Below are 72,089 nucleotides of genomic sequence, written 5' to 3' on the forward strand. Positions count from 1 at the left end.
TAAATGCAAAATGTTAAATATCTCGCAAACGGTGCATCGTAGAGCAAAACCTGATACCTAGGTTTGCAGTATCAGGAACATGATAGCATAAGAAAAACATAGTCTAATGGTGAGATCGACGGTTCGATCCCTACTTAGGCCCAAATGTTGTCACTCGTTTATTCTATCTATAGAACGCTATAATTATTATATTATCAAGGTGACTTAAATAGTATACTTGAGTAACCTAATGTGGTATGTATCTGTCAGAGAGTGGTAATCCAGTTATTGGTAAGAATAGTGAGTCGAATTGCCGTGAATGTCCAGGTGATAATAGGCATGTATTTGTGGAGATGTTTTATGGGATTCCTGGTATTTTCCGAAGGTTTTTGAAATGCAGCTTCGAAGATGATGTGATATATTGGATGCTGCGTGTGTAATTCTGGTGAATGATTATGAGTAGTTAATGTGTATCAGTGTCGAGATCTTCTTTAGGGTGATTATGTCGTGTACTAACATAGTGAAATGCGATTATGCTGTCAGTTATGATTTTGCACGCATGTTGTTAAGAGGTTCTTCGGATACATGTGCTTGTGTATTTAGAATGATAATGGATAGCCATCGTGCACATATGAGGTAAGGTATGGTGAATGATAGGGTCGTCGAGAATAGTATGGTGATATAAATGCGGTTATTGCAACTACATGGTTTGTTGAAATAGGTACTACGGGAATGTAGTGAATTTTCGCGATTGTCAATGAACCTAGGTTGAGAAGGATTAAAATAAGATGTTCATCATGCAATCTCAAAAGGATTCTCGGATGGGCAAGCGATATGATGCACTGACGGTATTTCAAAAGTATCCCGGAGATTAAGTGCTGAGTGTGTGAGGAAATCATCGAATATTAATCCATGGCACGGCAAGAAGGTAATTTCATTTAAAGGATGAATTATTGAGAGGATCTTCGATAAAATGGCATGAATAAAACAACGAGATGTGTTGTTAAAGAGGCTAATGTCACTTGTTGCAGTACATGTTAGCATTCAGTGAGTAGTTGCTTGTAGTAATTGATTTCTTAGACAGTAGCATTTATTTTACAGGAAATCTTCGGAGAAGTAGATGCAGCGAAGTCATTCCAGTATTATCATTTATATTAATTGTGTCAGTAGTTAGACGTTGTTTATTTTAGGTACGGAGGAACAGAAGGTTCCAGATGTGTGCTGTTATTACCATGACTGATTTTACTTTATTGGAATTGTTTGGTTACTTTGGCTGGATCGTTGGGATATTCAAGTTGTACGTTAGATTGATAGATAGCTAGGCGATAGAATATGACGGATAGAATATGGGAGGACAAACTTTGGGCCAATAAGTGACAAAAATGAATTAACAAAGTGAATATTTTTCATATAATTAACTTCGTGATTGGCGGATATTTTAAAGTACTATTTAGCATTTCATTGTTTCCATTATTAAGCCTTCAGAAAATGTTATGTTGAATTTTAATTGTGGAATTGAAGAAATTACTGTCAGATTACTATTTATGATTTGTTTGAGGAGAATCAACAATATTTTATTATTTTTAATCATGTTGTCTTGTTAAGATATATTCGTTATCATTTTATTTTCGTATGAATGATTGTTTAAAGTGGAATATCCTTACAAAAATTACATTGCGTTCTTCTCATTCCATTATGTTATGATATAACATAGCCTTGTGTAGTTACGTGGAATGTAATTCTCGTCTTTTTTATGAACTTGACATTGAACAAGAAAATATAACCAGTACTCGTCGAATGTCCATACCCAAGAGTGGAATCTCTTGTAATCCGCTGACACCATCCGAGGCCTTAAAAATCAACAAAAATATAATTTCGACCACACCCACTCTCGAACGGTTGTAATATATATATATATATATATATATATATATATATATATAGAGAGAGAGAGAGAGAGAGAGAGAGAGAAACAAAAGGAATATTTATAGGTTTAAAGGACATAAGAGTGCAGTAGCCTATATCGAGCGAGTGGCTACGCGGTTTGGGTCACGTAGCTGTGAGCTTGCATAGAAACGGTATCGGTCTTTAAGTAGGCCTATCTGGAAAGCTGGATAACATGCAACAATATGGACAGGAAATCAGAGTCAGGATAGCAATGGCTAGAGAAGCATTTAAGAGAAAGAAGAGAATGTTTTGTGGTAGCCTGAATAAAGAACTGAGGAAACGTCTGGTGAATTGCTTCGTGTGTATCGTTGCTTTGTGTGAGGTAGAAACCTGGGCGATGAGGCAAGAGGATGAGAGAAGAATTGAAGCACTTGAGATGTCGATGTGGTGAAAATGGAAAATATCTATTGGAGAGATATAGTGAGGAATCAAGAGGTTCTAAAGAAAATTGGAGAGGAAAGAAGCATGCTACAGATCGCGAAGAATAGTAAAAGGAATGGGATGGGACACAATTTAAGAAGGAGATGCTTGATAGAGGAGGTAGTGGAATGATTGGTACCGAGAAAGAGATTCAGAGGTAGAATAAGATACCAGATGTTAGAGATATATGCAGAAAGAATGAAGAGGAAGGCGGAAGATAGAGAAGAATAGATAGTGATCAAGTGGAAACATGCCGCTAGGCAGAACACTAAATGATGATGACGACGAAGCCAACATTCTGCTAACAGAATCATTTAGGCCGGCACACACATCAAACCTGCCAGCCAATGAACTACAGAAGTAATAAATACTGAAGGTACAATACAACATTTTCATACAAACTTCGTGTTCGTGGCCATATATCGCGATCAATTGCGATAGTCATTACTAATCGGCTGTGAGCTAATCGGCAGCCCTGAAGATGGTTTCCCGTGGTTTCCCATTTTCACATCAGACAAATGCTGGGGCTGTTCGCTTCCTTCCAACTCCTAGGTCTTTCCTATCCCATCGTCGCCGTAAGACCTATCTGTGTCGCTGCGACGTAAAGCAAATAGCAAAGAAAACACTAATCGACCACGTTAACTCCTCAACAGAGGGCCACATTGCTGGAGGAGACCTGTTCAGAAGAATTTCACATCAATAATAACACTGGCTTAAATTTTAAACATTCTGTAATCTCGCCTAATATAACAAAATTATAGAATGCTTGTAGATGAGGAACTCCTTTAGGTAAAGAAAATCATTCTAATATTTTCTCCTTCCTTTGTATTTGGTATGCATGTGATAAGTCCATGAACTTAACTGGTTTTGTCAGCTATTCTATTATGTGATCTCTTGTATTTCAAACAAGATCATTACATTATTTCAGTCTTTAAATATTATTATTCATATGCAGGTAAGCAACATACGTGCAGCATTACAAGTGAAAAAATGTGCAGCATTGTCTGTAGTTATTGCTATTCCTGTAAATATTTGAAAGTGGACTGAGCGGATTTTGGAATCATACTTTTGAATTGTACTATCGTCTGAGTTTGAAATATATTTCTTGACTACTTCGAGTCAACGCAATTGCAATAATTAGTGCTAGTCTATCACTGAGCACAAAATTCTTACTCTACATTCTAGATCTAGATGTAAACTCATATTATCCTATAATTACCTAGAAACGCTGGCGCATTCAGTACTGTACCGGTACCTCAAACACTTGACATTAGAACGAAACATAATTATTCGATAATCATTTTCTTTTTCATCTGAATTAATAATACTAGTATTTGTTTTAAGCCCAATAACTACTTCTAGGACTTTCCGAGACGCCTAGGTGCCGGAATTTTGGCCCGTAGGAGTTCTTTGATGTGCCGGGAAATCTACGGACACGAGGCTGACGTATTTGAACACCTTTAATTACAGCCGGACTGAGTCGGGATCGAACCCGCCATCTTGAGCTTCCCACTGTATCCTTGATGCAAAAGTATTTGTGGAAATCTGAACAACTCAGTGAAACTCAGGGTAGCACAGACTATAGGCCTATTACATATAAATTATATTCCAAGATTACAGGTAAACTAGAAAGGAATGTCTGATTGATCAAAGACGCATGCACACGTATATTTGTGTGCTCAGTATTGCAGTCGCTACGTGGATTCACGCAATAAAGTCTCCTTCTCACGATACGGGATTCTCGTACAGCATACATGTAATAGGACACCAAGCAAGAAATTGAAATGTGTGAGATATGGTGACCGTAGAGGCCATAGAACAGACTTCCTCTTCACCAATCAATTGATCTACACACATGAAAGTCAGGTGTTTCCACATATTTTTATCAATATGCGCTGAAGATCCGTCTTATTGCAGACACCTTACCTGACGAACCCGCACTGGCATTACGTTAAATAGTGTAGACATAACATCCCCTATAAATAGAGTCAAGTTAGTCTGGAAGTATGTACGGCCCAATTACGTGGACACCAATTAACCCTTCTCATTGTTAATAATAAACCTGTGTTGATTACTGTGAGTCGCTTGGGCATGCGAATTTTTTGTCCGCCCACTCCGCTTTTTTTTTTTTTTTTTTTTTACATATTCCTGATACCGTCTCGTGGGAAAGTGCATTCGTCGGTAAGTAACATAAAGGTCGGGAATTGTGGCTGGAGTACGCAGCTCTGTAAATACCACTGCGTATACTACTTATTGTGAATAGCTCTTCATGCCATGCCTGAAATCCACAGGTGGTATGGATGGAGCTGCTGTTCGTGGACAATACACCAAACGTTAGCTGGAAATTTGCCTAACGCTTGTACCACTTTGCGTGTGCTGGTGGGCGGATCCCCTTCAGATCTCCGAGCGTGATGATCCACATCATGTTTTGACACCTAGCATATGACAGAAGTACAGAAGTATCGTTACAGTATTCAGAAGGCCTACGGTATTTCTCATTACCATAGTACTGTGCATACAAATGTAACAAGTACAAATAAACACAGTATACACGCCACACTTATGGGATAAATCCAGGTGGAAAATACCTCTTTGCAATTTTTCGGATTCTCTTAGCCTTCTCTTAATGTTCACGACATTAATCTATGCGGAGTATTTCTGCTGGTAAACGCATACAACTGTGCAACAGCTCTGACATTGCCATCCATTTTGCCGTATGCATGCAGTATATCGGTCATTTCCACAGTTGCGAACTGATGCATGCCTTACTGGTGTCAACAACGATTCCGCAATGCAACGCACCACAGTTGTAAACCGTAAGACTGTGGAGCGATGTCACTCATGCACAGAAAAGGTGAAGGTAGTCCATCCATCTTACGCTGGTGGCTAATAGGTGGCATAACTATTAGGATAAATAAGCAATCTAAAATACGCTTTAACGCCCCACAGCACCCTAACCATGTATATCTGGACATGGGCCCCTCTTGAGAAATTATCAGTTTGCTGTCCCACAAAAAAAAACCATTGTCTGTGTTATTATGAAATCCAATTCTTTTCAATTTTGTAACTGACGATAAATGCATATAAGACAGTGGTGATGAAACTGTTCAGAGTAGCCGTAGAGAATGGGTCGCTCCAAGTAGGGGACTGGAACGTTGCCAAATTATAAAACTCAAAATACCTAGGAACCTGGTCCAACGGCCGTAATAACCTAAAGATGGAAATTAACCAACGTATTGCCAATGCATCTAAGATATACTATGGCCTCAAGGACATCATGTCATTAACGAGCATTGTCAATAAAAACTAAACTCAAAACATATAACGCCGTCTTAGCATCAGTTTTGCTCTACGGGACAGAATCACTCAGCAAAAAAAATTTTGAAGGAAAGTTGCTGATCTTTGAGCGAAACAAAATATGAGAAATATCTTCGGACTCGTGCAGAATGAAAATGAATGGAGGCATAGGAAGAAACAAGAGCTGTTCCAGCTCGTGTACCAGCCCAAAGTGGTACAAAAATGAAGGGTAGGAGACTGTGGTGGGCAAGGCACGTGGCGCGCATGCCCGAAGGAAGGCGGATGAAAGCAGACGGTGGGGAAATCGGAGGTAACACGACCGATAGGCAGACCCAAGAAACGTTGGGAGGATGGAGTGAGAATGGATCTACAACAGCTCGGAGTCTACGACAACTGAATACATACAACACAAAACCGAACATTCTGAAAGTAAATTGTGAGGTCGGCACATGATCTCCAAAGTCCTTACTCGCTGGAAAGAACGAATTTATGTGAACCATATACTAAGCCAGATCATGTAAGCTTTGTGAAAGTGAAAGACTTTCCAATAGGTTGCGTAATCACCCAATTCAGGCAGCATTTCTCTCTTTAAAATATTATACGTGTGTTCATACTATCAAGCTACTCAACTAATTAGATAAAAGAGCATGTGCTTCTGGATGTAGCATGTGGAAGATTTCGTGTGTGGATAGCGTAGCGTGAGGTGCATCATATTTTTATTACAAAGAATGTAATCAATTACCGCGACAGCATGCTACTTTATAATGATAATTATGAAGCCAAAGAACATTCGCATTCATATTAAAAATTATGAATGTCTTAATTCCGGTAAGTTTGGCCCGTATATATAAATATTTTTAGATGCTCATGAAAGTAGTGGCGAGATTTCAATCCTGAAACTACTACTTCTTTTTCTACCGCTTTTCCCACACCTGTGGGGTCGCGGGTGTGAACTTCGTCACACACACACATATATATGTATGTATGTATGTATGTATGTATGTATGTATGTATGTATGTATGTATGTGGTTTTAGTCCTGTTTTACGGCCGGATGCCCTTCCGGACGCCAACCCTATATCGAGGAATGTATTCACTATTGTGTTTTTTTGTGGTGGTTGGTAGTGTGGTGTGTTGTCTGAATATGAAGAGGAAAGTGTTGGGACAAACACAAACACCCAGTTCCCGAGCCAGAATAATTAATCAGAGATGATTAAAATCCCCGACGCGGCCGGGAATCAAACCCGGGACCGTCTGAACCGAAGGCCTCAACGCTGACCAACTAATGAGTCAGACTAGATTTCGACCTTGAGACATTGCGAGATATAAGTGTTTGATCAAGCACAGCTGTACGAAATGATGCTGAGCACTATCTTTTATTTCGAATTATGGAAGGCCACGGTTCGAGATGCCGGTAAGAATAATTCAGAAACTTATCTATTCTAGCGTAAATAGTTGAATAGAATTCACAGTGACTTGTGAGTGCATCGAAAAATCCTCAGCCTTTTTCTAGTCATTCGACAGGGTCAGGAATGGAATTACGAAGCTTCCATCTAGCAGCAAGGAAAGGAATTGTGCCGGCTACCGAGGCCTATCGTATTCCTCTGGGGCAATGATTAATGACTGACAGAAATGATATGATATTGGAGAGTGTTGCTGGAATGAAAGGTGGCAGGGAAAACCGGAGTACCAGGAGAAAAACCTGTCCCGCTCCGCTTTGTCCAGCACAAATTGCAGATGGAGTGACCGGGATTTGAAACACTGAACCAAGCAGTGAGAGGTCGGTACGGTGCCGCCTGAGCCACGAACGCTCAGCATGTTGGATGAAACTGTGCGAATTAATCATATTAGATGCTGGAGGTATGCCATGCGAAAAGATGGAAAAAGGTTACCTAGAAGTATGGTGGACGCGCTGAGGAAGGTACAAGGAGTACGGGAAGCGAGGTTTAGATTTTAAGGTACTGGGTTAGTTGGCCGTGCGGTTAGGGGCTTACAGCTGTGAGCTTGAATCCGGGAGATAGTGGGTTCGAGCCCAACTGTCGGCAGCCTTGAAGATGGTTTTCCGTGGTTTCCCATTTTCACATCAGGCAAATTCAGAGGCTGTACCTTAATTAAGGCCACGGCTGATTCCTCCCGACTCCTAGCCCTTTCCTATCCTATCGTCGCCATACAACCTGTCTGAGTCGGTGCGACGTAAAGCAAGTTGTAAAAAAAAAATATGGCGAGAATTTAAGAATCAGAATGAGCCACAATACTAACTATTAATATGGGATCCTGGAGATGCTCTGTTCGTTCACAATGGCCTGTAAACTAAACGTAGCACTCCATCGTATTTCACACCAGTTCTCAGGTATTTATCGCGCGTGCTCCTGGTTCAGCCTCTCTCTTCTTACATGTCTTTATTCTATTGCAGTCTTTCCGTTGTTATATTCTCTTTTACTAGATTTATCTATCCCCTCCTAGGTCTTTCTAGTGAGTTCATTTCTTAATCTGATCGAACTAGTACGGTCATTACGTTACCTCTGTTTCCTTTAGGACTCGAACCACTTCATCTTTTCGCCTTATTTTCACAACTCCTCCTCTACCTTTTATGCATTTATGAACTGTACTTCTTTAAAACCAACTCTGCCTAGCCGAGACGCGATTTCTTCAGTCGGTTTCGAGCGCTTGTCAAAAGATGAGAAATGTACAAACGAGTCTCCTATTTATGGGCAAACATATAGCCCTCGTGTTCACTCAGTCTCGGCCACGTAACTACACCACTTAGTACAAGACAATTGTGGAAACCCATGAAAGCTTCACATAAAATTGTCCTGAGTTCGGTTCACAGCTTTGGCATGGAGGATTCATATTCTGTAGAACTGGGTGCACTCAACGTCGTGAGGATAAATGTTTAGATAAGTGGGTTGAAACTCCACCCTCGGCAAAGTTTTCCATTTTATCTATCTCACTGGAGTGTTTTATGTCTGAAAGACCGTCCAAATTCACGCAGGATCATTAACATTCATTATACAGCACGAGTAACAAAAGAATGCGTTCTACATAACTGTTCAGCATACTTAAGAAAGGGGAGGAAACGTTTTCCCTTGATACACCTGTTTGTTCCTGTATCTCTTTTATTCTTGAGTGCCGGGCTGAGTGGCTCAGACGGTTGAGGCGCTGGCCTTCTGACCCCAACTTGGCAGGTTCGATCCTGGCTCAGTCCGGTGATATTTGAAGGTGCTCAAATATGTCAGCCTCGTGTCGGTAGATTTACTGGCACGTAAAAAATCTCCTGCGGGACAAAGTTCCGGCACCTCGGCGTCTCCGAAAACCCGTAAAAGTAGTTAGTGGGACGTAAAGCAAGTAGCATTATTTATTATTCTTGAGTGACTTTTAAATTAGGTCGTGGTGGTCAGTTTAATCTACTTTCAAAAGTGTATTTTCCGTCATTTCTTAAAATATTGCAATATTAATAGTATTCATTGTGTAAAACTAATCTAAACACCTTATAATTAAAACACTTATCAACTCTTAAAATCACATTCATGACTCGACTAGTCACTACTCTAAATAAAACGTGTATTTTTCCGCTGTCTTGGCGGTCATAGCATAGATAAAATAATACTTGGGAATACGATGCTTCTCCTACAGCATCCCAGTCGTATACAAAACTGAAATGAAATATTATACCCTTTATATTGTTTGCTGTATTTTATGATTCAGGATATAGATTTGGCATTCCCTAATACATTCTATTAATTGTCAACAAGTAATCCAGGTTTAAATAGGTATAATAATAAGGTATATTTAATCACAACGAAATTGTTGAAATGTCACAGTATTGTGGGCATCACACCCGAGGACTTGGCCTAAATTCTCTTTCACCTGCACAACCCTCTGAAGTTAACAACAACTCTTCACAGAATCCTCTTGCTCGGCCATTGTAGAAGCGACTTCGGAGTGAATGCCTGGAAGATTACTCATTTACAGGCCTACTACTTCCTTTCCGTCCTAAACCCAGTTCGTTGTAATAAGTAATATTGAAATAACGCAGTTATATTTCTCTCATTTACACACACACTAAGTACATGACACTCTCCCCTGCAATAGCCCAACCCCAAAACTCAATTAGAAAAGACAATAAAAGCAACCAAATATTCTTCTATCAGACCGTGATCAGTATATTATTGTGGCAGGAAACTAAGTATGAGTTCACATTTATTTACTTCTCCGTAAAATGGCCTGTGTATTTCTAGGAGCGGCTGTAGTAAGTATAAACCATACTGAGTGGCTCGAATGGCAGAGCTGTGGTCTCCTGAAGTCCTGTTGCCTAGTTTGACCACAATTCAGTCCATTTGTAGATTCACTGACACTTAAACGAATTCCTTAGAGACAACATTTTGACAGCTCGGTATCTCCGAAAACCGTAAATGCATTCAGTGGGACATACAACCAATACTATTTTTAAAACGAATTAATTATTGAGTATTTAATACTGTTACTTCAGTATAATGTTGGAATAGGTACTCCTCGGAACTCCGAACAGTATAGGTCCTCAGTTATGTTATGGAGTGTGATTAAATTTACTCGGGTGCGAAGTTGCATGGAATGAAATGAAAATTTTTGATCGGTTCATCATTTCCTATAAATGAATGTAGAAGATACATGATGAAATTTCAACGGGATATAATATAAAATTCCACTTCACTGGACTAAATTCTTTCTTTTGTGTTATGTTACTTATTGAGTATTTTTAACCTGACCCGTAGATTACTTGTGAGACTTGAAAGTTTTATTCTTGCTTAGTATTAAAAATAATAATAATAAATAATTATAATGTTATTGGCTTTACGTCCCACTAACTAATTTTATAGTTTTCGGAGACGCCGAAGTGCCGCAGTTTAGCCCAGCAAGAATTCTTTACGTGCCAGTAAATCTACCGACACGAGGCTGACGTATTTGAGCACTTTCAAATACCACCGGACTAAGACAGGATCGAACCTGCCACGTTGGGGTCAGAAGGCCAGCGCCTCAACCGTCTGAGCCACTCATCCCGATAATAATAATAATAATAATAATAATAATAATAATAATAATAATAATAGTGGCTTTATGTCTTACTAACTACTATGATGGTTTTCGGAGACGCCGGGGTGCCGGAATTTAGTCTCGCAGGAGTTCTTTACGTGCGAGTAAATGTACCGACACAAGGCTGATGTATTTGAGCACCTTCAAATACCACCGGACTGAGCCAGGATCGAACCTGCCAAGTTGGGGTCAGAAGGCCAGCGCCTCAACCATCTGAGCCACTCAGCCCGGCTCTTGCTTATTTATTGGAGGAAAAATCACACTCATATGGCCATCAAAAGTTGTATCTTAGAATCGATCCACTCAACTTCGCCTCCGTAATCCTCCCATGGTACAATTTCTAGTATTTTCTTCTTCCTAGTCTTTTCCCCAAATACTCGGGGTAAGCACTACACGTGGACTAAGTCCAGTTTTACGTCCCGGTGTCTTTCTTGACACCAAACCTGCTTGGAGGGATGTTTTCATTATTGCGTGTGTCTGTGTGGAGGCTGGCTTGAGAATGAAGAGGTGTGTATTAATATGAACACCAACATCCACCCCCCAGCCAGAGGATTTAAGTACAGGAGGATAAATTCACCGACCCGATAGGAATTGGAACCCGGGTCCCTCTCAATCGAAAACCACCATACTGACTATTCAGCCAAGGAGCCATGTGGTACCGGTATATGATAGGGATGTCTGCGAGTGCTCTAGTTCCGAGAGACGTTGGTCCAGCCTTGTACTTGCCCGTCTTCCTCAAGCAGCTGTGGTGCGACCTTCAGGTTTTCTTCGGCAGTTTGGTGTTGTCAGAGGGGAGGCTAATCGAGGTTACAATGGCGTCGCAGTCTCTCCACTGGTATATAAGGAGTAGTGCGGCGTGCTGAGAGAGTTTCAGTCAGTGTTGTGCCAGTGCTCGAACAGGGAAAGTTGAAGACAGCACCAGGTGAGTGGAACATTCACTCAGCAGCCAGGATATCACGGTTTAGCCAAGGGCGTACCTCCTCCTCATGGGAGAGCAAGTTGACTTGAGTGGCCATTCTTCTTCGCTTTAGCATCTGGAAATTAAGTTCACCCGCTCTGCATTGCCATAAGGAGTCCGCTATACTCCAAGATGGTGCGGATTTTATGAACATACTTGATCGTTATTTGTTCATAAAACACATCTTATGTTAGATGGCATTCTTCAAAACATCGGCAAGATATTTTTGATTTTTGCTGATGATTTAACGGAGGCTGCATAGCTGAGGCATCAATGCTCGGTTCAACCGGAAGCCCGTAGGCTCGATTCCCTCTTAGTATTGAGGCTACCTCTCCCAGTGTTCTCATGGCCTGCATGGAGTAGACTTTGCTTTGCGTTCCTAGTGTCGTACTAACGCAAACAGGTTTACAGCAACGATGGAATAGGAAAGGGCTAGGGCAAGGAAGGAAGCGATCGTGGTCTTATTAACATATAGCTCCATCATTTGTCTGGTGTGCAAATGGTAAACCACGTATTTAGGGCTGCCGGATGGTGAGGTTCGAATTCAACACCCCCGAATGCAAGCTCCCAGCTATGCAAGCAACTCACTCTGTGTCCTATTTAAACATTCGGACTGAGCGGCTCAGATGGTAGAGCCCAAGTTGGTGGGTTCGATACCGACTCAGTCCACTGGTATTTGAAGGTACTGAAATATGCCAGCCTCGTATCAGCAAATTTTTTGGTCCGTAAAATAACTCACGAGGGACATAATTCTGACACCTCGGCATCTCCGTGCTTAAAAAACGTTAGTGGTATGGAAAACCAATAGCATTGTTATGAGATGTCTATAGTGTTCAATATACCCATGATCGACAAGTTCTTCATTCTTATTAAGAACAATAATAAATAAATGATATCATAGTCTAGTTTTAAAGTATGATGGTACTCTAGAAGAACTTTTTTTTTTGTTATTTGCTTTATGTCGCACCGACAGAGATATGCCTTATGGCGACGATGGGATAGGAAAGGCCTAGGAATGGGAAGGAAGCGGCCTTGGCCTTAATTAAGGTACAGCCCCAGCATTTGCCTGGTGTGAAAATGGGAAACCACGGAAAACCATCTTCAGGGCTGCCGACAGCGGGATTCGAACCCACTATCTCCCGATTACTGGATACTGGCCGCACTTAAGCGACTGCAGCTATCGAGCTCGGTGGAAAAACATATAGTTTGATATTATTGAAGATATAAATATTAGGGAACAATGTGCTAAATATGTACTTCACTTAAATCTGTGCCCATACATCGACTAAGCACTAAATTGTATGAGGATAGATAAACTAACCATACACAATGGTAAATACGGTTAGACAGTCCCTTCTGTTCCCAAGCTGGTGGGTTCGATCCTGACTGATGCCAGTGTCATTTGGGGGTATTTAGATGCTAAAACCCCTTGTCGGCTTCAAGCTCATTAAGGAACACCAGTGAGGAAAAATTTCGACACGCTGACGTCCCTTAAAATGTATAGCAATCGAAGGGACCTTAAGGGAATAACAGTATTACTTATTAGGTTATATCATCGGTTAACTGTCTTTAGCCACCGTTGATTAAACGGCGGAAGGGAACCTAATGGATTATGACGAGACTCTGTATTTACTGATTTCAAGAAGATACTCATAGAAACAGAAGAGAGCGTAGTGATAGATATAAACAGTGTTCAGAGTAGTTGGCTGTTCGAAGAGCTGCTAAGGTGCTCGTTCCCTTGGACAAGGATGCAGATCAAAACTCACTACTGTTTTAGCTTTTAGATTTGAATTTAAGTATAAATACAGTCTGCTGGTATTTAAAAAATATTAAGTATGGTACGATAGATTCATTTCGGCACATTTAGTGACACGTTGAAAAAATCCCTCTCCAAGTCAAAACTTCTGGTGCCACCGAAGACAGTACAGTAGTTAAAGGTGCAGGATATTATTACTATAGCACCAGGAGATGATTTCTTTGTTCCCAGAGGCTTTCTGGATGAATACCGAAGTGATGCTAGATAGGCATAGTCCATAATGAAGATATGTGGGGAAACTAGGCTAAATCTGCAATACTGAGGCAAAATTTAGTATGACGTATTTTGACAATTATCAAAATATTTTGTATACACTGGAACAACTGTCACTTATGATATATGTATTTAGTATGTCAAAACAATATTATAATTTACTTTCTCAGTTAATTCACTTAACTGTTATACTTTGGCTAAGTAGGGATAATTCCGCAGTATGATAGGCTGATTCCGCACTAGTCCGTGAATTCATTGGCAATGACACTGCAAATAATACTACTTGGAAGTGGTAAAAGGTATTGTAGAAGTACTCGCGTTAATGAGGCTTGTCTTACATATACAGTGAAGAGGATAAGTACTGAAGTTTCTTGATATTATCACCAAAGAGATCCACTGAAAAATGTACAACCTTTACTACCAGAGCACAGAATGTTTAGAGGACGTAAGAAGCAGATCAGACCTTCTCCTCACGCTGGGCTAGAGCCGAAGTGGAGTTCCATTTCAGTTTCTGCGCATTTAACCATATTGTGGATGTAGCCAAGCCTCCCCTATGTATTTTTCTCTCTTGATAGATGTTGAGTTTACAGGTTGTGGGATGACTCAGTGACATTGTCGCTAGTTTTCTTTATTTGTACTGAGATAGCCCGGGATTGGCATATTAGACTCGGAATGAAAATCCCACATCTAATTAGGAACTTTTATATCACGTTGAATGTAGTGCGGATTTCAGTTTAATTAGAAGGAACATCTTTAATTTAAAACAGATACAGTCTATGTGCAATTTGGTAGGCTTAGTCGAAATTATTCTTTTTTGCAAGCTATAGGATCATATAGGTTTTTATATTTATTCTCACAGTCAGTGAGGATTTTCTTTTAACAGATTATGGAACTAAACCAACATAACTACCACCTTATAATGGTATTTTTACCCCCATTGTATCTACTTTTTTCTCAGTTGCTAGTAGCTGAAGGAGGATGCGTAAATTGGTTGAAATTGCTCCGACATGGCAATTTCTGTTTCTGAATCTGGTTCATGTTATTTATAAGTTCATTGTGTCTTTACTGGAATACTAAAAAAGAAACAGTACGGCCATATACGACGGAAATAAAACATTACCGGAACATTAGGAAATATTAGGTAACAAATTCTATAGCCAAAGTCACAAAGAAACATTTTCATCAAGATTTCTCATGTCAATCACTACTCCTTCTGTGTGTATGTCATATTTCTCTAGCCCATACTTCTCAGAGGAATCCATATGTTTATAACTGGGTACTAATGATATCTTGAATCAAGAAATGGCAGCCGAGCAATGACTATATTTAGCACTCAGAATTGATATAATTTCGAGAATTTCAAAAGCGCATCACCAAATGTACGTATTGTAGGATGTTACATATTTTTGCGAATTTCAATATTATATAACATTTATTTTAATGATTTCTTTTCATACCGACCCTAGGTCGCGCGTATTGTGAAACAGTAGTTATTTAAAAACATGAAAGATACAAGGAATCGTTGTCAAATTTATTAAGTAGTTCATTGATCGTACCCAACCTTTTAATTGCGATTAATATGTATTAATATGTATATCCTGCTTTAGGTAACAGGTGTCTTAACTACTTCACAGATTATAACCATCCCATAATAGGTCTTCCTCTGGTTCTCTTACCATCTATAGCTGAGTTCATTGCTTTTCCAGTTACTGTAGTCTATTTTCTATCATCTACATTTGTTTTTGCCTATTCATTGTGAATACGTTTCTGCCATTATTTTCACTTGTTCTTATCATTATTGACCTAGTGTCTTTGTTAACAACGGTTAAATGAATAAAATATCTCTTAATTACCCAGCTTTCAATATTATTTAGTAAAGCCATTCTGAGCACATCATTTGCTCACTGTGGATCAACGTCATTACTCTTCCCATATCCTGATTCAACGTCTCTCACTGTATTTACATCCTATGAGTTACATATCCAAAATATAAGGAATACTATTTCAATTTCGTATTTCCTGTCATTCGATTTTCTCAGGTCTCCTGCAGCCATAGCTCTTGTCTGGGAAACGCTGTTGATTACACACACTTCATTTTCAAAGAGTACCTGAATGAAAGAAGACCGGATTATTTGTTTCCATTACAGTGCTTTCAGTTGTCCTGAAACAGTTCATTGTTGGGCCACGTAAAGCGCCATTGTTTCGTTATTCCAGGACAATTTCTTCGTTCGCGAAAATAAGTTCTTCTCTGTAAGTTCCAAAACAGTTAAAAAAATTATATTGTATAGCATTTACAAAATTATTTTGTATTTCATTCATCTTGTAAGCTACACTCTTTATGCACAAAGTCAAACAGTGGGTTCGTACCCATCACAGTGTAACGCATTAACCAATGGTGTTATCCTAAAACATTTAGCAATTTTAATACTGTATAAAGCCATAAATACCTGAATTCGACCAAATGGGGCCAAGCCGTTTTTTCAGCGTGACCTTCAATTATAATAATGAGAGCCAGATGTTTGTCTGTCGTTCAGAATGAATCTCCCCGATTGGGATATATCCTGCGATCAAGAATAGAACTCTTCATACGTTATCCACAGATGCAGCTTCGGTCATAGCTGAAACATGAATACTCACGTAATTTGTGCAGTTTTGAATACAAAAATTGAGGGTTTTCCTAACCGTTGGTTCTCGTTTACATGGGACTGTAGAGTCAAAACTGAGAGACATCCACTATAAAATGATTTAAATTTATGTATTGGGCGATAAAACAGACGTAAACAAAAAGTACAAGCTTGCAGTTTTATATGACGATTGGTAATTTTGTGATCATTAATCCCGGGACGTACAATTATACGTGAAATATAAATCACAGAGTGGTGAGTTTTCAACTATCAGGCACCTTAAAATGTGAATTAATCTGCATGCTCACTTGTACAGGTGAACACTCCGAAGAATGATCTGTAATATTAAGATGAGAAACCCAGGTTCGATTCCAGGTTCGGTTAAATTCATTGGTCGCTCTAACCTCCCTAAGGCTTTGCGCGCTTCTTCTTATTCCTCGTCCTGGCCCTTGCCAGTTATTTGAGATATCTTCCCTGGCGCTAGCCTCATCTGGAGGAATGAACTCACTATTGTGTGATGTGTTAGGTGTAATAAAGAGGTATGTATTAAGACGAACACAAATACCCCATCCCTGAGTCTGAAGAATTAATCAAACACGGCTAAAATGCTCTGATCGGGAATCGAGTCCAGAACTCTCTGTACCGATACCCGCCACAGTGACCACTAAGCTAAGGAACGAACAGAGGTTTTTAAACGTTTAATTCTGGTAAATCTTTGGAGAAGGTGGTCCCTGTATTCTAGAGGTAACGTGCCAGAATCTTGTTCAGAGGTTCCGGTTTCAATTACAGGTAGCTCTAGGAATTTCCAATCTCGTACCGAAGATTGAAATGGGGTTCAACCTGCCTCATGAATACACGTCAGGAGCTGGCTCGTGCCATGTATCCCGTCAAGAAACCCAAGCAATACATTTGCAGGTTGACCTCGTGGCACTCCAATATCCACAGTCCATCTGTCTGGGCAGCAGTCGTCTTGACTCTTAATGGACGATATATACCACAGGTCACTGTCATGTTTGAGTATGTCATTTCAAATTCCAGGTCCAAAATCTGGTTATAAATAACAGCAATTAGGCTACAACCTCTACAAGAGCAATGCAATAGCACGTTTTTGGTGAAAAGGTTCACGACCGGGCGAGTTGGCCATGCGGTTAGGGGCGCTCAGCTGTGAGCTTGCATCCGAGAGATAGTGGGTTCGAGCACCACTGTCGGCAGCCCTGAAGATGGTTTCCCATGGTTTCCCATTTTCACACCAGGCAAATGCTGGGGCTGTACTTTAAGTAAGGCCACGGCCGCTTCCTTCCCACTCCTAGGCCTTCACTACCCCGACGTCGCCATAAGACCTATCTGTGTCAGTGCGAAGTAAAACAACATATTAAAAAAGTCTCACGAAAAGAAACAAGTCATAATCGACATTTGAACACTAAGACAGTCAATCACATTGAAATTCACCCGCAGTTGCAGTTGACGCCCATTCTCCTGCAGTTGTTGGGCTTGGCTTTAATAACAAGGACCATTTCACAGCAACTTGAGCAGAAACCCTCCCTCTTACTACAGCGATTAGACCGTTTGCGCTCGTTTGGGTGTAGACCAGTTTCCTAGTCAAGATAAACTTTCTCTTTCTATGGCAGGCGGCGTGCAGAACAGAACTGGGCCACTCGAGAGGGGCAGTGACCGGCCGTACCACAGGCAACTGGGACACTGTAGGAGATGGTCCGTACGGCTTTCACTGGACCACGCTCCGCACATTACGAGAAAATATGTGCGTCGCTTTCACTTAACATCCCACATTATTACGTTGAAACCTTCAGGCGACAGGTGCTCATTGATCGTCACGAGTGAAGGTGACATTCCATCCGATATCCTCAGTCGAATTTTCTGCCTCCTTTGCCACGTTTTATACCACTGTGTTAGTAGAACGTTGTAGTATTCTGATACAATGAATTTAACACATAACAAGGGTGACGAAAAACTCCATTTTCACATTTCTTAAGTAAGAAATGATACTCGCCGTCTGTGCACAAGATTTCAGGATTGAATGCCGACTCGTCTATTGTTATCTAAGAGTAGTCCGGCTCCATGGCTAAATGGTTAGCGTGCTGGCCTTTGGTCACAGAGGTCCCGGGTTCGATTCCCGGCAGGGTCGGGCTGGGTGTAGGCCTATGTCTCGTCTTCATCATCATTTCATCCTCATCACGAAGCGCAGGTCACCTACGGGTGTCAAATCGGAAGACCTGCATCTGGCGAGCCGAATATGACCTCGGACACACCCGGCACTAAAAGTCATACGCCATTTCATTTCATCTAAGAGTAGCTAAATGAGAGGAGTCATATCAAGCGATTTACTATCACATTAAAGGACCCACTTCAGGACGAAATACCAATGCTGTACTCTAGATTCTTTTAAGATTGATTATAGGTGGGAAGTTGAACACACAGCCTAGCATTACTATTGTTATTGACAGCATTTCACACGTCAGGCTCTATAGACAACTAGATAGCATGCTAGCTTTGGTTCAAGCGGTCCCTGGTTCGATTCCAGGCCAAGTCGGGAATTTTAAACCTAACTGGTTATTTATTCTGCCTCGGGAGCTGGGTATGCAGGAGAATGGGAAACGGTGGGGACCAGCCCCTCTGCCTCCCGAATGTATAGCTGCCGTCTTCAAAATTACATTTCGTCCTCCCATCCTCACAGACTGAGGCCTCTCCTGAGTTCACCCGCCATTACGGATATTAGTTGTTCTTATCATGATAGTTCACAACATACAGTATGTGCTCTTATAAACACTTTGTATCTAAAATTTATTCTTAAAGCTTTACATCGACCAGATGTTTGACCGCAGTTTGTCGCGAACTTGTCTCCTGCTCAAAAGCATCATGGCATCGATTACTGGCACGATCGATCGATATGACACCAGGCGAGTTGGCTGTGCGGTTAGGATCGCGCAGCTGTGAGTTTGCATCCGGGAGATAGTGGGTTCGGACCCCACTGTCGGCAGCTCTGAAGATGGTTTTCCGTGGTTTCCCATTTTCACACAAGGCAAATGCTGGGGCTGTACCTTAATTAAGGCCACGACCGCTTACTTCCCATTCCTAGGCCTTTCCTATCCCGTCGTCGCCATAAGACCTATCTGTGTCGGTGCGACGTAAAGCAAATAGATCGATATGTCTTAAAGTTCCTTTGGCGCCTCTATGCTGCCCCACTAACATTAAGCACCAATGATATGGATAAGCTTATCAAAGAGTCAGATCCCTCTGTGAATCAGTGATGACCTCCGGCTCCCAAAATCGCAGGTTCAAACCCAGCAGAAGTAATCGTAAAAATGTCCATCCGACACTTCATGCCGTTCGATGTCGACATGTAAAAGATCTCTGGTGACATATTTGGTGTTCACCCAACAAAATTAATTAAATCTCTGTCATAGATCATCCAAGAGAGATCCGGTGTACTCCTTCACCTGGTAGAGTAAAACCGACCGGGCGAGTTGGTCGTGCGGTTAGGGACGCGCAGCTGTGAGCTTGCATCCGGGAGATAGTGGGTTCGAACTCCACTGTCGGCAGCCCTGAAGATGGTTTGCCGTGGTTTCCTATTTTCACACCAGCCAAATATTGGGGCTTCTTTCCCATTCCTAGGTCTTTCCTATCCCATCGTCGCCGTAAGACCTATCTGTGTCGGTGTGACGTAAAGCCACTAGCAAAAAAAAAAAAAAAAAAAAAAAAGAAAAGAGTAAAACCAAACATCATGATTGACGCGTAGACAGCCTAAACGGCAGCTAAGGCCATATTATTATTATTATTATTATTATTATTATTATTATTATTATTATTATTATTATTATTATTATTATTATTGAAGGGGCCCTCAGAAGTTTTACTCCAATTTTCTTAAACCGTTCTAAATTTGTAACAAAAGTATGTACGCTTCTTGGTTATTCAGTCATATTACTGATGCTGTTCGACTCCCTGTATACTCAAGTGCATATAATATTGTTCCTATAGTCTAATTGGTAATTCTTCCCTACTCCAGAATTTATTTCTTCCTGAAGTTTTTCATCACTCACTTTAAAAAGGAAAATACCTTCTTCAAGTTGTGGAGCACCTATGCCAGTCATAAAAAGCCTAAACCCTAACCACATCATTAGGGGCTTTGTTCTACCAATACGACTTCTTTCTAGCCAGGGGGCCTGCAGCTATTGGAGTGACGCGCTATCAGCATGATAAAATCCTTATCCGCATTGCTTGACTTTCTTGACAGGGCCTGATGCGTCTCATTTCAGACAGCATCTAAGTTCGTTTCACGAGGCTGAAAATAAAAATCCACTCCAGCCTCTGGCTAAGGATTAAAATCTTTGGACAAGTTCGGTTTCGAATCTGTGGTCCCTGGCTAAGAGGCAGATACGTAACATCAATGCACTTGTTTATGCTCAGTATAGAATCTAATAATTCCAGTTAACAGATTCCAGTTACATACATTCCAGAACAGAAATCACAATAACGCAAAGTTTCCATTATAAACACAGAAATGACCTTTGAAGTCCTAAATCTCTCATAAGAAACGACAATAAGTATATATTTTTGTCATGAACAGAGATAAGATTGTAAAGTCCGGCTCCATGGCTAAATGGTTAGCGTGCTGGCCTTTGGTCACAGGGGTTCTGGGTTCGATTCTCTACAGGGTCGGGAATTTTAACCACAATTTGTTAATTCCGCTGGCACGTGGGTGTGTGTGTTGACTTCATTATCATTTATTCCTCATCACGACGCGCAGGTCGCCTACGGGAGTCAAATCAAAAGACCCGTACCTGGCGAGCCGAACCCGTCCTGGGACCTCCCGGCACTAAAAGCCATACGACATTTCATTTCAGATTGTAAACGAGGAAGAAGTGGGGTAAATGTAAATTCTAGTTTATAGTAGGACGATGTTCAGCCAGAGTTTGTACTCTCGAATAGTGTCAAGCACAATTATAATAGTTATAAAGAAGCTCACTTATGATACTATGAATTATGGAGCACCTGGAAAAAAACCATAACTACTTATCTATTTTACATCTTACTCAAATGTTACAAAGTGTGAGTAAGATGGTACCTCGACCAAATATTATTTCCTTGGGATTGTGGAGCACCCTTCTCTAAATCAAGCTAACCCTTAATGTACTGGGAAGGGGGTGGAATACCCTTTCAGACTCTTTTCGTTTATAAAGCCTACTCCATAAGGTAATAATACCTCTACTATTCCAACAGGCATGGAGTCTGTTTACTTTCTCTGATGGCACACTGAACTCGGCGTTCGCTTTGTTTAGCGTTTCACTGCTCTTGACCTTCAGCTGCTCTTCCTGCCTGAGGCTTGACGTATAAGGCAGCCTCCTAATATGGCAATACAGTGAGAGAAAATTCGTGTCTCTCTTATTATGGCAAGAGAGAAGAGTAGTTTACATTTCTTAAATACTGCTTTAGAAAATACGTAATTAATGTTCATAGTAACAAACACGCTCAGAGTATAAGAAGAATCCAAATAATTATTGTGAATTTCCGAAAACAAGGACTTCTAAGCGTGACATTACAAATGCAGTCTCGGACAAGTCCAGTCTTTCAGTTTTAGTATAATAACAAAATAGAAATATTAGGCGTCGTGATATATGGATTCGTTACAGAAGAGACTTCAATGCGCCGGTAGAAACCGAACTTCTTACTAATAATGTTGTTGGCTTTACGTCCTACTGACTACTTTATTTACGAGCTTCGGAGACGCTGAGGTGCCAAAATTTAGTCCCTCAGGAGTTATTTTACGTACCAGTAAATCTACCAACACGAGACTGGCTTATTTTTAAGTACTGCCGGACTGAGCCAGGATTGAACCTGCCAGGTTGGGAACAGAAGGTCGGCGCCTCAGCCGACTGAGTCACTCAGCTCGGCGAAACTTCTTCCTTTAAGTAGATAAGTGAACTAATTCTAAGTTTCACAAAACCACACCAATGTTAGTTCCATACCTGTAAGTTGTGGTCTACGTTGCATTTGTCGTAAAAGTATACGTCACCTTGCATATTACATGTAAGACAAGGGACTGATGGTCAGGATATCTTTCTCCCTATACTGAAGCAAAAGTGAATTATTGAAATTAAAGTAATGAGAGTAAGGAGTGTGAAAGTAAATGTAAAATGAAGGCTTCTTAAAGACAAAAATTATTTTCCTTATGTCCGGCTCCATGACCAAACGGTTAGCGTGCTGGCCTTTGGTCACAGGAGTCCCGGGTTCGATTCCCGGCAGGATCGGGAATGTAAACCATCATTGGTTAATTCCGCCGGCACGGGGGGCTGGGTGTGTGTGTCGTCTTCATCATCATTTCACCTCATCACGACGTGCAGGTCGCGTACGGGAGTCAAATAAAAAGACCTGTACCTGGCGAGCCGAACATGTCCTCGGACACTCCCGGCACTAAAAGCCATACGCCATTTCATTTTCATTTCTTTTCCTAATTAAGATAAGGTAGGTCAATTTTGCATTACCAATCTGAAACAAAAATGTGCGTAATAATATGCAATTTCTTCTTCTTCTTAATCTGTTTACCCTCCAGGGTCGGTTTTTCCTTCGGACACAACGACGGATCCCACCTCTACCGCCTCAAGGGCAGTGTCCTGGAGCTTCAGACTTTAGGTCGTGGGATACAACTGGGGAGAATGACCAGTACCTCGCCCAGGCGACCTCACCTGCTATGCTGAACAGGGTCCTTGTGGAGGGGTGGGGAGATTGGATGGGAAGGAAGGGGCCGTGGCCTTAAGTTAGGTACCATACCGGCATTTGCCTGGAGGAGAAGTGGGAAACCACGGAAAAACACTTCTAGGATGGCAGAGCCGGGAATCGAACCCGAACCTGCAGGGGTGGCAGGTAATCACGCTAACAACTACACCACAGAGGCGGACAATATGTAATTTATGAAAATAAATGTTTGTAGCATGGTTTCTTCCGTCAGTATATTCATAAATACCGGTAATGTTGAAGATGCCATTCTCAGAATGAAATTGTTACGCTTTGCTTTTCAGTATCAGTATCGTTTTATCAGTAAATGTTAATGAGAAATGAATGTATGCTCTATTTGCGACTAATGGCAAAGAGAGCTTTGAGCTGAAGTGTAAATTAGTGTAAATTCGAGCGATTATGCACGATGTGTGACATGTAGTTTGCGTGTTTATTTTTCAATATTCCTTATCCCGCCATTATATGATGCACATGTCTTCCAACGCCCTTCCCACTTACCAGAAAAAATAAAAAGTTTATGTTTCTAAATAAACTGAAAATATTAAAACCTTAAATATTCAGTAAAAACGTCCATTACCCCCATTATTTCTGATTAAGGAAGCGTACTACACGGAGTTAATTAAATGCATTTTTCTCAAATAAAGTAATTGCGTAGTTCTTTGCTATTTTTCTGGCATTTGAAAGCCTTAGAGTGTCCCACAAACGCTTCAGAGAAAACGGAAATGGAATATTTCAGTCTGAAATTTATTGAATCAACTTTTGTTAGAAAGTAAAAATTTAAATAAAAAGACGAACTATTTAAACGTGCAACTCCCGGAATGTTATTTTTATCGCTGCTCTTTTCTGTCATAATTATTACTTACTTGTTGGTAAAGTGAACATGTAGTACCTCCCGGCCTGCCAACCTAGCGGTGAAAGAGAGGCTGTCAAGAAGAGAAAATCGTCCAAGGCTCCGTGTAGGCGCATTCTCACGAATTACTTCTTGATGCGCACACCTTTCCCTTTTGGATCATTCCCTGTCCTTGAAAACATGCTTGCGGTAACAGATCAAGTGTACGGTTGCGACTGTCCTTTGAATGTATAATGAGTATCCTGTTATTAAATAGCGAAAGCTGTCTATAGATTTTCTTCTGATTACCGAATACTTTCTTTAGTTGAGGTGAAGAAGCTGTGGCTGTGGTCAGATCATGAGACTAGTTAATCTAGATTGTAAAAGACGATGTCTTCTCTTCTCATTAGTTTCTATGCGGGTTAATACAGTTGAAAACTCAAGTAACAAGTAGAATAAAACAACTTTAGTTTTATTCCTTAAATACAAGCGAGGTCGTTTTACGTGACTATTATTGTCTTTTTTACAGTTACTTGACTTTTACTTTTACTGTTACTTTTACGTGACTTTGAGGCACAGGGACATGGTATTTCATTTAATTTGCATTGGATGGGATGTACTCGTCTATTCGGCCTCCACCGGGAAGTTTGGCATGTACCGGTTACGACTAATATTCTTTATGACATCTAACATTCAAATTCATAATCGAATGATATGATGATATTCCAACGCAAACAACTCGTTTTTGATCACTGCGTATTTTACATTCCTTGTTGCTGTTCTGTTATGGCAACGACGCTAGTCGACAAACATATATTTCATTTGCAGGTTTATGATATTCGGAATTACATACCCAAATATTTTAAATTTGTGACAACCACCTTTCGCTTGCACAGTTAAAAGACACAATGTTATTCTAAGACTTAGGGATACAACTGTATATTCCTATCTACGAGGCCAATATGCGTAGAATTACGAGACAAGAAGTTCAAACTCCAACCTCGATCACACATTTCCGTGACTGTTCATTTCCATTCGAGTGAGATGTTGGGAAAAGGTATATTTCATACATCACTTGCACATTTACCTACCCTTCTTCTTTCTCTTGTTTTTTCTCCTCTTCTGATGCTTTCTCCTCACAGAGGGTTGACGTTCATCTCTTACCAGGGTTTCCGTATCGTGGATGCCAGTCCAATGTTGGAGATTACACGCTGTGAATTACCTTCTCTGCTCACATATACATTTCCCTTCTATCTTTCTTTCTATGGTCACTGTTGTATCAGACCGTATTTGTCACTTTGGAGTCCGACTCGTTGGCTGAACGGTTCAGAGGGTCCCGGGTTCGATTCCCGGCCGGGTCGGGGATTTTAACCTTAATTGGTTAATTCCAATGACACGGGGGCTGGGTGTATGTGTTGTCTTCATCATCATTTCATCCTCATCACGACGCGCAGGTCGCCTACGGGAGTCAACTCGAAAGACCTGCACCTGGCGAGCCGAACATGTCTTCGGACACTCCCGGCACTAAAAGCCATACGCCATTTCATTTGTCACTCGGAAGATGTCACCAAAGTAGGCTACGATCCTGTGTTTTATATGTGTGTAATCTGTCCAGATAAATTCTCTCGTCAGTTTTTTTTTTTACATATTGTTCCCTAAATAAACCACCAATAGACTGAACATTAAATGAAGGATTTCTTACACATATTTGCTGATCTTTTAGTTTGTGTTCATGTTTTATAATAACAATTGGACCTTTCTCTCATATCATTGTCATTATAATTATCATTACCATGGTCTGCTCATTAGTTAACCGTAACCTGGTTGTGTGTTCACAGGATGAGATTGATCGTGTCGCTACTTGCACTTGCTGTGGCGGTGGTTCCCGGCCTTGCCGATGAGCGTGTCAAGAGGCAAGCCTTCTTCCATCCGCAACAAGTGACACGCGGCCCACCTCCTCCACCTCCGAAAGGAGTGAGTTTCACGGGAGCACCCCTCACAAGGTTCCCTGTGCTCAGCAACACTTCTCCTCAGGCGTTCCGATCCGCACCAGTCGACGAGAATGAAGACAACATCAACGCGGTGACTCCTTCAGTGGCACCCCTTCTCATTTCGCGGCCACAACCACAGCCCACCGGCCAACCACAATTCCGTCGGCCAGTGCCCCAGGATACTCAGATCATCCCCGTCCGCGGAGGTCAACCTCCTCAAGGCCGCAGACCGGGACCACCACAGAAAAACCAATTCGGACAGGCCCCACAGGTATGTAATCTTTTTCTCTTTAGAGAAATAGACACGTAATTTAGTTCTCTATAACTAAGCGAACCAGACCAGTTGAATGTTATTTATACTCGACATTTTTGCTGAAAGGTGCAGTATAAGTATTTGCGCAGTCGAATGAAATGCAACTGATTTTCTTGCATTCTCGGCGAATTCAGTGGTCTCTTCAAGATTTTGCACCCTCACTAACCTGAATATAGACTATATTTTATGCGTTGTAAACCTTTCAATATTGAATTCATTGGAGATCAGGGGTCGATACCATCAATATGTCCACTGAATGCGTTTAAATTAGATTTGTTATTAGTATGACTGTTCTATCAAAATAAAGCAAGGAGTGAGGCAAGGCTGTGTTCTATGTCCACTCCTCTTCAATATTTACTCTGAAAAGGTATTTTCTGAAGCACTAGGAGGAAAACAGGAGTGTATCATTGTTAATGGGGTCACAATAAATATTGTGCGATATGTAGATGATACTGTTCTGCTTGCAACAAGTGCTGAAGATTTGCGGACGTTACTAAACTGTGTGGTTGAACACAATGCTGCAGCAGGTCTACGCTTAGACACGAAAAATACCAAAATAATGGACATAGGCAAACATGTCATTGAACTTGTTAACTTAACAATAGCTAGCGCATCACTGGAGCATGTCGAACGCTTTAAGTATCTCGGCAGCATACTTGATCACAGCTGGAACAATGCTGTTGAAAACAGGTTCCGGATTGAACAGACATGGACTGCATTCAATAGAATGAGCAAACTTATCTGTAACAGGGACTTCAAGATCAATATCCGTCTCCGTTTACTTCGATGTTATGTATTATTTTATGATGGCGAGACGTGGACCTTAACAGAGAACAGCACCAAAAAATGTCGGTCCTTTGAGATGTGGTGCTATCGATGCATGCTCAGAACATCATGGGTTGACAGAATAAGTAACACTGAAGTACTCCAACGCCTGAAAACGGAGCTATAGGTCATACATAACATTAACAAGAAGAAAATTGAGTACTTTGGCCACATCATTCGAAATGATAAATATAGACTCCTTCAGCTTATCTCACAAGGTAAAATTGAAGGGAGGAGAAGTAGGGAAAGAAGGAGAATATCTTGGCCATGGAATCTACGAGAATTGTATGGGATCGATACCCCCTCTCTTTTGCGAGTTGCTGGGAACAGGAACCAGATCGCCCTGATGACAGCCGACATCCAATGAGGATATGGTACAAGAAGAAGAAAAATAGTAAGAACGGCCTATTAGCGTGAGCAGGTGAATATATCATAATGGCAGGAGGGTTTATGAAATGAATACCTAAAATGATTATGGACCAGTTACAATAGAAGGGACAAGTCTGTTGAATAAATATAAATGTATTTACTGAAAGTCAGTTACAAGTAGGATTAGAGGTCCCTTGGCTATAACTAACAATTTAACACGAATTAATTAAGATATAATAACAAAGAAGAGAATATATACAATAACGTGAGATACACTCTCATACTGAAAATAAATTAAGATTAAAATTTAAAACCTAAAATATATATCTAGGATTTTTTAACACTTCAGAAACAAGTTAGTTTGGAAAAAATCACTTAAATTGCTTAATATATGAAAGTATATCAACGATTTTCTGCGTTTTCGTACTACTGTATTTCATATAGTTCAAGGTCAATGTGTAGTTGAGAGGCAGTGGCAGTAACTGACTTACTTTACCGTACGGTGCTCTGGAACCTGAAGAGTGTTAACTGTAAACCTATTGTCCCGATCATGCACTTGACTCATATGAGCAATGGAGGTGGCCAAATATGAGGGATCATTAGATTTTAAAATTCTCAGCACTAACCTAGCAACTGAGTACGATCGTATATCCCTGAGTTTCAACCATCCTGCGAGCTTCTAGTAAGATGTTACATGACATTTTTGCGAGTGTTGAAGACGAAACATATACAGCAATTCTTTTCTTTTTTTGCTAGGGGCTTTACGTCGCACCGACACAGATAGGTCTTATGGCGACGATGGGATAGGAAAGGCCTAGGAGTTGGAAGGAAGCGGCCGTGGCCTTAATTAAGGTACAGCCCCAGCATTTGCCTGGTGTGAAAATGGGAAACCACGGAAAACCATTTTCAGGGCTGCCGATAGTGGGATTCGAACCTACTATCTCCCGGATGCAAGCTCACAGCCGCGCGCCTCTACGCGCACGGCTACAGCCATTCTATACTCGCTATGACTGTAGATAAAACACCGTAATTCAAAATAGGAAATACCACGGTTTGCATCAACGTAAGGAATGCTAAGTTACCGCGAGGCTCATCGGCTTCGCTATGGATCGTAGGGACGTGTAAGGATATCTCGTAATTAGACCTACTATTTTACTGTTTCAAGTTAAGAGTCATAGAATCAGAAGAGGCTCGGGAAATTTAGCAGACGGACAGTTCATTCGTGGAGGCTTCTTGACAGAACGTTGAAAAGCATAACTGTTTATAATGTTAATGTATGTGTATATATTTTCATAGCGGGGTTGGTAACCATGGCGATATTGTAAAGGATGTGCTTGATTCACCCAGAATAACACGGATTTGAATTCTTAGAGATAATGTTTTGCAAATAAACTCAGTCCACAACACAAAATCCGTGTAATAGCTCTTGTTGGACAGAGATAGAGCTAATCCTTGTATGTCACAAAACTACGAGATTACGAATAGTGAAATCCTTTACCCGCATCCCTGTACAGGCCACCATTGTCTTGGTAGTCCTATATAATTACCAGCTGAGAAAACCTTGCTGTAATGGATAGAGTGACCAGAGATGTAAACGTACGTAAGACTTAAAGTATATTCTCTACTACGCCGACTCCCTCTTTGTATTAGACGTGGAGTGTCGATTTCTCTATTCTTAGTTCGTGGATTAAAACCTGCCAGAGATCATTGTTTTATGGCGTAAAAGAGTAATTTTGGCACTCCATGTCATTCGATGCAGGGGTGTCAAAAATCTCTGGTAACACTTCACTCATAAAAATTTATAAAATCCAGCAATAAGTCGCCCAAGAGACTTCTGGATTCTTTGTCATCTTCTAGAGATAACATAGAAATTGACACAGAGGCTGTATAAATGGCTTCCTATCACAATACCTGCACACGGTAGTCGTATTTGAATGACAGCAAATGCCATTCAGCTTACTCTAACGAGCGAATTCTCATTAAGCAAAGCATTCCAAACCTGCGTGTCTATTTTGGCGATGGTGTGAGTGTAATGCCGTCTTGCGCCTAGAAAAACCGCTACGTGATAATATTTCAGCTTAGAACTCTGACCAGAAAGATTCAGTATTGCATGAAGGATATCAAACGAATTTCTACGTGCTACGTGTGCTGCGGGTCAGTATTCCTCCCCTGAACGTTGTCACATAGCGGTATTTCAAGGCGCAACGACGATACATTCTAGCAGAGAAAGGACACTTGTTCCACATGTTACTCATAATTGTTATAAAAATGGTATCTTGGAAGTGCAGTTGAACCCTTTACGGATACCAAGGTCACCAGCTTCAAAAATGCATGCAGTCTGGACAGCTTGTAGAACTGTGGAAAACTACCTTTCGTTACCGCTCTAGCTCGTACCATAAGACACATTACTTTTGGTTGGTCTCAGTTCTAACGGTAGGGTCAATTATAATTCCATGAGCCGAATCTGTTGGAATTACTATCATATCTATCCGCTCAGAGGATCCATTGAGCGTGTCTATGTAGTAGCAGTAGTAGTAGTAGTAGTAGTAGTAGTAGTATTTATTCATTCATCATGTCGTTTACATATTTACAGGACTGTTTTATATGTACATAACTCTTCTAATAACATTATTACTTGAGAAATATTAATCTTGTAACTAAACCACATATATTACAGAAGTAGTAGTATTATTATTAACATATTAATACTTAAAATAAATTGAACTTATAACTATCTCTTGCACACATTAAATAAATTATTATTATTATTATTAATTATTATTATTATTATTATTATTATTATTATTATTATTATTATTATACAAAATCACACCAACCTCAACAGAGTCGAGTAGATATCAGTAAAATACCACGTAAGGTGAAACCTTGTGTGTGGTAATTTAGAATATTAATTACGTAGAGAGAAATATATTTTAAAATGATGCCTGGAGTACGAGTATGGGTATGAGTGAATTACGGATATGATCAACAGCACATGGTGGAGCATTGAATAGAAATTGGATATGGTGACGTGATATTCTCATTTAGTTATTTCTTCCATAACAGTTTTATTATCCCTGACAAAGGATTTAAGACACTTCAGACTCATTTTCTGACCTAATGAAGTAGTTTGTAAAGAACCGGGAAGGATATTAAAGAATTTTGTATTTTCCTCGTATACTTTATGTTGAGATTCTCTCAAGGCACGAATGATCATGACCATAGTTCAAATATGGGGATGGCAGGCATTTAGAAAGGATCCGGCATTATTATTATTATTATTATTATTATTATTATTATTATTATTATTATTATTATTATTATATGTCCTCATCAAATAGATTCCTAAAAGCAATGTGGAATTTCGGAAGCCAAGCTAAAGCGAGGGAATAGTTCCTATTGAGAATTTTGCTCTAAATATAACGATTAATTTAGAAGAAAATAATCTCAATAACGAACTTAACCCTATAATGCCCGGCGTGACAAATTTGTCACATGACTTTCATATGCTATCAGAAGCTATAATACACCTCTTTTATTCTTAATGCCCAGTGTAGCACATTTGTCACACAGTCGTGAACACTCTCTGGTGGATATTTTCTTCAACTTCTTCAACTTCTTCCGGGAAGAATAAAAGAGGTGTATTATAACTTCTGATAGCATCCGAAAGTCGTGTGACAAATTTGTCACGCCGAGCATTATAGGGTTATGTTGGGTTGTATGATGCTTACGGCAACTTTTTCCCATGATTTAATATTTCAGCCAGAATACATCTTATAAAATTTCTTGTTTAAGGAGTAATGTATCGGCAATTACCAACGCTCATAACGGTGAAAGGTTTTGGAATATTTTACAATGTAATGAAAGTAAACAATTCTCTGACGTCTGAGGGACAAGTATTTCAACACGCTCAGCGTTCTACATTTATGTAGTAATTTTTACAATACATGTGTTTCATAACAACAGTTACTACATTCCAACTGTTGGAGAGGCGTACTATTGAAGAGAGGTATTGCCACGTGAAGTGCCGTGTGGAGAAAGGAATATACTGAACTGAATAACTTATTTCTGTTTAGTGTCTCAGGCATGCCAATTCTTTTCCATTTACTCCTACTACTTGTTCATCTTTGTCTCGATTCTTGGTATGGGTTTAGGACACTATCGGATATCAACTGCGTGTACCTGAGTGTTTGAGAAGAGTCCAGTACCCTGTATAATAATAATGGCGCATGGCTTTTAGTGCCGGGAGTGTCCAAGGACAAGTTCGGCTCACCAGATGCAGGTATTTTTTTATTTGACTCCTGTAGGCGACCTGCGCGTTGTGATGAGGATGAAATGATGATGAAGACGACACATACACCCAGCCCCCGTGCCAGCGAAATTAACCAATCATGTTAAAATTCCCTACCCTGCCGGCAAACGAACCCGGAACCCCTGTGACCAAAGGCAAGCACGCTAACCATTTAGCCAAGGAGCCGGACCAGTGACCTGGGTCATAATGATATGTATCAGTGTGTGCAACTGCAAATCCGAGGGTTAGAGTAAGTTCCTAGAAGGTTCCCAGAACTCAATATAACGCCCAAACTTAGCACTTTGTGGGTTCCGATGCCTTAAAGTCATCGTAAAAGGATATTCTCAAACACTACCACCATCGTTGATGATATAAGAAATAATGATTCTTACCCCTTTGTAGAAATGATCGTAGAGAAGATTCGTGGGAACCACGTCGATGACAGATAATGTTGGCAGTGAGATTCAAGCAAAGAAGCAGGTAAGCAAGCAAGCTTGTAGTTTTACGTCACCTTTGATACCTTTACGGCAGCCACGGGACTTCCAGTTTTGCGTGGAATCTGAACCACTGCGACGCGATTTTTCATTTTAAAATCCTACATGCATTGGCCAAAGCAGTGAGATTCATGGTTTATAACAATATATTTTAACTACTGAGGCATAGATATTGGTAAAAAAACACTGTAGCTCCCCGCAACGACCTAAGCTTCAATCGCTGAAGTAATAAGATTATCCGTATTTAAGATGAGTATAATAAATAATTATTTCGTTCTATAGAAAGTGAGATTAATAAATGGGGTATGGGCTATAAATATACTCGCCTTTATGATATTAAATATGCCGTTACTAACTGTAAAGTGTGTATTACGTATTCGTTTCTACTACTTTTGTTTCCCTTTAAGATAGGTGGCCTTCATTACACAGAAGTCTGGCGGGAAGAGGATATCCTAGGCGTCAAACCACTGATGAGATACAGTACAGTATTCACAGCACATTGTGTCTACAATACGTTTGTTCCTCTCATAGATTTGTCTCTGATCTTTAATATGAAACAGACCGGGATATGATCTATGTGATCTATTCCAGTAGCCATTTCATACATAGTCAATCGCTATAAGGAATGGTGTGGGAGTATGACTTGTAAGGTTGGTGGAGTCAGTACACTTGACAGAGAGATATGTACAGTACATAACAGTAGCACCTACAGAGTGAGTTGGCTGCACGGTTTGAGTCGCATAGCTGTGGTCTTGTATTCGGGAGATGGTGGATGTCAACTCACTGTCGGCAGCCCTGAAGATGATGTTCCGTGGTTTCTGATTTTCACATCAGCCAAATGTTAGGACCTAAGTTGAAAAAGGCTACGGTCGCTTCGTTCCCAGTCCTAGCCCTGTCCTATACCATCGTCGCCATACGGCTTGCCTGTGTCGTAGCGACGCACTTTTCAACAATATTTGATTAGGAAATGTCATAAAATTACTGCAACTCCCACCGCAAAGTAAGTAGTGTATTACTCCTTTTATTAGATCAACTGCATATCTGTGGCGTGTCTACCCCTTACCCGGAGGCCCCGGGTCCGATTCCCGGCCAGGTCAGGGATTTTTACCCAGACTTGAGGTCCACTCAGCCTACTTGAGATAGCGTCCCCGGTCTAGAAAGCCAAGAATAACGGCCGAGAGGATTCGTCGTGCTGACCACACGACACCTCGTATTCTGCAGGCCTTCGGGCTGAACAGCGGTCGCTTGGTAGGCCAAGGCCCTTCAAGGGCTGTAGTGCCGTGGGTTTATCTGTTTCGCTCACTACTCCACTTTACATTCGCAGTGGAGAACATTATCCCTACGTTATAACTAAAACTAAAAAATTGCACAGCTTATATTCACTAATCCGTTAAATAATGTTCAACCGCATGTTTAGTATTGGCATAGTAGTTAAAGTTGGCTTCAACTGTTCATTTCCTTCGTCGGTATCGCATTAGATAATTTGCCACTAGTTTCAAAAATATAAGTCATTGTGTAGTCATTTTCAAAATCGGAATATTTGGCTTCGTGGAAGAAAACGGGCAAATCCCGTACTGATCTGGTTAAAGCCGTACCGTCTGTCAAACCAACTCGCCTCTAGTGTAATGAGCATAGAAAGTCAGTTTTTCAAGTGGTTAATTCATTCTCTGATTCATTTAGCTTTCACGGATTACTGTTGTCATACTTGCCTAAATAGAACTCATTGATTAACGTCTGAGAAAAGTATTCCAGCGGATAAAATAATTTATAGCAGTGAAATTCTAGCAAACTGTCACTGAACACGAGGAGTCTCGTCTCACTTTCGCCTCGTTCCCCCGCCTGGGGTATTCGTTTCGCTGCATTGCCATGGTTTCGCGAAAGTGATAATGGTGAGAGTTATTGGGTGGCTTCAGTTGCGTTGAAAAAAAAAACTTGTTCCTACAGCAGGTAGATTTCACCTGCAACCATCCGCCTCCTAACGGAAGCACGAACAATTAAATTAGGCGACAGAGAGAAACCTTCGAGAACAAATAATCACAATCGTATGGGTAGGTTTTTTCATATTAACGACAAGTACGACAAACAAAATGCTCTTGAGACTCGAGTTCCAGTACTATCATACGACCATCTGGGGTAGATGTTAGCTTTTTCTTCAACCAGAGTGCAAGTTTGTCCACACATGTTCCGCAGTTCTTCGGTCTGTGCAATTTCTGCCCTAATGTCTACTTGCATAAACAAAATATCATTCATATTCAAAACTGTGTTCAGGCATAATTGGAAATATATTCTTCGTCTTTCTTATCTACAGATTCTAGGTCTGAATCTGTACCGGTAAGGAGAACGGACTCCAAAATCAGCCATTTAACGATTTTAATCTTAAAATAACTCAAACGATTAATACTAATATTATTAACTTGCGTTTCAAAGATATCCCTGAAAGGACTGTGTAACAATGAGGGTAACAGGGATCAGCATTTCCGTCCTTTACTCATAGAATGTAGGCCTATATTCTACAATGAACTGTACGGAACATAACGTCAGTGCAGTTAAGAGACCACAGATGAATAACATAATGTTAAATATCAGTGAAGTAATAAATTTTTGAGAACACATCCTAATAAAATTGTTCGAAAATTCGAATTACATTGATTTTCAGAGATAAAACCGTATTTATCCTCATATGCGGACATTGTTTCTGAAGATGATATTTTGAAGCAATTTAATTCATACTGTGCTGGTTTAGTAAGCTGTGATTACACTTTTGCGAATTAGAGTGATAAGGTCAATTTAACGCTTTGTGCTCGTACGTCGATTATGTTCCGACATCACGATCCACTGTTTGGTCCCTAGAATAGATGTTATTTGTCTAAATGATGAACCAATGAATAAATAGCCTCTCAGAAAACTACAACATATTGCTCTGAGTGTAATAACGGACACATCAAAGTGAGAAAAATATCTTCTCTAACACTTCTTCAGTGAAACTAGGCCTTTGTAGTGTTATTCTGTACAGAGAATCAAATTAAATATGCATATCCAAAAAATTATGTATTTCCAGCTTTTTATATAATTATGTCGAAGATTATGCCTTTGCTGGCAGTGCACTGTCTTCTGGTATGGGCTAGAATACATTTGTTACTTTCATTGACCTGTCTCAGTCTCATCCTTGGCTTTGACAATATGAAAGTGACCGAGGTATGAGTGATGCTAGTAATACCATTCCTTATGCATCCAGTCCCTGTTACGTATGGTATGAAAATATTGCTCATAGGGTCGGTTGGTGCATGCATTTCAATGGGCTTGGCAGACTGATATGTAATAGCAACTTCTGGCTCAAAGCAACGGGAAACTACCTCACTCCTTATTTCCCTAGTATGCCTCTTCAGTGATACCTAGGCTATATATGACAGCTGCTGGTGGAGCTGTAGAGGATCAAACCAGTCTTCGGGCTGAATACCGAACACACAACAACACATGTCGAAGATTGTATCTAAGTTTGGGATTTCGTTATAAAATGTTAACTATAAGGATGAATGTAAGTTTATTTAATGTTTTGTTCTATTTGGTTTTGATTTTGGCTTTTTTAAGTAAAAATTCCAATGTTTCTTGTTCATTTATGATTACCTAAGGCGCATGTGGAAGCCCCTGTCTCTGGATCTATAATTTTGGCAGGTGTGTTATTGAAACTGGGGGGATATGGATTATTACGTGTTTATTCAATAATGATTTCATTGTGATTAAATAAAAATAATACGGGTAAGCTTAATCTATATATCCAGCCAAACTTATTCGACTGCTGAGGGTTGTTCATGAGCAGAAAGAGGAAGTAGTCCAAACCCTCGCTTAATAAGAATTACAGCCAAAGAGAACAAAATATGAAATACTCTAGGCTTCAGAAACCTAATGTCACCTGGGTCGGAAGACGAGGTTTGACTTAGGCAGTTCAGAGAGTAAAGATGAAATGGCGAGTCTGGCACTCCTAAATGGAAGCGGTGCCACACTCAGCTAGGTTCCAATAGTCCATGTCATTTACAAACGTAGGTGAGAATTCAATAATCTCAGAATTATTTGAAACAGTTCAATAACCTCTCTAGATTTTCTGGTCTCTCATATTCCTAATTTCCCGCTTGCATGTTTGTTTGCGGCAACGAAAAGAAACTACTGTAGCAATCAATGGTTATGCTTTACAAGAAAGACGGCAGTTTCTTACTTGTCTCGCGCACTCGCTCAGAAAGTATCGGCCAGCATAAAACGTGACTTTGGCGTTAATCGAGCAGAACTACGAGGAGAGAGAGGTACAACCTTGATACTGCAATTCAGCAAGAAAACTTCCCTCTCCCAGAAACATTCTAATTCAATCATGAATGACTCATTCATTATCAAGGATATTTACAGGGTTAGGAAAGACTGCAACAAATGAAACGGGATGCAATTACCATTACTCCAGCTGTCAGTGGTAGAGGCTCCGTCTTATAAAGTCAACTTCATGGGCTCGATCCCGGCTGAAATAGTCAAATTTTGAAGGGTGGTCAAAAACTATAAAATTCCTTTTCGTTGTTGCAGACATGTTGAAGATCTCTAGCGACACACTCAGTAACATCCGACCGAGTGAGTTGGCTATGCGGTTAGGGTCGCGCAGCTGTGAGCTTGCATTTGGGAGATAGTGGGTTCGAATCCCACTGTCGGCAGCCCTGAAGATGGTTTTCCGTGGTTTCCCATTTTCACACCAGGCAAATATTCGTGCTGAACGTTAATTAAGGCCACGGCTGCTTCCTTCTCACTCCAAGCCCCTGCCTATCCTATCGTCGCCATATGACCTATCTGTGTCGGTGCGACGTAAAGCAACTTGTAAAAAAAAAGTAACATCCGAAGAAATTGAATTATTCCGCTAGATAGCAGCATAATCGGAATGTCGAAATTGATACGCAGATCGTATGTATGGCACAACTTTTGAAAGTCTGCAACGTGATATTATTATTATTATTATTATTATTATTATTATTATTATTATTATTATTATTATTATTATTATTATTATTATTATTACCATGGATCTTTTAGGAAGTAATTAAGGTACGAAATGTTGTTACTTTTTCCTCGAGTTTTATGGAATCGTGGACATCAGTTGGGCATACTTTCACAACAGCTGTCATACTAAGACACTAACCACAATCGAGCGAAATGGCTAATTGTGTAGCTGGAAGCTTGGATTTGAGTGATGGTGGATATGAACACCTTTGCTGGCAGATGTGAAGATAGTCTTACGTAGCTTTTCACATTGACATCAGGAAAATGACGTGGCTGTACACTTCCTGATCGGCCCCGAGTGCAAGCTTAACCGAAAGGAAGGTGTATAGTATCAATAATGATTTCTTGGCTAGATGATGCAAAGAAGATTATCCACATTCTCAATAAGGCGGTACACTTGAAAATGAAAATCGAATGTCTGTTTCCAGTCATTCGACTGGGTCAAGAATGGAATGAATGGAGCCCCCATCTAGCGGCGAGGATAGCTGTGCCGGCTGTCGAAGCCTGTCACACTTCTCTGGGACAGTGACTAATGACTGAAATGACTGACGGATGAAATGAAATGAAATGATATTGGAGAGTGTTTCTGAGATGAAGGAAGACAGGGAACCCCTGAGGAAAACCTGCCCCACCTCCGCTCTGTCGAGTACAAGTCTGAAACGGAGTAACGGGGATTTGAACCACGGAACCCAACGGTGAGAGGCCGGCGCGCTCTGAGCCATGGAAGCTCATATTTGTATGCTTATAGTTATATAGAACAAAACTTAACGACTATGTCACTTGCCTAGCACAATGAAACACACTAGTTTATTGGCGAAGTTTCTTTGGACAAGCCCATTCGAGTCCAAATTATTTTACTATATAGGCCTATTTTATGTTTTGCGAAAGTATATCATTACGACTATAAATGTGAAAGTATGAACAATTTTTAAGGTATATATTTAGGTCGGGTGATATGAATCTCTCTTAGCCCGGAGTTTAGTCTGATATAGCAGATCTGTTGTTCTACAGGAAGTGGTATCACTTGAGAGTGCTCTGTATGTAATGCACCGTATTTGTGTGGTAATTCTGCGCCTTTGCTTTGACTAGGACTGCTTTTTCCTATTTTCCAGCATGGCTGCGTCCAGGTACTTACTTTCCGTGCCCGGGTCATTTCATATTCTTCTAAAATTCAGCAGCTACAATAGCTTTGTCGGAGGCTTCGATTAAATTTTGAACAGTGAAGAGTTTGGTGCAGACAAGGATTCTGGATATCACTGCATTCGCACACTGTGTTGGATCCCACAGGTAGCACTTCCCACTTTTAGCCGTCGTTTACACATTGGAAGCCCTACTCTCAGTCAGTTCAGTGTCTTCCACACAGAGAAAGGGAGTTCTTGCTCTGAGACAAGTTCATCTTTGATATCCAACTGAAATTTCAGCCTTCACTTTACTAATTCGGCTGGTTTCCTGGGGTGCCTTGGAATACTTTTGGCCATGAAAGGTAACTACTCCTTGATTTACGTCCAGGTGTAAAATAAGCATGGTGTAGGACAATGCTTTTATGAATGACGATGAATCTGACTTTTGTGAGAATAGTGAAGATGAGTTTTGCAGTGAATGATTCTATGAAGACTTATTACACAGTTGTTAAGTTCCAGGAAAAGATTTAAAAGGCAACTATTGTTAATTTTTTTCCATAATTTTCCAATATCTTGTCAATATCTGTAAATATGCAGGAAAACCTTAGGATGGGGCCATCTTGGAAGTGAAATAGTTAAGTGTTCTCATTACCACAGGAGGTAACGACATCTGAGGCGTTTCTGTTCAAAAGGCGCTATTTCCACCCTAAGAAAGTTGTGAAAGAACGCAAGTAAACGTATAATAAAAAGCACGTGGAACATCTTTCTCGTCTGGATTGCTCTTAGCATTCAATCGTATTCAACTACTGCAATGCATGTGGATGAATTACTTTAAAAAATGAAGTGGAAATGGCACCCGTAAGTCGAAAAGTTGGAGGGTCGAATTCGGAACTAGTATAACATGCTCAATTCATTGTAACTGATGACCTGTGGAGAACTTTTAAGGGTGTACAAATGCATGTGTAAGAATTCTATTTTTATGTACTTCGTGTTTCAGGAGGAACTCGAGGAGGAACTGGAGGAAGAGAAGCCCGACCGCCTGAGTCTGTTGCTTCCCCAATCCAAGTTCGATTGTAATGGTAAGAAGACTGGTTACTATGCTGATGATGGACTCGGTTGTGAAGTGTTCCACTATTGCCAGGACAACGCTAAACACTCATGGATCTGCCCTGAAGGATTCGTCTTCCACCAGGTTGGTACTCACGAGATTCTATTACCACTTAAAAGTCACAGCATGATATAGACCAGTATTCGGCAGGCTTGGCCAACTACGAACCGACTTTTTCACATTAGCTTTGGGGTGTCCGTGGCGTGCACTGCTACAGCCGTACGTTATTAAAGAAGGAACATAATATATTGGTACACCAAAATCATTCATTTACGTCATCTGAAATATTAAAGGACAATATACTTTTACCATACTGCTAGCGGTTTCCGTAGAGAATTCCACTTGGAATTTTGTTTAACATCTTGAAGAAAACGTTTGGAAAAATAAAGTTGTTGGAGATGTTCATTTCTGAGCAACATCAGCTTCCTCTGCCCAATAGGCTTCATTATATTAAATGTTGAATACCTATAGCATATTTTCCGACACTCAGCATTTTACAGGAATATTATTGACAAACTATTAAAAATAACACCTTAATTTCTGTGCAGTTATACATATAACACTCACTATATAGAATACAATAATAACTGTATTAGAAACGTATAAATTTATTAAAATGTTCAGAAGAATCTTAGGAAGGGAGGGAAAAAGGAAATGAATAGTGTTTTGGGTAATTGAGGTGAACTCATTATTGACCCCAGAGAATCACTGGACAGGTGCAAGGAATATTTTGGAAATCTTCTCAACGTAAAAGGAAATCTTTCTGGTGACATCGCGAACAACCAAGATCATGGGGCGGTGGACAATGATATTGGTGAATTACGCTTGATGAAGTAGAAAGGATGGTGAACAAACTCCAGTGTCATAAAGCAGCAGGTACATATATATGAAATTAGACCTGAAATGGTGAAATGTAGTGGAAAGGCAGGGATGAAATGCTTCATAGAGCTGTAAGATTAGCATGGAGTGTTGGTAAGGTACCTTTTGATTGGACAAAAGCAGTAATTGCACCTATCTATAAGCAAGGGAACAGGAAGGATTGCAACTACTATCGAGATATCTCACTGATCAGTATACCAGGCGGGCCGATGACCTTCGATGTTAGGCCCCTTAAAACAACAAGCATCATCATCATCAGTATACCAGGCATAGTGTTCATTGGCATCTTGGAAGGGAGGGTGCGATCCGTGATTGAGAGGAAGTTGGATGAAAACCAGTGTGGTTTCAGATCACAGAGGGTCCGTTAGGATCCTATTTTCAGTATGCGCCAGGTAATCGAAAAATGCTACGAGAGGAATAGACAGTTATGTTTATGTTTCGTAGATCTAGAGAAAGCATACGTCAGCGTACCGAGGAAAAAGATATTCGCCATACTAGGGGAATATGGGGTTAAGGGTAGATCATTAAAATCAATCCAAGGCATTTATGTTGACAATTGGGCTGCAGTCTGCAGTGGGATTTGATGGTAGAATGTGTTCTTGGTTCAAGGTACTTACAGGGGTTAGACACGGCTGTAATCTTTCACCTTTCTTGTTCATAGTTTACATACACCATCTGCTGAAAGATATAAAGTGCCAGGGAGGGATTCACTAAGGTGGAAATGTAGTAAGCAGTCTGGCGTACGCTGACAACTTGGTCTTAATGGAAGATTGTGCCGAAAACTCTTGGCACTTGAAAATGGGTGTAATGAGTATGGTATGAAAATTAGCCTTTCCAAAACTAAGTTAATATCAGTAGTTAAGAAATACAAGAGAATTGAATGTCAGATTGGTAATACAAAGCTGGAACAGGTCGATAATTTAAAGTATTTGGGATGTGTGTTCTCCCAGGATAGTAGTATTGTAAGTCAGATTGAATCAAGATGCAGTAAAGCTAATGCAGTGAGCTCGCAGTTGCAATCAGCAGTATTCTGTAAGAAGTAAGTCAGCTCCCGGACGAAACTCTCTTAACATCGGTCTGTTTTTGACCAATTGTGCGGTACGGGAGTGAAAGCTGGGGGACTCAGGATATCTTATTCATAAGTTAGAAGTAACTCATGAAAGTAGCGAGAATGATTGCTGGAACAAATAGTGGCAGGAGGGTACTCGGAATGAGAAGATAAAGACTATGTTAGGAATTAACTCGATGGATGAAGCTCTACGCAAAACCGGCTTCGGTGGTGGGGTCATGTGAGGCGAATGGAGAAGGATAGGTTACCTAGGAGAATAATGGACTCTGATATAGAGAGTAAGAGGAGCAGAGACCAAGAAGACGACGGTTAGACTCATTTTCTAACGATTTAAAGATAAGAGGTATAGAACTAAACAAGGCCACAGAACTAGTTACAATCAGAGGCTTGCAGGCTGAACGCTTAAAGGCATAGCAGTATATAATGAAGATGTATGTATGTACGTATGTTCGGAAAAGTTTGTTAAATTTGATCGACTTTCCCATATTAAAATATATTTTGAAAGTCGCTAGGATTTCCTCTTCAAAGCAGAAGATGAACTGTGTTCTTACAACTTTATGTACCTTCCTGAAATCGTACGGAAGTAAAGTTATTTGTTCATTTTAGAAACACGCTGCATCGCTGCCGACTTACTAAGCTACGTCCTTCTTATAGGAGCGCAACTTCCCCATCGTAATTCTTTATCAATTTTTTGCTGCTATATCATTAAAGGCCCGGTAAATACGACAATCCAGATTTGTTCAACTGCCGCAATTAAAAACATGGATGTATTTAGATATTTTTTTCCATATTGAAATACAAATAAAATCCTAATGATTATTTATTTCAATACTATTATGAACAACACATATCATTAAAAAGGCTATATTATGTGTGTGAAAATAAATACTCATTCAATTTTCTAAGGATAACTGATATATGGGCCTCGGAATTCATGGACATTTAACGACATTGTGTGAGCGCTATTACAGTTAGGAAAGATATTATTTACAAAATCTTGATTTTGAATCTTTCTCACATCTATTATAACATTGTTCAAATTAAAAACACCCAAGTGCAATGTTTACCATTTTTGTCTGACTTAACGTGGAATGTCCCGCTACGCGAACAAATAGCAGTTTGTTGTTAGAGAACAGATTTTAAACAATAAACGTTTATCACCGATGAAATGGGCCTTGTTACATAATAATCCCAATAAGCAATGAATCAGGTTCGTCGTGGTCTTCAAATTAAAGGACGATAATACATTCATACACAACGTTATTTCATTCCTACAGATCTAATTTACATTTGTATTTCTTTGATAATCAATGCACGTATTTTGTTTGTAAGCATCCCACCAGCAGGGGGGAAATTTTCATTATGTCACAAAGCAGAAGATATATGGAGTATAATTAAAGTATAGCCTTGCCCTTCACTGCACTAGAGCGTGTTTATTGGAAGTTACTCCCTGTTACAGGTTCACCTTATCTGCATGCCTCCCAGTGGAGACAACATCTGTAAACAGTCATCTCAGTTCCACTTCGTCAACGACTATCTGTACCTGCCAATCAACGAGAAGGAAGTGCAGAACAAGCCCAACGTGACTCTCCGTTACTCAGACCGTTACTACCCTGATAGCTTCTACGAGGAGGGTGACCAGAGGCCAGCAGTTCCCCGCCAGCAGGTATGAGTTAACAACTTTGAGAGAAAGGCATTGCACTCTACTGCAAGGAGTAAGTTATTATTATTATTATTATTATTATTATTATTATTATTATTATTATTATTATTATTATTATTATTATTATTATTATTATTATTATTTCTCATGTTTTCGAACTCAAAACGACCAAGGCTCAAACTCAGCATGAAATTATCACCTTTAATATCGTAGTGTCACTAGTTAGAAACTCTGGTGATAACTTTAAATAATCGAGATTAGCCCGGGTGACTTCAGTAATAACATCGATCAAACTATTATTATTATTATTATTATTATTATTATTATTATTATTATTATTATTATTATTATTATTATCGCAGTTGCGATCAGCAGTATTCTGTAAGAAGGAAGTCAGCTCCCAGACGAAACTATCTTTACATCGGTCTGTTTTCAGACCAACTTTGCTTTACGGGAGTGAAAGCTGGGTGGACTCAGGATATCTTATTCATAAGTTAGAAGTAACAGACATGAAAGTAGCAAGAATGATTGCTGGTACAAACAGGTGGGAACAATGGCAGGAGGGTACTCAGAATGAGGAGATAAAGGCTAATTTAGGAATGAACTCGATGGATGAAGCTGTACGCATAAACCGGCTTCGGTGGTGGGGTCATGTGAGGCGAATGGAGGAGGATAGGTTACCTAAGAGAATAATGGACTCTGCTATGGGGGGTAAGAGAAGTAGAGGGAGTCCAAGACGACGATGGTTAGACTCGGTTTCTAGCTATTTAAATATAAGAGGTGTAGAACTGAATGAGGCCACAACACTAGTTGCAAATCGAGGATTGTGGCGACGTTTAGTAAATTCACAGAGGCTTGCAGACTGAACTCTGAAAGGCATAACAGTCTATAATGATAATGTATGTATGTTATTATTATTATTATTATTATTATTATTATTATTATTATTATTATTATTATTATTATTATTATTATTATTATTATTATTATTATTATTATTATTATTATTATTATTATTATTATTATTATTATTATTGAGGGCACTGGCTCTGAGGTCTAGCCACTCGAGTCCCAAGTATCCCGGATTTGAATCGCGGTTACTTTGGAAGGGATTTTCACTAAATCCCTAGGTACTCTACTGAACCCATTTCAAATGTGGGGAGGTTAGGCTGGAAAAAAAAAAAATCTATCACAGCTTTCTCGGTTGAGATCAGTATTCCCTTCTTAAATTCTACAAAGTTTCTGACAATTCCTGTCATTCTAGATCTCATCTAACCCTCTACATCTCTCTCCCAGACTCAAATTCATTCCATTCTGTCACAATTGTACGATTCTACCTTTAAGGCTGCTGAGAGTTGGACTCGAATCGACCAGCTCCTGAATATATGCTTTCAGCTACACAAGCCATACACTGTGCCCGATCCCTACACCTATAATGCTACTTAGAGAGATAATCTCCCGATAGTCGTGTACTACTAGTAGCAGAGTTTTCAATGAATTCAAATAAGACATCATCCTATAACATCTTGCAGGAAATGAAAACAGAACACGAAAAATGGAATTTGAAGTCATTAGGAAAGTGATTTCACTGTGTCTATGTCCAGTAGCTCCATGGCTAAATGGTTAGAGTGCTGTCATTTAGTCACAGGGGTCCCGGGTTCGATTCCCGGCAGGGTCTGGAATTTTAACCATAACTGGTTAATTTCGCTGGCACGGGGACTGAGTGTATGTGTCGCCTTCATCATAATTTCATTCTCATCACGACACGCAGGTCGCCTACGGGTGTCAAATCAAAAGACCTGCAACTGGCGAGCCGAACCCGTCCTGGGATATCCCGACACTAAAAGCCATACGCCATTTCATTTCGTTTTACTGTGTCTACTAAAGAATATGGCACACATGAAGCCACCAACCACATGCGAGGAAAACCTAAATAACTTACTGGTTTGTGAATGACGGCAACACAGGGGAATAATAATAATAATAATAATAATAATAATAATAATAATAATAATAATAATAATAATAATAATAATAATAATAATAGAGTTGGCTGTTGGGGGGGGGGGATTAGCTCAGTGGCTTAGCTGCTGGCTTTCCACCCGGGAGGTTGAGGCTCGAATCCCGGTCAATTCTGGGTCGAGATTTTCATCTCAGGAATCACGTGACGTCAGGAAGGGCATCCAGTCCCAGACCCCCGGCCAAAACCAAAATGAGCCTAGGTGGCTCCAGCGACCCCAAAAATAACTGGGATAAGCTGATAAGTTTTAATAACAGAGTTGGCTGCGCGGCACGGGCCGTGTAGGTGTCAGCTTTCATTCGAGAGTTGATCGGTTCGAACCCCACTATTGACGGCTCTAAGGATCGATTTTCGCTGTTTTCCATTTTTATACCAGAAAAATGCTGGTGGTTGTACGTTCATTAACGCCACTGCTACTTCCTCCCCGGTCCAAACCAATATAATGAATGTTATTGGTTCTACGTCCAAGTATCCCCCTACGTTTATCCTTTTTCGGAAGCGCCGAGGTACCGGAATTTAGTCCCGCATGAGATCGTTTACGTGCCGGTAAATATACCAACTTGAGGCTGAAGTATATGAACACCTTCAACTACCACCGGACTGATTTGGGATCGAACCCGCCAACTTCAGCTCAGGAAGGCGGTGCACTACTGCCTGAGTTATTCAGACCGGCCAGTCCAAAATCTCCCCCCCCCCCCCCCGAAAATCTATAGTTTATGGCTTAGTGTAACGTTAAACCGCTAGCATAATAATAATAATAATAATAATAATAATAATAATAATAATAATAATAATAATAATAATAGACATTCAACTTGCCTTCCGTTGGTATAGACAAACTAACTCATAATGTTATTGTAATGGAATAAAATATTGCGTTTAAATTTAAACAATAGCGACGTCTACGTTTTGACATTACTAGTTTACTATTAGTTGCATTAGTTTCTCTATATGTTAATGAGTGTGGTGTCTAGTGATTGTTGCTTTAAAGGCTAAGATATTACAGTGGTACGAAAGCAACCACTCTTTTTTTAAATTTTATTATTCAAGACTGGTATTTCATTATGTTGCTATGGTTACTAGATGTCTCTAGATTCACCGTACCAAATGGCAATGTGGCATGGCCCATGAATATTCTTCCCAGCAGTATTTCAAAATAGATATGAAACAAAGATATAAGATAAAGTTTCTGGCAGACGAAGAAATTATTTCAGATGAGATCCACACCCGACTCATAAATGTGTTTAGTGACATCAGTAGTCTGAAGTCCGACTCGTTGGCTGAATGGTCAGCGTACTGGCCTTCGGTTCAGAGGGTCCCGGGTTCGATTCCCAGCCGGGTCGGGGATTTTAACCTTCACTTGTTAATTCCATTGGTTTGGAGGCTGGGTGTTTGTGCTGTCCCCAACATCCCTGCAACTCACAGACTATACATAACACTATCCTCCACCACAATAACACGCAGTTACCTACGAATGGCAGGTGCCGCCCACCTTCATCGGGCTGCACCCGGCTAGAAATAGCCACACGAAATGATTATGGTAGTCAAAAGACGGGTGAAACGCTTAAGGGCCGGGAACCAAACATCTTAGTCAGACCTCAAAGCAGCTAGTCAAAGAATGGAGTGACAGAAGATAATAATAATCGAATAGACATGCACATCAAAGACTACCGTATCGCAACACGTGAGCTCTGTGAAATAATGGGTACTGGGATACCAGCTCTGAACACCATCTTTTTTTTTTTTTTTTTTTTTGCTATTTGCTTTACGTCGCATCGATACAGATAGGTCTTATGGCGACGATGGGATACGAAAGGACTAGGAGTGAGAAGGAAGCGGCCGTGGCCTTAATTAAGGTACAACCTCAGCATTTGCCTGGTGTGAAAATGGGAAACCACGGAAAACTATCTTCAAGGCTGCCGACAGTGGGGTTCAAACCCACTATCTCCCGGTTGCAAGCTCACAGCTGCGCGACCCTAACCGCACGGCCGACTCGCCCGGTGAACACCATCATTAAGGAGCTTGATTACAGAAAGGTTTGCTCCCGGAAGGTCACAAAAATGTTTAATTGACAAACATCAACAGACCCTAAGAAACACCTGATGCAAACTTCTGGAACGGTATGCAAATGAGGGGAATTCTTTTTTGCGTATAGTGACAGGAGACGAAACATAGATTCACCATTACAACTCGGAAATGAGGAGACAGTCCACAAAATGGCACAATAAGACTTCATCGCCCAAGAAGAAATTTAAGATCGTGCTTTCTGTGAGTAGTCATGCCGATAGTGTTCTGGGACAAAAGTGAAGTGTTGCTTGTGAATTTCATGGAACATAACTAACTCAGGGAGGTATGTGGAAGCACTGAAATTGCTGAAAGTGCACATTCTCCGAGTTCGGCTGTCAACAAACGTGGATGACATCTTCCTTCTTCAGATTATCATCATTTTGACTCTTTGAAGATAAATTGTGGGATCGCCATTTTTCTGAATTTAAGTTCTCGTGTTAATCACCGAAACCGCAACAAGGAATTTTATGATGGTAGAATACAGGGTCTCGTTTACAGGTGACGCTAGTGCATAGAAACCAACGGTGGGTATGTACAAACTTTTGGTTACGTAGGTTTCGCAAAGTTCATGCAATCGAGGTTGAAGAAGAACATGAATTGACCAAGAGAAGTCGGATAGGGACGATGAAAGGAAGGAACTGGCTCAAGCAAATACCAGAATCGACAGAGGACCGTTTCTTTAAGAATGGCTTACATTAGTCTAGTATCAAAGATAGCTACAGTTCGTATGTAAAGCCTTGGTATAGCACTAGTTCTATCGTTTGATACAGGATAGCGGATTTGAAGGTGGGTTATCCACTGTCCCACCACAACATTTATATTGTGCTCCGTGCTCCAGCCTAACTGAAACGAAGGTGCAGAACATCACGGTCTACACGGTCGTGACGCAGTATGGCAAATTTTCAAAATTCTGAGGCTCAGTCTCAAACAGTGTCTGCATTCAGTTGGGTCTTCAATTACTAATTCCTTTAACAGGCTAGCGGAAGCTCCTAGCTTTCCTCCCTTTTTAACTCTGTTTCTTTAATCGCTTTTTAAGAAGCACATTTCATCCTCGATCATAGCGTTTAGTTCGGTCCACAATACTCTGCACACACGAAAGACACTTTTTCTTTCAAAATTTCGTGAGAGATTACGACCGCGACACACAAATGGTTTCATATTCATCGCTAGACTAGCCACTTCAATTGATGCCATGCCCTTTGTGTGTAGACAACTGCTATTATTTTTGTGGGGCCGGACTGAGTGGCTCAGACGGTTGAAGCGCTGGGCTTCTGACCCCAACATTGCAGGTTTCATCCTGGCTCCGTTCGTCGGTATTTGAAGGTGCTCAAATACGCCAGCCTCGTGTCGGTAGATTTAGTGGTACGCAAAAGAACTCTTGTTGTTGTTGTTTGAGTCATCAGTCCATAGACTGGTTTGATGCAGCTCTCCATGCCACCCTATCCTGTGCTAACCTTTTCATTTCTACATAACTATTGCATCCTACATCTGCTCTAATCTGCTTGTCATATTCATACCTTGGTCTACCCCTACCGTTCTTACCACCTACACTTCCTTCAAAAACCAAATGAACAAGTCCTGGGTGTCTTAAGATGTGTCCTATCATTCTATCTCTTCTTCTCGTCAAATTTAGCCGAATCGATCTCCTCTCACCAATTCGATTCAGTATCTCTTCATTCGTGATTCGATCTATCCATCTCACCTTCAGCATTCTTCTGTAACACCACATTTCAAAAGCTTCTATTCTCTTTCTTTCTGAGCTAGTTATCGTCCATGTTTCACTTCCATACAATGCCACGCTCCACACGAAAGTCTTCAAAAACATCTTTCTAATTCCGATATCAATGTTTGAAGTGAGCAAATTTCTTTTCTTAAGAAAGCTCTTCCTTGCTTGTGCTAGTCTGCATTTTATGTCCTCCTTACTTCTGCCATCGTTAGTTATTTTACTACCCAAGTAAAAATATTCATCTACTTCCTTTAAGACTTCATTTCCTAATCTAATATTTCCTACATCACCTGCCTTCGTTCGACTGCACTCCATTACTTTTGTTTTGGACTTATTTATTTTCATCTTGTACTCCTTACCCAAGACTTCATCCATACCATTCAGCAACTTCTCGAGATCTTCTGCAGTCTCAGATAAAATAACAATATCATCGGCAAATCTCAAGGTTTTGATTTCCTCTCCTTGGACTGTGATTCCCTTTCCAAATTTCTCTTTGATTTCCTTTACTGCCTGTTCTATGTAAACATTGAAAAGGAGAGGGGACAAACTGCAGCCTTGCCTCACTCCTTTCTGGATTGCTGCTTCTTTTTCAAAGCCCTCGATTCTTATGACAGCAGACTGTTTTTTATACAGATTGTAGATGATTCTTCGTTCTCGGTATCTGATCCCTATCATCTTCAGAATCATAAATAGCTTGGTCCAATCAACATTATCGAATGCCTTTTCTAGATCTACGAATGCCATGTACGTGGGCTTGTCCTTCTTGATTCGGTCCTCTAAGATCAGACGTAAAGTCAGGATTGCTTCACGTGTTCCTACATTTCTTCTGAAGCCAAATTGATCTTCTCCCAACTCAGCTTCAACTTGTTTTTCCATTCTTCTGTAAATAATACGTGTTAAAATTTTGCAGGCATGAGATACTAAACTAATGGTGCGGTAGTTTTCACACCTGTCAGCACCGGCTTTCTTGGGAATCGGTATAACAACATTCTGCCGAAAATCGGATGGGACTTCTTCTGTCTCATACATCTTGCACACTAAATGAAATAACCTTGCCATGCTGGTTTCTCCTAAGGCAGTCAGGAATTCAGAGGGAATATCATCAATTCCAGGTGCCTTGTTCCTGTTTAGGTCACTCACAGCTCTGTCAAACTCTGACGTCAAAATTGGGTCTCCCATTTCATCAGCGTCAACAGCCTCTTCATGTTCCAGAACCAAATTATCTACATCTTTACCTTGATACAACTGTTGGATATGCTCCTGCCATCTTTCTGCTTTGTCTTCTTTCCCTAGAAGTGGCTTTCCATCTGAGCTCTTAATATTCATGCACCTAGATTTCCTTTCTCCAAAGGTTTCCTTGATTTTCCTGTATGCAGCATCTACCTTTCCAAGGACCATACAGCCTTCGACATCCTTGCACTTCTCCTTCAGCCATTCTTCCTTAGCTACCTTGCACTTTCTATCCACTTGATTCTTTAATCGCCTGTATTCTTTTCTGCCCTCTTCATTTCTAGCGTTCTTGTATTTTCGTCGTTCATCAATCATGTCTAGTATCTCCTGAGTTATCCACTGATTCTTAGTTGATCTTTTCTTCCTTCCTAACATTTCTTCAGCAGCCCTACTGACTTCATTTTTCATGACTCTCCACTCTTCCTCTATAGTGTTTCCTTCAGCCTTTTCATTTAGTCCTTGTGCAACATGTTCCTTGAAACAATCCCTCACACTCTTTTCTTTCAACTTGTCTAGATCCCATCTTTTTGCATTCTTTCCTTTCTTCAATTTCTTCAACTTCAGATGGCATTTCATGACCAACAAGTTGTGGTCAGAGTCCTCGTCTGCTCCTGGGAAAGTTTTGCAATCCAACACCTGGTTTCTGAATCTCTGCCTAATCATAATGAAGTCTATTTGATACCCTCCAGTGTCTCCAGGTCTCGTCCACGTATACAGCCGTCGTTTGTGGTGTTTGAACCGAGTATTGGCAAGGACTAAATTATGATCAGTGCAGAATTCAACCAGCCGACTTCCTCTTTCGTTCCTTTGTCCCAATCCAAATTCTCCTACTCTACTACCTTCTCCTCCTTGGCCTACCACTGCATTCCAATCTCCCATCACAATTAGATTCTCATCACCTTTTACATATTGCATTAAATCTTCTATCTCCTCATATATTCTTTCAATTTCATCATCCGCTGAACTAGTAGGCATATAGACCTGCACTATTGTGGTGGGCATTGGTTTGGTGTCTATCTTGACGACAATAATTCTTTCACTATGCTGGTCGTAGTAGCTTACCCGCTGCCCTATTTTCTTATTCATTATTAAACCAACTCCTGCATTTCCCCTGTTTGATTTCGTGTTGATAATTCGGTAGTCGCCTGACCAAAAATCCTGTTCTTCCTGCCAACGTACTTCACTTATACCAACTACATCTAACTTTAGCCTATCCATCTCCCTTTTCAGATTCTCTAACTTACCACAACGATTCAAACTTCTAACATTCCACGCTCCGACTCGCAGAATGTCAGTATCCATCTTCCTGATGATCGCCCCCTCTCGTGTAGTCCCCGCCCGGAGATTCGAATGGGGGACTAGTTTACCTCCGGAATATTTTACCCGGGAGGAAGCCATCATCAGTACATCATTCATACAGAGAGAGCTGCATGTCCTCGGGAGGTAGTTACGGCTGTAGTTTCCCGTTGTTTTCAGCCGTGTAGCAGTATCATCACAGCTAAGCCATGTTGAGTATTATTATAAGGCCGTATCTCTTATGGGACTAAATTCCGGCACCTCATCGTCTCCGAAAACCGTAAAAGTAGTTAGTGGGAAGCCAATACAAATTTTGTAGTGGTGGGGGGGGTAGTAGTACAGCGATCGGGTTTACTACTAGGCCTAGTAACGACTCTTGATACTAGCCTGAAGTAAATCAGCCTATTTTGTAAACTGATATTTTATTTTTCTGGGTGTTCTATCTTCATTCTGCACTAATGTATATACAATAAATTTATGTTATAAATTTCATGTAATTTTCCTCTAACTGTACGTTTTCTGATCTTCCTCGTCCAGGTTGTAGCTGGAGCACCCCTCCAAGGACCTCCCCAGCAGCAGCAGCAGCGCGGTCGGCCTCTGGCACCCCAAGTCTTCAGACAGCCCGGGCCCAACCAGGTGTTCCACTCTCCAGAGGAAGTTAACATCCCCCTGCTCCAGCGGAGGCCACAGGGTGGTCCTCCTCAGCACAGGGGAGGATTTCCGTCGCATGACGACGACGACTTCGAATATGATGATGGAGGCAGCTTCCGGCAGGGTTAGGCGAACTGTGCCACTCCCTCAATTTTACTGAAGACTGACACATGTGTAGCGTGCTGAGATTACGAACTGAGGAGTTACAAGACGGTGTTCTCAGCCCTGTTAGTCGTTATCGTGAACAATATGAACCTCTTTTCCATTTGAAATAGTGTTTGAATAGATCCTAGTCGTCTGGAAAGACGCATAGGAAATTTGTTTAGAGTCTAAATTGTTATATTATTGGTTTTCTCTGAGTATTTTGTTACTAACGAACAAACATTGATATAAGCTAAAAATATACGCAAAGGTTTCATGTAGTTCAAAAAGACGAAAGTTTATACCTTCTTTATTGTTGTTCAAATGCGATTTCATCTTTCAATTGCACTGGTTTTAGAGCACTTCTAGATCACTATTTTGCTGTGATTTCTCAGTCACTATTTGATACAAATTGCGTTAGTCATGTCCTTGCCACAAACTTTCAATTCAACTATCAGGACATCGACCAGGCTCCAATGAAGTAATGTTATCAATGTTATTGGTGTGACACACAAGATACACAGAAACATTTCATAAACAATGTTATTTAATTATTGGTTTAATTTTAATGTATGATAACATTATTTATCAATAAGAATATTGTAAGTATGCCTAGACGTCAAGGTACAAATAGGCCTATATTTCTCTTGAAGAGAAAAAATGTCATTGTAAGATACTGGTTAATAAAGTACGGTATTACAAGTAAATTATCATCATTATTGCCTAAAACGATGTGATGGAGGCGGTGGTTGTTATTTTACTAGGAAATAAATCTTGTCAATCATCCTCTTTTAAGCTAAATGAAAATGAAAAACGAAATATAAATTATATATTCAATTAATGAACTCTGCAAATTTAAATTTTCATTTACATAAATGAATTTTAAAATCCGAAATGGACACGAGCGCAATAAAAGAAAACACCAATGAACACCAATCGGTCAATTAATTCAGGGCAGTCACCCAGGTGGCAGATCCACCATCTGTTATTTTCTTAAATGATTGCAAGGAATTTGGAAATGTATTTAATATCTCTCTTGGTAAATTATTCAAATCCCTAACTCCTCTTCCTATAAACGAATGTTTGCCCCAATTTGACCTGTTGAATTCCAAATTCATCTTCATATTGTGATCTTTCCTACTTTTAAAGACGCCACTCAAACTTATTCGTCTACTAATGTCATTCCACGCCATCTCCCCACTGACAGCTCGGAACATACCACTTAGTCGAACAGCTCATCTCCTTACTCCCAAGTCTTCCCAGCCCAAACTTTGCAACATTTTCGTAACGCTACTCTTTTGTCGCAAATCACCCAGAACAAATCGAGCTGCTTTTCTATGTATTTTTTCCAGTTCTCGAATCAAGTGATCCTCATGAGGGTCCCATACACTGGAACCATACTCTAATTGGGGTCGTACCAGAGAGTTATATGCCCTCTTCTTTACATCCTTACTACAAACCCTAAATACCCTCATAATCATGTGCAGAGAAGTGTACCTTTTATTTACAATCTTTTATGTGATTACCCCAATGAAATCTTTCCTTATATTAAGGCGACACATCGGAGATAAAAATAGGTATTTTAGTCATTTTGGTAAAATTTTCTTATGACTGGAATTGAAAGAATTGAGGGTTTTTTTTTCTTGTCACGAAGTTATTCCGCTGAATTCAAACAATGTATCACTGTAATATTGCTTTGTTTGCCAATTGTAATTTTACATTTAAATCCCATTTTTCTCCCATACTTTTCTGCAAAATGTAACAAAATTTGTATGGTATATGTATCAAAGCTATATTAAGAAACCTGCGTATGGAATTTTTGATTGCAGAATTTTTTCGATTAGTAGGGATTTTTAAGTCCAAAATTTTAGAACGCAAAAATTACACAAATTTAGTACGATATATCTCCTTATATAAATTATGAACAGAAAAATCGATACGTAGTGCTTTTGAACGAAATATTATCTACCTAATTACGAATTTACATTAACATGTTAATTCAATTTCATGAGAAAATGGAATTTAAAATTTTAAAAAAATATTTTGGAAAAACTATTAATTGTATATGAAAGAAATGTTCGTGAGATATCCACTTTTACGAAGGTGATATCTCCACAAAGTTTCGTGAAAATCCATGCATTGGGTAAAAATATATTTGTATATCCGGAGTGACCGGATACTCCGGTTTTCCCTGTCATCTTTCATTCCAGCAACACTCTCCAATATCATTTCATTTCTTTAATCATTCATTAATCATTGCCCCAGAGGAGTGCGACAGGCTTCGGCAGCCGGCACACTTCCTATCCTCGCCGCTAGACGGGGGTTACATTCATTCCAGTCCTGACCCGGTCGAATGACTGGAAATAGGCTGTGAATTTTCATTTGCATCTCCGGAGTGTCGCCTATTGCCTTCTGTCCATCTCACAACATTGTCGCGGTCCTTTTTCAGTTGCTCGCAATCTTATTACTCTATACAGAATAAATTAAATCCGCTAAAAGCCTTATATCTGATTCAAGTCCTTTACTCATATCATTTATATATAAAAAAACATAATGGTTCAATAATACTGTCTTGAGGAATTCCCCTCTTAATGATTACAGTATCGCGTATCTTCAGGGTATCCACAAGCGATAGGTGTTGCACGATATGGGACATACACCAAAACCAAAATCACAATTAAATAAGAGAATGGAAACGCTCTTACCAAAATCAGTCTCAAAGGATGTCGTGAGAAAGAAAGAAATATCAACTGGGCCCGAAGAGGTCAGGCGGATTAAATTAAAACATTAAGAGTAACTGACTAAAATAAAAAACACCAGTTTCAGGAAAAATATTAAAATTTCATTAAATTATAAGGTCAATTTAAATTAAAACGTGAAACAACCATTAAATACCAAATTAAAATACTAAAATGATTAAATTGAAATTATAGATCAAACATTTAAAGTTTCATTTATGTAAACCCCCCAAAAAGTTAATCTCGTTTCACACATCAGTGCCCTCAAGCTGATCATCAATCAAATGGATATTAATATTTTTTTTACATAATTTGATACATAACCAATTAATCATCAGGATCAGATAAAACTTCACCTACTTTAATTTCCTGAGTTCTATTTTCTACAAGTATAGCCACCGATTCAATCACTCTTTTGTCTAGTCCAATAGCACCCTTTCTTCCAGTAGTCTCCCATTATCTACCCTATCAAAGTCCTTAGATAGGTCAATCGCGATACAGTCCGTTTGACCTCCTAAATCCAAGATACCTGCTAAATCTTGCTGGAATCTCAGGTTCCATAACTGAGTTAATCTGTTTTACTTATATCTTGGTCTTCTTGTATTAGGCTCATTTGCCATTTCGGAAGATATAACGTTGTTGTTGTTTGTTTGTTTGTTTGTTTGTTTGTTTTTACGATTTTCTTTTCGTCACACCGATACAGATAGGTCTTATGGCGACGATGGGAGAAGAAAGGACTAGGAGTGGTAAGGAAGTGACCCTGGTCATAATTAGGGTACAGCCCGATCATTTGCCTGGTGTGAAAATGAGAAACCACGGAAAAACATCTTCAGGGCTGCCGACAGTGGGGCTCGAACCCACTATCTCCTGAATGCAAGCTCACTGCTGCGCTATCCTAACCGTACGGCCAACTCGCTCAGTACATGACATTGTAAAGAAAATATACACTGGTGAGTCTTGATATTATACTACATTGCACTGGGTTAGCGAACCACCAATCCACAGGTCTTTGCCAAGGCTGACTGACGGAGGTGAGAGGCCGATGTATTTAAGCTTCTAAATTGAACCGTGCAGAAAAAGCGAGCAAGCGTGCACTTTTACGTTATTTTTGATATCGTGACCATAGTCACGTATCTCCCGCTTTATATAGAATCCAAATCATAGAGACGTGACATTTCACTTCAAAAATCCTACATGCGTTGGCCAGGAAACGAACCGTGGTTGCGCTGGTAAGAAGCTAGAGATTATGCCACTCGGCTATCGTGCAGAGAAATCTGGGAATCGCGCAGGCTGACTGGACCTCAAAATAGCTCTGAGATCCACGAAAAAGTCCCTGATCTAGCCGGTAATCGAACTCGGGGTCTCCATGTAAGAGGCAGGCACGCTATCCCTACACACCGTGGCTGGCATGAACCCTGTCAAGCGGTATAAAATGATTATAGCAATGAGTAATATATTTACACAACCAAGCGGCATAACGAATTAACTATCATAGCAGTCCACGATCTATCACTACAAATATAATCGAATTTCGTGTTTCTTCTCCCTTAATTTTACCCTTAGGGTTTCTTATCTATTACTTCTGACCTAAGAGGAACAGCCGTCTTAAATTTCACTCGTGATATCGTAATAAATGAGTGTGTGATATTTCGCGTTTGTGTATCATTATCTTCAGCCAATTATATCAAACTGATGTGACCTCTTTAAGGCGAAAGTCCAAGTAATTTTTTCCAAGTTCTTTCCAGGTGGAACATTTAAGAGTGCAATTATGCCGGAGAACTCCAGCGATCTTCGTAATGTCTTTGCCCCATCGATCTAGTGGTCTTCCTGTTGGTCTCATTTAGTCTCCTAGAATCCACTCCAGTACCAATTTGTCGTCTTTCGTATGTTCGTCTGTCGTCTTTCTTGCGAGGAACATGGCCGGTCCAACGCCATTCCATTATAGCAGCCCCCTACAGCACGCCATCAACTCGTGTGCCCTCTAGTTATATTTCCATGTAAAACTCTGCATTGACCTCTCCATACCTCTTTGGGGTGTTCTGGGTTTCCCTTTTGCAAGCTCATTCAGCGTCTAGGTTTCATACCCGTAAGTCAGCATGGTAAGAAGGCACTGGCCATAACATGTTTTCTTCATATTTACAGGCTCTGGAGGAATGTCGGTGATGGTTCTCTGTAAATAAAGAAACAAGTTTATTAGAATTAGTGGAGGAGAATACAGTATAGGCAGTGAGAGTCGGCCGTGACCTAGTAAAAGTAAGCAATTCTTTTCTACAACATCAGATGGTTAAGTCACGGATGAAGTGTTGGTGTTCATTGCTAAGAGATAGCGCTGCAATGTCAGTGAAGGAGACTAAGGTAAGGTGGGTCAGTTTCGCAGTCACTTCACCTGTTGTCATTACAACACCTGTCCAACTAACAATCAATAAGGGAACTCATAAGGTTACGTAAGGAAGATCGAAGGAAGCTAAATACAGAGAATCCTGCTCGTATTATTTAGTTGCCGTTAATGATGTTTCGGTCACGTCTTATTTATACTGTTATGTAGACTTAACCAAGTGCCTGAAGTCCTTAACTAGAAATATTCTTTGCAGTACATCGCAATGTTTGGCAGCTAAATGCGAATTTGTTCGAGTAATATTTAAATATTTCAATGATCTGCCTTCTGAGAAATTAATTGAACTACTCTCTAGTTGAGAATCACAACATGATCAGTATAGATGACTCGGTCACATCGTTAGAAGAAATCGCTCAAACAAGAGGAGTCCTGCAGGGTGACCCCCATAGCCCGCTTCTCTTCGACATCGCCACATCTGACATAAGCACAAATATGTTTACCTACAACATCACCGTATGTCTATGCTGACGACATGGCCCTTGGTTCAACAAACAAAAACGACTTGCAAAGATCACTTAACCTCCTTATAAATTGGGCGGACAGATATAAAATGGAAGTAAATCAAAAAGAAAACAGTTCAAATGGTGTTTAGGAAAGGTGGGAGAAGATCGAAGGAAGACATCATCTTGATAAAAAGAGAAGCCACTGAAAATTGTGAACTTCTCCAGGTACCTGGGAGTAACCCTCCAACCAACAACAAAGTCGTTTAAAATACCCATTATAGAGGGAGCCATAGCAGCGACCAAGGGAATGTTCGACATCAAGGAAGTCTAAATCCTCCCTTCTGCCTTAAAACTATTCGAAGCTAAAATCATTCCGACCCTGTGTTACGGTATAGAAATCATCTGGCAAAATCTCAGTGTAAAAAAATCTGGAGAAAACAAAGGCCCGTTTCTTAAGGCTACACTCTGGTGATAAAAATATATTTTTACGTAATGCATGGATTTTCACGAAACTTTGTGGGAATCTCACCTACATAAAAGTAGAGATATTACGAACATGTCTTTCATACACAATTAATACTTTTCCAAATAATTTTTTGAAATTTTTAATTCCACTTTTTTCATGAAATTTGATTAACATGTAAATTCGTAATTGGGCAGATAATACTTCTTTTAAAAGCACTACGTATCGATTTTTCTGTACATAATTTATATAAGGAGATATATCGTACTCAAGTTTGTGTCATTTTTACGTTCTAAAATTTTGGACTTGAATTCAGGGGAATAACTTCGTGACAAGAAAAAATAAACTCAATCCTTTCAATTTCAGTCATAAAAAATCGCCAAAATGACCCAAATACCGATTTTTAACTCCGGATTGTCGCCTTAAAGTTAGCCATGGGACTGTCCAAATTAGTCCAGATTAGTATATTAGTATTAGTATATGAACTCACGAAAGAGACTTTCCTGATTTTTATTTATTTATTTATTTATTTATTTATTCACGAAGCACAAGATACAGCTACACTGAGCAAATTTCACTTGCACTGTCAACAGACTATTTAACAAACGTAAACTTTCATAATAAAATATAACAAACATAACAAAATATAACAAGATCAGGTACACATCCTACTAATAACAACTGTCCAAATCGAAAACCATGAGAATGTCCATGTTCATAGCCAAGTCGTCGTGGGTCAAGATGGCGGTATAATCCCTTCACATCAACTTATCTTTAAGATACTATTTACACACCTCTCGAATACACTTTTATTTGATGCTATATCAAGCTCTTTTCTCCTATTAATATTGTTAAAGAGTGTTGGGAGGCGGATTAGGAAAGATCGTTGAAGTATTGAGTGCTGAGTGTGGAGAATGTGGAGAAGGTCTTCGGTTCTGGTGGAGCGGGAAGGAACGCGGAGAGAGAAGAGATGGAGGACCTACGAATAAGATTCTCGCTCCCCTTCACGAATAACCGGGCAAAAGTTGTACAAGAAAGACAAGAGAAGAGGAAAACCATATGGCCCGAGTTTTACACCACAAATGCAATGTTAGAGCGGTCATGGACAGGACCCAAATTAGACCTTCCTTACTTGACAAAGAGATTAGTGGTGCACGGTTATAATCCCAAAATATGTAAAAACAAAACTTTCCATGAAACTCAACAGGACTGCGTATGTGATCTCTGCAACCTGCCGTGTGACAGATATCATATTACCGACTGTACGAAAAGAACAAAGCGCAATTCTTACATTATTATTATTATTATTATTATTATTATTATTATTATTATTATTATTATTATTATTATTATTATTATTATTAGTTCAGAATTAGATGATTACATATTAGCCATGGTTTAAACACATCCAGTGAAGAAGTTTGGATCGAAAATTGTTTTTATCACACCTTGTTTTCTTCCTCAGTCAATGTTACCCAGGGAACTCCATCGACTTCTCACACTTCCCTCGGGGCACAAGGTATGAGCGTCGCTTCTTATGTACTGCTTGGATATTTGTTTTGATCCACTTTGACTCTTCATGTAGGATATTATTAGTATGTGCTCGCCAGGGGCGTACGCAGAAATTATTTTCGGGTGGGGGATATTAAATATTAAAATTTGAGAACATATATAAAATAATGTTGGATGGATATTGTGAAATTAGAAACACAAAATTAAAACTTTCAAAATAACACAATTATATAATTAAAACACATTTGTATTCGTGTTGACGATTACAATAGAAGGCGTCTCCTGGTTTTTTTGGCCAGTTCATGGGTTATATTTTCTACGGCCACATATTTCTTTTTATTTTTTATTTACAAAAGAGCAAACACATTCAATCTTTCTTGTGCAGTCATATTCTGCAAATAAGCTTTTTTTTAAAAATATTTCAGGGATGAAATAGAGCGTACCGGGCGAGTTGGCCGTGCGCGTAGAGGCGCGCGGCTGTGAGCTTGCATCCGGGAGATAGTAGGTTCGAATCCCACTATCGGCAGCCCTGAAGATGGTTTTCCGTGGTTTCCCATTTTCACACCAGGCAAATGCTGGGGCTGTACCTTAATTAAGGCCACGGCTGCTTCCTTCCAACTCCTAGGCCTTTCCTATCCCATCGTCGCCATAAGACCTATCTGTGTCGGTGCGACGTAAAGCCCCCTAGCAGAAATAGAGCGTTCTGGTGTGGCAGTGGTTACTAGTAAGACAGCAAACAGTTTCAGTACTCGATGTACTGTTGGGAAAACATCACTGTCGCAAAATGATAAGTGCAGAAATGAAGTCCATTGGGTCAGGGTGATAACTTTTAGAAGAAAAATTCATAGATATATTTATTTATATTTATTAATGGCAGAATCAACACATTGTTGGCAAGTATGTTGTTCAAATTAAAAGCAAAACAGTGTGCCACTAAAATCTTCATTTACACGGTTGTCGCAATTAATCACAAGTTCTAAATTTCAAAATTTCGGCGGTGGGGGGGGGCGGCATTTATTCCCCCAGTCTCCCCCCCCCCTGCGTACATCTCTGGGGCTTGCCACACGCAAAAGCATTTTATACCTAACTGCCAGGTTTACTCGAGGTCTCCCCTAACCTGGAGAGCAGACACCTTTTTGCAGCCGTCCCAAACCTGGAGGTACAAGGCTCGATAGCAGTCACTTAAGTGCGGCCAGTATCCAGTATTCGGGAGATAGTGGATTCTAACCCCACTGTCGGCAGCCCTGACGATGGTTTTCGGTGGTTTCCAATTTTCACACCAGGCAAATGTACCTTCATTAAGGCCACGGCCGCTTCCTTCCCACTCCTAACCCTTTCCTATCTCATCGTCGCCATAATATCTATCTGTGTCGGTGCGACGTAGAGCAAGTTATAAAAAAAGGCCTGAGGATGGACAATGCCTGTTAGGTTTCCTCCACTGAGAGGCCAGCACCCAACTAAAGAAGTTCATCCGCCCAGAGCCGTTGACCGCTTTAGAGAAACGGGTTATTTACCGCCGCCCAACACTAGGCGTTCAGTCGCTGGTTGTGCGGCATACTCCACCCCTAGCAGGTAACCCTGGCCGGACAGGCCTTTTATTGCATACTATGTCAAATTTCATGTTTATGATCTTCAAAATAACGTGGCAAGTGGAACTTAACGATACTGAAGTTACTTATGGCACTCATCTTCTACCAACATTTTAAAAAATTAGACATGCCATCAGGAACTGTTTTTGTTGTAAAATACATGTGGAGTTTGTATCACTCATTCCATGAATGGTCAGCTTTGGATTCATCGATTCAGAGGGTTCTGGGTTCTATTCCCGGCCCGGTCAGGAATTTTAAAAGCATTTGGTTGATTTATCTGATTCGTGGACTGGATGTTTTAATCATTTAATGTTATTTGCTTTAAGTCCCACTAACTACTTTTACGGTTTTCGGAGAGGTGCCAGAATTTAGTACCTCAGGAGTTCTTTCACGTGCTAGTAAATCTACCGACACGAGGCTGACGTATTTGAGCCCCTTCAAATACCACCGGATTGAGCCAGGATCGAACCTGTCAAAATTGGGGCCAGAAGGCCACTGGGTGTTTGTGTTTGTCTTCACACGCTCCTCTCGATATTCATACAACACAGCCCTCTACCAGTCACCACAGAAACATTTCTCCGCATAACGTTCAGTTTTGTACTGTTGGATTTTTTTTTTTTTTTTTTTTTTTTTTTTGCTAGTTGTTTTACGTCGCACCGACACAGATAGGTCTTACGGCGACGATGGAACAGGAAAGGGCTAGGATTGGGAAGGAAGCGGCCGTGGCCTTAATTAAGGTACAGCCCCAGCATTTGCCTGGTGTGAAAATGGGAAACCACGGAAACCCACTTTCAGGGCTGCCGACAGTGGGGTTCGAACCTACTATCTGCCGAATACTGGATACTGGCCGCACTTAAGCGACTGCAGCTATCGAGCTCAGTCTGTTGGATTTAAAATGAACGTTTATATTTTAGGGTTGGCGTTAGGAAGGACATCCGGTCATAGAACAGGGCTAAATCCACATATGCAACACAGTTAAAATTTAAAAAAAGCTATGTTATTGATGGTGGTGGTGGAGGTGGGGTACGATTCTACGCAAACAAAGGAATTATCCGGAGGGATAGACAACAGACTTGACACAGCAGAACGGACCGAACATAGAGTCGGTCGTATCTTTCCTACTGGTTGTGGTATACAATACTGCTTCACAGGAACGTTTGGCGGATTGCCGATATAGACGGGCGTCAAACATTTTCATTTATCCCATGGTCTTCATGCTATACTCGGTCATGTAGGGCTCTACCTAATCATGTAGACTGTAATATCGATCTATTTCATCACATAACACAGTAGTTAAGGATTATCTATTCAACTGACCAAAAGCCGCGACGAGGTACACTGTTGTGAAAATAATTCAGCTGTCATATAGTAGTATTTCCAGTCATTCAGTTATCAGAGAGATATATGATGTTTTAAAACCATCAATTTTCCGTATGTACGGGCTGACAACAAAGAACAAAGTGTACAATAAGCAAATGAAAATGCTAAAGTTATAAAGCTGAGAACTAGCATGCATTAAGAGCAGGCTGATTGAAGGCAGACTAAAAAATAAAAATGTGGATTATTTAATAATGTTCACAAATTGTAGATGTGAGATCGCACATTAATACTGAACTGCGTATTACAGATATGACAAGGTTAAAAGGTTAAAATCCTCGGCCCGGCCGGGAATCGAACCCGGGATCCTCTGGACCAAAGGGCAGTGCACTAACCATTTAGCCATGGAGCAGGGCTTTATGCCATACTTTCCGGGCTTATTAGGCATGTACTGTCCTCTAAACTTCACTAATTGCTCATCAATAGCGAGGTACTCCCCAACTGAATAGCACGATTTACAGTCTTCTACAAAGGTTTCCAACATTTCCATAATTTCAGTCACTTTGTCAATTTGACGTCGATCATCTCGGTCTCAGATATCATCGAATCTGAGACACCGTCGCAAAAAGCGCAATCGGTTGTAAGACTTTGTAGTGTAGAAAATTTCAACACCAAACTCAGTAACGTCGCACAAATCAACTATATTTTGAGAGCCTGACTTATTTACACCAGCGAATAACAGAAGGTCCGCATCTGTGGTGTAGTGGTTAGTGTGATTAGCTGCCACCCCCGCAGGCCCGGGTTCGATTCCCGGCTCTGTCACGAAATTTGAAAAGTGGTACGAGGGCTGGAATGGGGTCCACTCGGCCTCGGGAGGTCAACTGAGTAAAGGTGGGTTCAATTCCCACCTCAGCGATCCTGGAAGTGGTTTTCCGTGGTTTTCCACTTCTCTTCCAGGCAAATGCCGGGATGGTACCTAACTTAAAGCCACGGCCGCTTCCTTCCCTCTTCCTTGTCTATCCCTTCCAGTCTTCCCATCCCCCACAAGGCCCCTGTTCAGCATAGCAGACTCCAGGACACTGCCCTTGAGGCGGTAGAGGTGGGATCCCTCTCTGAGTCCGAGGAAAAAGCCAACCCTGGAGGGTAAGCAGATTAAGAAAGAAAGAAAGAGTAATAGAAGACCAATTGGGGCCCTTATTTCCTCTTCTGAGTTTGGCTTGGCATCTCTGTCTAGAGAAAAATTTGTCCCCATTCTTTGTATGAAAATATTCGTACAAGAAACTATTATTCGTATAATCCTTTCATCAATAAAAAAAAATAGTGTCATTGGATCCGTAACGCCACGTGTTTTCAGCCTAGAACCAGGCAAGTACGATGAAACTTCGTTGTGATCACGAGTACGAGTGATTTTAGGAGGAACTACGATACTCTATTTAGTCACACCATCACGTCCATATTAGTAGTTTTGGGAAGGCCTAGTTTAAGCGTCGTCATTTTCACTTCCTGGTGTATTGGCACAGTTCTCTTCAGGTAAGTCACTAACATCCTGTTCTGTGAGTGAATCATGCTGTCCTCTTCAACGTCGTCTTCTGAATCCACTAATTCTTCGTCAAATAATTCAGAAAGGAGTTGACGAACTCGTCCCTGGCCCTTGCTACGGTTCCCGGTTTTATCACGACCCATATTTACCGTCTACACTAACGTAACTAGTCGTTCTCACATTGACCACACTCGCAAGAATGCAAATTAACAAAACATGAATCTGCCAATTTACTTTCGCCAGTGCTCGCATGGGGAAATATGTTACCCCAGTCAACTTTGTGTCACTGGCGGAAAAGTACTGACCCACGAGGATTTATATAGACAGCTCAGAAGGCACGACACAGTGTCCTTGAAAGGTGCATAACAGCCCAGTGTACAGTCCGTGAAAGAAAATAATCTGCAGCCGTTTTCCAAAGGTTGGGGTAATTATTACCCCGCGCGAGCACTGAAGGGTTAACCCAATCGATCATTTATGGGATGCTGTCGATGCTGGTGTACGCTCCATGAACCCCGCACCAACTATACATGCTCAGTTGTGGGTAGCAGTGCACGATGCGTGGGTCTAGATCCCTCCGGAAATATTCCAACACCTTGTAGAGTCGATGTCTCACCGTATTGCTGGCGTTTGAGGACTCTCGGAGGAGCAACTCGTTATTAACATCACATTCAGTGTCTACCCATGACTTTTACCCACTCATTGTATAATGAGGAATGAAAATGCTAAAGTACAAGCCTTTATAAATATTTCCGCTTAATATTACTATTGCGAAAAGTCACCACCCCTTCAAATAGCCTATAATAATCTAGAAAAAATGGCCTTTCTAATGGTGGAAGAATAACTGCAATCTGTTGTGTACTTCCTTACATTAACCTCCACATACAAACGAAATCACTTCTCTTTTTGTTTACGCCACACCGATACGAGCAGGTTTTGTAGCAACGATGGGATAGAAAAGGGCTAGGATATTGGAAGTGGGGTTCGAACCCACTATCTCCCGAATGCAAGCTGATAGCTATGTAACCCAAACAGCATACTCACAAATGTTCTTTCTTTATAAAATTAATACATCATATTATTATTATTATTATTATTATTATTATTATTATTATTATTATTATTATTATTATTATTATTATGTCCAACTCGTTGGCTGAATGGTCAGCGTACTGGCCTTCGGTTCAGAGGGTTCCGGGTTCGATTCCCGGCCGGGCCGGGGATTTTAACCTTCATTGGTTAATTCCAATGGCCCAGGGGCTGGGTGTTTGTGCTGTCCCCAACATCCCTGCAAATCACACAGCACACATAACACTATCCTCCACCACAATAACACTCAGTTACCTACACATGGCAGTTGCCGCCCACCCTCATCGGAGGGTCTGCCTTACAAGGGCTGCACTCGGCTAGAAATAGCCACACGAATTTTTTTAAATTATTATTTTATTGCTGAACGTTGGGAAATGTGATAGGAGGCCTCACATTTCTCTTTCCGCCAGGAACCCAAGGTGTTGATTCGGTTCTGATGTCCAACATTAACTAGAGAGTGGGATTCGTTCAACCGACTGAACTAGTCCGGAGGAACTTCCCATCCCTGCTATCAACAGACTAACGCCATCCGTTCTCTCACAGCAGGGCAGTGTTTATCTGCAATGACACAATACAGATGAGTGTTCTGTCTGAGTCTACACATGAGTTACGTAATAATGAGAGAGAGCAGACATTGCAAGGACAATGTGGCACGAGTCCTGGAACAAGCTTATCAAATTTCCGCTGGATATGTCCGCCCTGCGTGCTGAGTTGGTGTAAACTGATACGGGAACGAACAAAAAGCGCGCGCGTTACATTCATCTCAGCTGTTAACGATAATTGTAACAAACTCATTAAATGGAAGTGAAAACACCAGAATTTCCTCAGCAGAGAATTAGATGAGAATAACGCCGATATCAGCTCCGTACACGCCGTAGAGCAGGGATGGAGAACCTACGACACGCGTGCCATTAGGTGACACGAGTTCTGTGGCAGTCAGACAACATACCACATACCGGTATTTTAATGTTTTTAACATGTAATAAATAGGTGGGAAATCCAGCAACAAAGCACATTTTAACATTACGCTTTAATAAAGAAGTGTCCGTCTCCATGGCTAAAAGGTTAGCGTGCTGGCCTTTGGCCACAGGGGTTCCGGGTTCGATTCACGGCAGGGTCGGGAATTTTAACCATAATTGGTTAATTCCGCTGGCACGGGGCCTGGGTGTATGTGTCGTCTTCATCATCATTTCATTCTCATCACGACGCGCAGGTCGCCTACGGGAGTCAAATCAAAAGAGACCTGCACCTGGCGAGCCGAACTTGTCCTCGGACACTCCCGGCACTAAAAGCCATACGCCATTTCATTTCAAGACAGAAGTATGTCTCAATGAATTATATTCCCATTCTATTACACATTTTATTAGGTTAAAGCAAAACTATACCTTATTCCTGAACTTCACCTGTTTTTATAATGCAATTTTAAGTGATATTTGCAAAATAAAATTATGAAACATTCAGTCGAATTGATTATTGATTAACGAATTGAATACCTAACTGAATTACAAGTGATCAGCTTTAACAGCTTCATTTCAAGTAATACTAATCCCGTATTGACTATAATCAAGCAATGAATATTCAAGATAAACTTAAATATTATAATTAAGCGGTCCGCCTATTCAATACAATATATAATTTATTAATATCTAGGACATGTTTCGTCCCCTAAGGGACATCATCAGCTAATAATAAATTAATTGTTTTAAAGCAGATGCACACTTACCTCGGTAGAAGTGAGTCCTTCTCCGCACATCGGGGCCAATAATAAGGAATAAAATTATATCCATTATCACACAGAACTTTACCATCACGGCCCCGATCTGACTTTAAATTCTGAAGCATTTAAATTTTAGTATACCATCTAAGGAATGCTTATTAAGTTTCAACAAATCTTTCACCAAGGAATACAAATCAAGTGTGCTATTTACAACAAGTGATATTTTAAGATTTTATAAGCAAAACTGGTATATTCTAAGAACATCAACAAGAGAAATATGGACAATGTAACTGTTTTACCTGTCTTATGACTTACAATTTTAACAAAATTTGAAGATCTTATTTTAAATTGTCAAAAATTTTAATGTGTCTTTCCAATTGTAATATTTATTTCTGATATATTAATATTAATTTATTATTAGCTGATGATGTCCCTTAGGGGACGAAACATGTCCTAGATATTAATAAATTATATATTGTATTGAATAGGCGAACCGCTTAATTATAATATTTAAGTTTATCTTGAATATTCATTGATTTACCTAACTGAAATCAAGTGAGGGGTTTCAAGGTGATTTTAAAATAAAATAATAAACAAGACCTTAATTGACACGGTAAAGGTTTGCCATCCCTGCCGTAGAGGAACAGAAGTTTAAAATGTCACTATTTGTAAACTCGGTGTTAAGTGGGATAAAGGAGTATTTTCCAAAGTTCTTGCACACATGACTCGCTTTTCGTGAATTAAGTTATTGGTGGCACCCGCCATTCACATCGCTGCTTAGTAATCATTAATGTGCAAGTTCACACTCACATTGGTTTACGTCGCACAGACTCAGACAAGTCTTATGGCGACGTTAGGATAGGACTGGCAAGGATGCGACCGTGACTTTAATTAAGGTACAGCCCCAGCATTTTCTTGATGTGAAAATGGAAAACCAAGGAAAACTATATTCAGGGCTGCCGATAGCGAGATTCGTGTTGGACCATATCATACATGCTTCATTTTACACTTACAACACAGTGGCATAATTTTACTCAAGCGCTCAATATAGTCGCGGGGAATGAAGGAAGGAACACTGGATGGCCGTGCCATAGGCTGTGAGAACCCCGTAGCGCTCTGGTATGAACGAATTCTTCCAATTGGACCTGAGCCGCAAGCCAGAAGTTCGAGTTATAGAAGTTTAACTGTGTTAAAGGGTTAACTTGCCACAACTAGTGTTATCACCTTTTGGCACTTTGGAATGTGAAACTAATAAATTTAAGGTAAAATCGTGTCTTCATATACATCATTTCCAGAAATGCTATCCTGCCACCTTTTTCCATCGTCCTAAAGACGCGGCAAGACGGTGCATCTTCCGTGGCTTTCCGCGCATAACATTGCATGCTTTAAGTTGAAAGAGTTGGATGCATCTTTCCATGCCCCTTTCTATTTACACGTCCTTATGAGAGTCACGTGCAGTAGTACAGGAAAGTTGATTCTAAATCACTCCCGTGTGAGGGTGTCACCGCTGCCACTTCAGTGATACAAAGCGAACAAAAACGTAATTCGAAACAATGAATGCCATATTTGCTAAGAAATAAAAAACTTGACAGCGTATTTATTCAGAAACTTTACAAGAATGTCAACAAGTTATTTAATAGCAATAATATTATTGGCTTTACGTCCCACTAACTAGTTTTCGGAGACGCCGAGCTGCCGGAATTTAGTCCCGTAACAAGTTATTTTGACCTACTGCTACAATTGATTAGATTGTACACAAAGAAACAAAATACTAATTTGAGAGCAGCTATTTCAGTACGCATAGTTTAATTGTGACTTTAAAATATTTAGCTACTAGTGATTCTTATCATCAGTAGCGGTGATTAGGGGATTTTGGAGAAAACATTACATTTGTATTCCATTTTAGCCGACGGAAACTAGGAATTAAAGGTTTTTTAATGTACAAACCCTGTTGTCTTATCTGCTAATTCTTTCCTTGAAATGAAATGAAATGAAATGTCGTATGGCTTTTAGTGCCGGAATATCCCAGGACGGGTTCGGCTCGCCAGGTGCAGGTCTTGCTATTTGACACCCGTAGGCGACTTGCGCGTCGTGATGAGGATGAAATGATGATGAAGACAACACATACACCCAGCCCCCGTGCCATTGGAATCAACCAACTAAGGTTAAAATCCCCGACTCGGCCGGGAATCGAACCCGGGACCCTGTGAACCGAAGGCCAGTACGCTGACCGTTCAGCCAACGAGTCGGACATTCTTTCCTTTATGTTTTTTTTTTAATTATTAACAAAATTCTTCCTTTCTTTCTTTCTTTCTTTCTTTCTTTCTTTCTTTCTTTCTTTCTTTCTTTCTTTCTTTCTTTCTTAATCTGATTACCCTCCAGGGTTGGCTTTTCCCTCGGACTCAGCGAGGGATCCCACCTCTACCGCCTCAAGGGCAGTATCCTGGAGCTTCAGACTCTGGGTCGGGGAGATACAACTGGGGAGGTTGACCAGTACCTCCCAGGCGGCCTCGCCTGCTATGCTGAACAGGGGTGTTGCGGTGGGATGGGAAGATTGGAAGTGATAGACAAGGAAGAGGGAAGGAAACGGGCGTGGCCTTAAGTTAGGTACCATCCCGGCATTTGCCTCGAGGAGAAGTGGGAAACCACGGGAAAACCACTTCGAGGATGGCTGAGGTGGGAATCGAACCCACCTCTACTCAGTTGACCTCGCGAGGCTGAGCGGACCCCGTTCCAGCCCTCGTACCACTTTTCAAATTTCGTGGCAGAGCCGGGAATCGAACCCGGACCTCCGGCGGGGTGGGGGGCAGCTAATCACACTAACCACTACACCACAGAGGCGGACATTAACAAAATTACTAGCGGAAATATGCACAAGATACCGTTCGTCGCGGCTAACCGATTTGTATAGCGCCACAGCAGCCACTTTGCATGTGCTGTGAGGAAGGGTAGGAGGGTTTTTTTTTTTGGCAAGATAATGGACACTGAGGTATGATTCACCCACTTGCCACGCACGTTCGTCAGTCTGGTAGTCTCTTTAATGTCTGTTCGTTTTTTAGTGTGTGGTGAAGTACTAACTGAATTTAATAATTGTATAATCACGCCATACTTCTATTTAATAGTAATACACGTGTAATATTATTCCTTTGGTGAACGTTTTATTGTATAATCGTATCGTAATCTGTTTACCCTCCAGGGTCGGTTTTTCCCTCGGACTCGGCGAGGGATCCCACCTCTACCGCCTCAAGGGCAGTGTCCTGGAGCTCAGACTCTGGGTCGGGGGATACAACTGGGGAGGATGACCAGTACCTCGCCCAGGCGGCCTCACCTGCTATGCTGAACAGGGGCCTTGTGGGAGGATGGGAAGATTGGAAGGGATAGACAAGGAAGTGGGAAGGAAGCGGCCGTGGCCTTAAGTTAGGTACCATCCCGGCATTTGCCTGGAGGAGAAGTGGGAAACCACGGAAAACCACTTCCAGGATGGCTGAGGTGGGAATCGAAACCACCTCTACTCAGTTGACCTTCCGAGGCTGAGTGGACCCCGTTCCAGCCCTCGTACCACTTTTCAAATTTCGTGGCAGAGCCGGGAATCGAACCCGGACCTCCGGCGGTGGCAGCTAATCACACTAACCACTACACCACAGAGGCGGCTTTATTGTATAATACTGGATCAAAATCTTTTTTTTTTTTGCTAGGGGCTTTACGTCGCACCGACACAGATAGGTCTTATGGCGACGATGGGATAGGAAAGGTCTAGGAGTTGGAAGGAAGCGGCCGTGGCCTTAATTGAGGTACAGCCCCAGCATTTGCCTGGTGTGAAAATGAGAAACCACGGAAAAACATTTTCAGGGCTGCCGATAGTGGGATTCGAACCTACTATCTCCCGGATGCAAGCTCACAGCCGCGCGCCTCTACGCGCACGGCCAACTCGCCCGGTGAATCAAAATCTCAAAAAACTATTATTACCACACTTAAGTTGGTAAACTGTCAACCTTTACCTCTCTCCCGAAATTCGCTCAGAGAGCATAGAAATCTTACCATTTTGTAGTTTTTTCTTCATTTTTGTGTATATATACCCCCTACCCCCTACCCCTCCCCCAGCCGCTACATTCCATAAACCGGGGTACTTTTTGTTCTCTCTACAGTTTTCTCCCCCCTTTTCTAATTCCCAATCGCCGCTACGGCTTATCGTACTCTCACGTACTCGTCTATGTTTAAAATATCAGCCTCCATATTTAAAAGAAAAAACAAGTCGATAGGTTTATACCTTAACTTTAATCGCAAACAAAATGTAATCCCAGTCCCTATCACAAACAAAGCCTGTGTTGCACAAAATGAGGCACGGAGCTCCCCATGCAGTACAGGGGGGTTTTTCAACTACTTGCGCCTAGCCGTGAGCACGAGATTGGTGATGCACGTGGCGCTGCGTGCTTGTCTCCTAGCCGCAAGTATCTAGCAGCAAGAAAAGGTGCATCGTCTAAACGCGGCTTTATGGAACTTATAAATGATAATTTTACACCTTTCTTCTTCTTGTCCGTTTCACCCACTTTGGGGTACGATAGATCAATCAATGGTTAGTGAGTCGTGTTCTCCTGTCCTCATAGTACTTTTTCATCCTTTCAAATCCTGCCTTCCTTTCTTCTTCAGAAATTCTGTATAATCGTTTGGCCTTCACGCTGTCCTGAAACCTCTTTATTTTATCTTTGGTTATTTTCTTCACGGATCTATCTACAGGCATCTCTTCTGTAATTTGGAACTGTCATACGTCCTTCTCATCATCATGCATCATCATCATCATCATCATCATCATCATCATCATCATCAGTTAACCGTCTCCAGTTTCCCGGGTGCGGTGTACGTCCTTCTCAGCTTCCTTAAACCAGTTCGGCTTGGTTGTCTTCTTGCTGAAATAGTCAAATATTCTTTTAGTTATCCTTTTCGGGTCCATTCTTAGGATGTGACCATAGAAGTCAATTCTCCTTTTCCTTATTGTGTCGGAAATCCTTTCTATTTTCCTATACAGGGTTTCATTGCTGATGTGGGAAAGTTCGGGGTTTTTTATGGAATTTGGGGTCTAGAATTTTTCGTAGTATTTTCCTTTCTTT

At 40.6% G+C, this 72,089-nt stretch overlaps 1 protein-coding gene across 1 annotated transcript; it reads left to right on the top strand.

Annotated features, from left to right (window-relative positions):
- The first annotated feature begins 11,595 nt into the window (after positions 1-11,595).
- On the top strand, positions 11,596-52,891 carry LOC136874791 (uncharacterized). The gene is made up of 5 exons (XM_067148463.2): positions 11,596-11,634; positions 25,741-26,164; positions 39,332-39,526; positions 42,850-43,056; positions 51,930-52,891. The coding sequence occupies exons 2-5, from the start codon at positions 25,742-25,744 to the stop codon at positions 52,170-52,172; spliced, it is 1,068 nt and encodes a 355-aa protein (XP_067004564.1). The 5' UTR covers positions 11,596-11,634; position 25,741; the 3' UTR covers positions 52,173-52,891.
- Positions 52,892-72,089: the final 19,198 nt, after the last annotated feature.

The sequence above is a fragment of the Anabrus simplex genome, chromosome 5 (assembly GCF_040414725.1).
Source record: "Anabrus simplex isolate iqAnaSimp1 chromosome 5, ASM4041472v1, whole genome shotgun sequence".
Classification (NCBI taxonomy): domain Eukaryota; kingdom Metazoa; phylum Arthropoda; class Insecta; order Orthoptera; family Tettigoniidae; genus Anabrus; species Anabrus simplex.

Coding starts and splice junctions, on each gene's coding strand:
- LOC136874791 (XM_067148463.2), top strand. CDS start 25,742: ATGAGATTGATCGTGTCGCTACTTGCACTTGCTGTGGCGGTGGTTCCC. Junction 39,527..42,849: donor AAGGATTCGTCTTCCACCAG/GTTGGTACTCAC, acceptor TCCCTGTTACAG/GTTCACCTTATCTGCATGCC. Junction 43,057..51,929: donor CAGCAGTTCCCCGCCAGCAG/GTATGAGTTAAC, acceptor TTCCTCGTCCAG/GTTGTAGCTGGAGCACCCCT.